The sequence below is a fragment of the Neoarius graeffei genome, chromosome 6 (assembly GCF_027579695.1).
Source record: "Neoarius graeffei isolate fNeoGra1 chromosome 6, fNeoGra1.pri, whole genome shotgun sequence".
NCBI classification, from domain to species: domain Eukaryota; kingdom Metazoa; phylum Chordata; class Actinopteri; order Siluriformes; family Ariidae; genus Neoarius; species Neoarius graeffei.
In genome coordinates, this window is record NC_083574.1 from 93,176,110 (window position 1) to 93,232,388 (window position 56,279).

Consider the following 56,279-nt stretch of genomic DNA (forward strand, 5'->3'; position numbering starts at 1 on the left):
GTTTCACAACATGGGGCCTCATTTATCAAGCTGGATATGAACAAATTTATCAGAAAGCATTCACCGGGGCATTTACACAAGAAATTTAACGTTGGTGAATATCTTAAATGAAAGCAATTCCAAAAGAAATTAATAAATTAAGACCGATTAAAGTAGCTGCTCAGACTAGCCTGATAAAGGACGAAGAGTTAGGGCCCGGTCCCACAACGCCGATAACTGTACCTATAATTCCAACTATGACGATACCTCTGCCTAAATGTAGTTCCAGTCTGGAGCAGTCACATCACAACTATAATATCGCTTGGTCCTGCCACTCAGGGAAATAAATGCATGCAACTTCAGAATAGTCATGGGAGTTTTTTCCAAGTAATAGTACATTATTCCGGGTCATACTGTACAGCTTGGGCTTCAAAACAACCCATGTACACACTCCGGTGGTTGATAGGTCATAAATTACTGAAATATAATAAAAAAGGATACAAAATACGGAGTGGTTATGGATTTTAATACGGATGCATCATGCAATCCGTATTCCGTGACTTCATGATCCAACAAGGATGTACAAAGAAAAAATAGCACATGCTCAGACATCACCACACGTAAACAATTACCTGATTGGTCAGATGTTTTATCAGATCAGGACCAGGCCTGGAAAAATCGCTCCAGAAGCAATCTCACCGATATGGATAAACCCAGGCCTGGGGTATACAGTACCGTAGGTATCGTTATCAGTCTGGTGTGAGCACCAACCACATAAACTGCAGGGAACCCATTTATTTATAGGTATTGTGGGACTGGGCCTTTAGTGGTGGTGTCTATGGTAGCCAAGATGTTGCAGTGGCTGAGCTGCATTACAGAAAAACTAGTTCATGCTTTTGTTACCTCTAGGTTGGATTATTGTAATGTCTTACTGTCTGGATGCTCCAATAAGTGCATAAACAAGCTCTAGTTAGTTCAAAATGTACCAGCAAGAGTCCTTACTAGAGCTAGAAGATATGACCACATCACCCCTGTCTTATCCACACTGCATTGGCTCCCAATCAAATTTCGTATTGATTATAAAATACTACTATTGACCTTTAAAGCACTGAATGGTCTCACGCCACAGTACCTGAGTGAACTTCTGGTCCTTTATGACCTGCCACGCCTACCCAGATCAAAAGGTGTAGGCTATCTGCTGGTACCTCGTATAGTGAAGGCTACATCAGGCAGTTTCCATCAATGAACAGTTTATAAGATCAACAAAACAGACTTCGTGTTAAAACTATAACGAATTTCCTGGTTTCACAGTTGTACTTTGTGACTCTGTAGGACACTGTTATAGAATCCAGTTATTTATAATCACGCTACCTGTTAATCACCCAAATGAGGATGGGTTCCCTTTGAGTCTGGTTCCTCTTGAGGTTCCTTCATGTCGTCTGAGGGAGTTTTTCCTTACCACCGTCACCATAGGCTTGATCACTGGGGATAAATTTACAACCCCAATTCCAAAAAAGTTGGGACAAAGTACAAATTGTAAATAAAAACGGAATGCAATGATGTGGAACTTCCAAAATTCCATATTTTATTCAGAATAGAATATAGATGACATATCAAATGTTTAAACTGAGAAAATGAATCATTTAAAGAGAAAAATTAGGTGATTTTAAATTTCATGACAACACATCTCAAAAAAGTTGGGACAAGGCCATGTTTCCCACTGTGAGACATCCCCTTTTCTCTTTACAACAGTCTGTAAACGTCTGGGGACTGAGGAGACAAGTTGCTCAAGTTTAGGGATAGGAATGTTAACCCATTCTTGTCTAATGTAGGATTCTAGTTGCTCAACTGTCTTAGGTCTTTTTTGTCGTATCTTCCGTTTTATGATGCGCCAAATGTTTTCTATGGGTGAAAGATCTGGACTGCAGGCTGGCCAGTTCAGTACCCGGACCCTTCTTCTATGCAGCCATGATGCTGTAATTGATGCAGTATGTGGTTTGGCATTGTCATGTTGGAAAATGCAAGGTCTTCCCTGAAAGAGACCTCGTCTGGAACCTGGATATACCTTTCAGCATTGATGGTGTCTTTCCAGATGTGTAAGCTGCCCATGCCACACGCACTAATGCAACCCCATACCATCAGAGATGCAGGCTTCTGAACTGAGCGCTGATAACAACTTGGGTCGTCCTTCTCCTCTTTAGTCCGAATGACACGGCGTCCCTGATTTCCATAAAGAACTTCAAATTTTGATTCGTCTGACCACAGAACAGTTTTCCACTTTGCCACAGTCCATTTTAAATGAGCCTTGGCCCAGAGAAGACGTCTGCGCTTCTGGATCATGTTTAGATACGGCTTCTTCTTTGAACTATAGAGTTTTAGCTGGCAACGGCGGATGGCACAGTGAATTGTGTTCACAGATAATGTTCTCTGGAAATATTCCTGAGCCCATTTTGTGATTTCCAATACAGAAGCATGCCTGTATGTGATGCAGTACCGTCTAAGGGCCCGAAGATCACGGGCACCCAGTATGGTTTTCCGGCCTTGACCCTTATGCACAGAGATTCGTCCAGATTCTCTGAATCTTTTGATGATATTATGCACTGTAGATGATGATATGTTCAAACTCTTTGCAATTTTACACTGTCGAACTCCTTTCTGATATTGCTCCACTATTTGTCAGCGCAGAATTAGGGGGATTGGTGATCCTCTTCCCATCTTTACTTCTGAGAGCCGCTGCCACTCCAAGATGCTCTTTTTATACCCAGTCATGTTAATGACCTATTGCCAATTGACCTAATGAGTTGCAATTTGGTCCTCCAGCTGTTCCTTTTTTGTACCTTTAACTTTTCCAGCCTCTTATTGCCCCGTCCCAACTTTTCTGAGATGTGTTGCTGTCATGAAATTTCAAATGAGCCAATATTTGGCATGAAATTTCAAAATGTCTCACTTTCGACATTTGATATGTTGTCTATGTTCTATTGTGAATACAATATCAGTTTTTGAGATTTGTAAATTGTTGCATTCCATTTTTATTTACAATTTGTACTTTGTCCCAACTTTTTTGGAATCGGGGTTGTAGCTCATGTTTAAAGTCTTTAAATTTCTGTAAAGCTGCTTTGCGACAATGTCTGTTGTTAAAAGCACTATAAAAATAAACTTGACATTACTCGAAAATTTACTACTTCATGCTTAGGAGGCACTGTTTCAACATTTAGTCACAATTTTGCCATTTTCAGCTGTGAGCTTTGCCTTTTATAGGTTTGCGACATGGTTAAATATGTGTCGTGAATGTGCTTGGTCATTGCAGACTGATTGCTGAATATACACAGAAAATTCAGAATTTTTGTGAATCAGGCAGAAATATTTTTGTAAAGTTTGGTCGATGAAGATATTTACATCCAACGTTGGGAAAAGAAACAAAACAAATTGGACACAAATTGTGCTAAATGCAAGCGCTTCAATATTCATTTCCTCCAGAACACACCAAAATACACATTTATTATCCACATTGTTTCACTCAGCATGTCCATCTCAGGAATCCACCACCTCTTCTTCACTGGTCCTTCATCCTTAACACCCACTTTACGATTCTCTTCATGGCTGTGATCACGGTGTTATTGCTGATGGCTTGTGTGACCTTTTCTCTCAGACTCTCCCGTTTCCAGAGGCCCTGGCCCTTCTTCTCAGCCCTGAGCTCACACTTCAGCAGTCGTGCATGGAGTCTCCAGTAGAGACGAGAGTGAGGGTCGAGGCCGTGGAGAGGCGCCGTCCTGCCCAGACCCAGGAGCAGGATCTGTTCATTTATGGATGTTTTAAAGAGAAAACCCTGCAGGGAGACGAAGACGGGTGTTCAAGCTAAAACAACATCACGGAGGGTTTTTACTTCATGGAAACGTCACTGTCTTGTCATTAATGTGCATCAACGACAAGAAAGAAACAACCTCCAAAAAAGTCTGATGCATCAAAAAGACGTAATCTAGAAGATCGTAATTTTTTTTTTATTTGTTACAATTTATAACCAAAGCCTAATGTTAAAAAAAAAAAAAAAGCTCCAAAGAAATACTGCGCCGAGCTGTTTTTAGTGCAAAATTTTACATTAAATGACGAAAAAAAATTTCTAAAACAAATCAAATTACAACAAAATCACACAAGCCAAATTTGAGAACAAAAATAAATAAAATAAAAATAACGGCACCCTGCAAACCAATGAACCATTAGTGTGTGACTTCAGAGCTCTTTAACCTCTTTCAGTCATCGTTTTGACATTTCTTCGTCATCAGCAGTCTGCACTGCAGTCTTAAATATATACAAAGTGGATAAAAACTAAGTATAGAGTACTTATTCATTGCTTCTCTTTATTTTACAGGTATTGAGAACCAGAGGGGAACCGTCAGGGCCTCTCAGTCTTCAGAGAAGTCTCAAACATCTCAGCATTTCGGTGTTTTATTTAAAGCTAGACGGCCTTTCAGATTTTCCAAGTGTAGGTCGTAAAAAGAATTTTCCCCGACACTCAATTATTTTTGTTTAGTGGACCGAAAACTACTGAATTCAAATCACAGACCTCCAATTTTATTTTATTTTATTTTTTAAACAGATCAATTAATTTAGGGCGGCACGGTGGTGTAGTGGTTAGCGCTGTCGCCTCACAGCAAGAAGGTCCGGGTTTGAGCCCCGTGGCCGGCGAGGGCCTTTCTATGCGGAGTTTGCATGTTCTCCCCGTGTCCGCGTGGGTTTCCTCCGGGTGCTCCGGTTTCCCCCACAGTCCAAAGACATGCAGGTTAGGTTAACTGGTGACTCTAAATTGAGCGTAGGTGTGAATGTGAGTGTGAATGGTTGTCTGTGTCTATGTGTCAGCCCTGTGATGACCTGGCGACTTGTCCAGGGTGTACCCTGCCTTTCGCCCGTAGTCAGCTGGGATAGGCTCCAGCTCGCCTGCGACCCTGTAGAACAGGATAAATCAGCTAGAGATGAGATGAGATTTTTTCCTGCTTCACCATGACCCAATACAAGCTATTACTTCATGCACCATGACATGCTGGGCTTTCCCTGTTCACACAAGGCATTGTGGGATACAAATTTGAAACAGGAGAGAAAACTGGAGGGCGCGAGTGTGCGAATGAAACGTGAAAGACCGACTACAGTAACGGAAAGAAAGCGAGAAGAAAAGACGTTATGTTATATACGAAGGAAAGGAAATGCAGGATCAAACTAATAAATATCAGCGCTCAGCGAGCACCTCGGTGTGATCAGCTGTTCGTTTAGCGACAGAATGATGGAACCGTCAGTGCACGCTCAAAGGTCCGAGCGAAATCGCTCGGACACGGAAAACTTCCGGCTTGATTACGTCAGCATTCAAAGGAGGACGCGCGCATCTTTTGACAACGTTGGCAGATGTTGGTCACTTTGATTTCCGCTGTACGTTTTACTTCCGTCCTACGATGTCTCGTACAAGTCTCAGCGAATCTCGCTTACAGCCATTGCTTTGCACTATGTAGTGTGGACGCCATTTTGTAGTGCTATCCGAAACCTGAGTGAGGATTGTGTGGGTAATGCACTCAGTATAATATGTATTTATCACAAAAATACATTAGATTAGATAGAACTTTATTGATCCCTTTGGGAGGGTTCCCTCAGGGAAATTAAAATTCCAGCAGCATCATTACAGGATAAACAGAGAATAGAAAATAGAGAAAACTTCTAGATAAATTAAATTAAGTATTTACATATACAAATATAAAAAAAAAAAAAGATGATGATGATATGGGGGGAAAAAAGCCTAGTAGGAGAGGTATTGCACATTATATTGCACATTGTCCGGTATTGTTTATTGTTAGGCTAGGCTACTGCTCCTTCCCGTCCTCTGTCTTCCTGTTACCCCTCCTCCCCCCCAGAGAGGAGTTGTACAGTCTGATGGCGTGAGGGATGAAGGAGTTTTTGAGTCTGTTCGTCCTGCACTTGGGAAGGCGCATTCTGTCACTGAACAGGCTCCTCTGGTTGCTGATGACGGTGTGCAGAGGGTGACTGACATCATCCATGATGTTCAGTAGTTTGTCCATAGTCCTCTTCTCTGCCACCGTCACCAGAGAGTCCAGCTTCATGCCGACCACAGAGCCGGCCCGCCTGATCAGTTTGTCCAGCCTGGATGTGTCCTTCTTGGATGTGCTGCCCCTCCAGCACACCACGGTGTAAAACAGGACACTGGTGACCACAGACTGATAGAACAGCCACAGGAGTTTCCTGCAGATGTTAAAGGACCGCAGCCTCCTCAGGAAGTATAGCCTGCTCTGTCCCTTCCTGTACAAGTGGTTGGTGTTGCAAGTCCAGTCCAGCTTGCTGTCCAGCCACAGCCCGAGATACTTGTAGGAATCCACAGCCTCCACCTCGACTCCCTCGATCAGAACTGGTCGTGACCTTGGTCTGGACCTCCCAAAGTCAATGACCAGCTCCTTGGTCTTCGAGGTATTGAGCTGCAGATGGTTCCTGTTGCACCAAACGGCAAAGTCCCTCACCAGGCTCCTCGACTCCTCTTCTCTGTCATCCCTGATACACCCCATGATGGCTGTGTCATCGGCGAACTTCTGAATGTGACACAGCTCCGAGTTGTAGCAGAAGTCTGCATGTATTTATTATTTTGAAAACCCACCAGCCGCCTGATCTGGCACATTTCAATTGTGTGACAGTAATGACGTAAATACCAGCGCGACGGACTCGTCCTTATCCTGTCGTCTTTCCAACTCTTCTCGACTCCACATTGGTTTGAAGCCATATGGAATAATCTCAATTACTGATGAAGTTGGCAAATCTCGAAATTAATCTAATCTAAATTGGAATGATATGGCGATCTGGCTGCTGTGTAAATGGTTTTCAAAATGGCGGCGCTGACGCTTCATTTTTGAAGTCTCGCACAAGTCTTGTGAAGATCGCAAGGATAAGTGACGCCTGCCATGGACCAAATGTACTACGTTCAACATGGCTAAAAACCGAAAAGGCTGATAAGTGTAATATAATGCCAATACGAGTCACAATATTCTCTCATTCTCATTATCTGTAGCCGCTTTATCCTGTTCTGCAGGGTCGCAGGCAAGCTGGAGCCTATCCCAGCTGACTACGGGCGAAAGGCGGGGTACACCCTGGACAAGTCGCCAGGTCATCACAGGGCTGACACATAGACACAGACAACCATTCACACTCACATTCACACCTACGCTCAATTTAGAGTCACCAGTTAACCTAACCTGCATGTCTTTGGACTGTGGGGGAAACCGGAGCACCCGGAGGAAACCCACGCGGACACGGGGAGAACATGCAAACTCCGCACAGAAAGGCCCTCGCTGGCCACGGGGCTCGAACCCGGACCTTCTTGCTGTGAGGCGACAGTGCTAACCACTACACCACCATGCCGCCTCTTTCTCAGTTTTGCTTGACGTAATTTATTTTGGTTGCGATTCCAGCTTTCTCGTTTGCGCTCCCTGACTTTTTGCTTGCAGTTTTGGCACAAACTTCACGTGTGGGTGGGCTGTCCAGGAATGCATTCCCATTGGCTAACTTGTGTTTGACTGACAGATACACTCAGCCATTCCCCGGAGGCTGTTGCGGCCATTTCCTACTCGGATTCTGGCGGACTGTTTGGTGAGTGACCGATCCATTGACGGTAAACAAGGATCGAGTGGACTTCAGTGGCGACTATGATATTGAATTAATTCAACAAAGTGTAAGTGCGGGACAAATGTGTTGTATGTGTTGCAGTAGTGCACATTATGCAGGCGTGTTTAACGTTAGCAAGACAGCTAATATATTGGGTAGTGGAGCTAAGGCTAACATTTGACTTGCCACGAAACACCTGCATAATGTGCACTACTGCAACTTTGTCCCACACTTACACTCGATCCTTGTTTACCGTCAATGGATCGGTCACTCGTCAAACAGTCCGCCAGAATCCGAGTAGGAAATGGCCGCAACAGCCTCCGGGGGAATGGCTAAGCGTAGCTGTCAGTCAAACACAAGTTAGCCAATGGGAATGCATTCCTGGACAGCCCACCCACATGTGAAGTTTGTGCCAAAACTGCAAGCAAAAAGTCAGGGAGCACAAACGAGAAAGCTGGAATCGCAACCAAAATAAATTACGTCAAACAAAACTGAGAAAGACGCGGAACAAAAATAAAAGGTTTCTGAAGAGTAATAGACTGATATTTTGTACGATTACACGAATAATTTATTTGCCAGTCTAAAAAAAATTTACTTTTTTTTTTTAAATTTTGATTTATCATTTTTGTTTGATATTTCAAAAGTATTGTATGAACATTTTGGCACAAAATTGATTCCATACAATATCAGGTCAATAAAACTGAAAACATAATTGAATAACACGTTAATTAAGAAATAAAGCAAGTTTTAGGGCGTATTCACACCTACGTTGTTTGGTCCGGACCAAACGAACAAACAAACCAAATTTCCCTTGGTCCGGACCTTTTGGGTTGGTCTGAATATAAACCACCGAACTCTGGTCCGGACCAAACAAGCAGACCGAGACCGAGCTGCAAGGTCGGACTCGGTCCAGACTAAAGGAACCCTGGTGCGGATCTTTTGGAGGTGTGAAAGCAGACCGGACCTAATCCGACAGTTTTGCTTTTTTGTACCTCGGGAGCTTCTGTCGTTTGTCGAGCATTATGGGAAACAGAGTCTTGACACTCCACCGCAAAGTGCAAACACTGTTTCGGTTGTCAAGGGAACCTTACAACAGTCGTTCAGTCATTCAGACCAGTGGTAGGCTAGACTACAGAGTACAAAAAATGAGTAGGGGGCAAACTTGGGCCGAGGAAGAAACGCGTACCCTTGTGGATATATGGGCAGATGTCCACATATCTGAGCTTTTGGAGAGAACACACAAAAATGCCGACGTGTTTGCTGTATTCAGTGAGAAAATGAAGGAGAAGGGGTTCACGCGCTCCCCAGAACAGCGCTTTGTGCGCGTGTCGTCTCTAACCAATAGCTGAACGACCTCAGGGCGCGTGGCTTTGTTGACAGATTTTGGTCCGCTTACTAAAATGTACAGTGTGAAAGCGAACCGAACCAAAATGAAAAAATAAAAAAAATAAAAAAAAATTTGGTTCGGACCAAAGCAAGTGCACTATCGAACTATCCTGGTCTGAATACACCCTAAAAATGACTTCAGGTCCCCTTTAAGTCTTGGCGAAGGTTAAGCTACGCCTTGCTGCTTTGTTGATAAGCCTCCCACGAGCATTGGGGATATGGGTTTGAGACAAATACATCTCAAAAGGCTCGACGAACATTCCCCGAGCTTCAGGAAACATCCCCAAATTCATCTGCGAGTAGTCACTGCTTAGTTGGCCGACAAAAGCAAACAAACATCGCCGCCAAATTTCAGTGCGTGCACTGAAATTTTTCAAGAAGTTTTTGGCCATTCACGAGAAGGAAACGCTGTCTGGTTGGAGTCTCATCACATCGCTCCTGTCGAGGACAGCCCCATAGAGACAGTCGAAAGTCGCACTTGGAAGACGCTCTGGACACTTACAGTAATGCTTTTAGAGCTGAGGACTTCAGTTAACTTGCTAGCTTTAGGACTGCAGTTGTCTTGAACAGTTTCGCACTCAAGTCTCCATCAATGAACAGTTTATAACTTCAACGAAACTGACTTCATGTTAAAACTATAATGAATTTCCTGGTTACACAGTTATACTTTGTGACTCTAGAGGACACCGTTATAGAATCGAGTTATTTATAATCACGCTATCTGTTAATCACCCAAACGAGGATGGGTTCCCTTTGAGTCTGGTTCCTTTCGAGGTTTCGTCCCCGTGTCGTCTGAGGGAGTTTTTCCTCGCCACGGGCTTGCTCATTCGGGATAAATTAGGGATTAGCTCATGTTTAAAAGTCTTTAATTTTCCGTAAAGCTACTTTGCGACAATGTCTGTTGTTAAAAGCGCGATACAAATAAACTTGACCAAAAAAATAACTCGTGAAGCTTGGAGAACGCTCACCGTGCATCACACGATTGGTGGCGATGCGAACAATTTTTCACCGTCAAGTATTCGCAAATTAAACCCATCGCGAGTTGGAGTGTGAGCAGGGCCTTCCACAGTGGTGATTTCTCTTTTTTAATTGGTTGTATCTCATGAGGAGTGGAAATGTGCACAATAACCTCATCTGCACTGTCGGAAAAGGAGAAACGTTCAAAATAGGTTCAGTTAGTGAATGAAGATGTAAAAACAATGATGTTATTTTCTTTCACTGGAAAGAATCTGATCAAAATACGGTAAGACGACGCTGCATTTTTTGAACTGACAGAATTTAAAGCGGTGTGTCTCAAAACCCAGAGGGACTTATTGTCTAAAAAAATTTTTTTTTTTTAAATCTAATCAAAAAGCTGGCTGGCTTTTTTGGTTGGTTTTTTTTCCCTCCAGACTGGTGGTTTCTTTCTCTCTTTATCGCACTTGACAATCCAAAAGGCATGTTATACAACCCCGATTCCAAAAAAGTTGGGACAAAGTACAAATTGTAAATAAAAATGGAATGCAATAATTTACAAATCTCAAAAACTGATATTGTATTCACAATAGAACATAGACAACATATCAAATGTCGAAAGTGAGACATTTTGAAATTTCATGCCAAATATTGGCTCATTTGAAATTTCATGACAGCAACACATCTCAAAAAAGTTGGGACAGGGGCAATAAGAGGCTGGAAAAGTTAAAGGTACAAAAAAGGAACAGATGGAGGACCAAATTGCAACTCATTAGGTCAACTGGCAATAGGTCATTAACATGACTGGGTATAAAAAGAGCATCTTGGAGTGGCAGCGGCTCTCAGAAGTAAAGATGGGAAGAGGATCACCAATCCCCCTAATTCTGCGCCGACAAATAGTGGAGCAATATCAGAAAGGAGTTCGACAGTGTAAAATTGCAAAGAGTTTGAACACATCATCTAAAGTGCATAATATCATCAAAAGATTCAGAGACTCTGGAAGAATCTCTGTGCGTAAGGGTCAAGGCCGGAAAACCATACTGGGTGCCCGTGATCTTCGGGCCCTTAGACGGCACTGCATCACATACAGGCATGCTTCTGTATTGGAAATCACAAAATGGGCTCAGGAATATTTCCAGAGAACATTATCTGTGAACACAATTCACCGTGCCATCCGCCGTTGCCAGCTAAACTCTATAGTTCAAAGAAGCCGCCGTATCTAAACATGATCCAGAAGCGCAGACGTCTTCTCTGGGCCAAGGCTCATTTAAAATGGACTGTGGCAAAGTGGAAAACTGTTCTGTGGTCAGACGAATCAAAATTTGAAGTTCTTTATGGAAGTCAGGGACGCCATGTCATTCGGACTAAAGAGGAGAAGGACGACCCGAGTTGTTATCAGCGCTCAGTTCAGAAGCCTGCATCTCTGATGGTATGGGGCTGCATTAGTGCGTGTGGCATGGGCAGCTTACACATCTGGAAAGACACCATCAATGCTGAAAGGTATATCCAGGTTCTAGAGCAACATATGCTCCCATCCAGACGACGTCTCTTTCAGGGAAGACCTTGCATTTTCCAACATGACAATGCCAAACCACATACTGCATCAATTACAGCATCATGGCTGTGTAGAAGAAGGGTCTGGGTACTGAACTGGCCAGCCTGCAGTCCAGATCTTTCACCCATAGAAAACATTTGGCGCATCATAAAACGGAAGATACGACAAAAAAGACCTAAGACAGTTGAGCAACTAGAATCCTACATTAGACAAGAATGGGTTAACATTCCTATCCCTAAACTTGAGCAACTTGTCTCCTCAGTCCCCAGACGTTTACAGACTGTTGTAAAGAGAAAAGGGGATGTCTCACAGTGGGAAACATGGCCTTGTCCCAACTTTTTTGAGATGTGTTGTCATGAAATTTAAAATCACCTAATTTTTCTCTTTAAATGATACATTTTCTCAGTTTAAACATTTGATATGTCATCTATGTTCTATTCTGAATAAAATATGGAATTTTGAAACTTCCATATCATTGCATTCCGTTTTTATTTACAATTTGTACTTTGTCCCAACTTTTTTGGAATCGGGGTTGTATGTTCACGTTTCGCAAAAACGTGTGTGTTAATGCATTTATTTAAAAGTCTGTTATGCGCCAAGTGTATCTGTGCACCAAAAAACAACTGTTTCATGGTATGACGTGCAGCAGCAATGCATATCCGGTCTCAGACGTACCCCGCTGAGTGACACCAGGCAGTGTAGGTTCTCGTCTCGTTGGCTGATCAGTCGTAGCCACACCATCTCATCTCTCCTCAGAGTCTCAGCGAGCCACTCACGGCCCTGTGGGGTCAAATCCACCCCGGCCAAACAGACACGCAACGGGGTCGCGACCTGACCTGGCGGTGAGGGAAACAGGACACCGGGCCGGTTATCTAGTGACACCTTTAATACCTGTTACAACAAGAGTGCACTTCAAAGTGGTTTACGATGGGAAAAGTCAAGCGACCTAAACTTTGAACTCAGTCCGTCTTCCAAAGGTCTCTGTGGACGTTACTGAGGATCACGTTACGCTGATGCGTGATAAAATGTGGTGCGATGTGGAGAAAGTGTCTGTGTTGAGAAACTGGAAGATGTTTGTGTACAAGTGAGGAAAACTTGTATGGACAAGAAAGAGTAATATGGAATAAATATCCAAAGTCAGAACGGAATAAAAGGCAGAATCTGTTTTTCTTCACTTCAGCTGGCAATAAAATCGAAGCGAAGCCAATTTAAATCATTTTAGGGATGTACCGAATCCTGATTTTTAAGGTTCTGCCGAATACCGAATCCACTGCTTAAGATTCGGCCGAATCCGAAACCGAATCCTGAATCCTACTCCGAACATTAGCTCGTACATTATAATGCAGTGAAAAACATTGCACATTTCCTTTTCTTAATAGTAAGATAGAGATACTTTATCCAGAAGGAATATTTTATTATTTTATTTTAAACTGTAAAAACATAGGCAATAACTTCTGCCACTATTTTGAATTTGAATAGTCACACTTCGAGAACACCACTGAAATTTTCAGCTTAAAGTCATTCAGTGTACAGGCTTTAGTATACAGTGGTGCTTGAAAGTTTGTGAACCCTTTAGAATTTTCTATATTTCTGCATAAATATGACCTAAAACATCATCAGATTTTCACACAAGTCCTAAAAGTAGATAAAGAGAACCCAGTTAAACAAATGAGACAAAAATATTATACTTGGTCATTTATTTATTGAGGAAAATTATCCAATATTACATATCTGTGAGTGGCCAAAAGTATGTGAACCTCTAGGATTAGCAGTTAATTTGAAGGTGAAATTAGAGTCAGGTGTTTTCAATCAATGGGATGACAATCAGGTGTGAGTGGGCACCCTGTTTTATTTAAAGAACAGGGATCTATCAAAGTCTGATCTTCAGAACACATGTTTGTGGAAGTGTATCATGGCACGAACAAAGGAGATTTCTGAGGACCTCAGAAAAATTATTATTGATGCTCATCAGGCTGGAAAAGGTTACAAAACCATCTCTAAAGAGTTTGGACTCCACCAATCCACAGTCAGACAGATTGTGTACAAATGGAGGAAATTCAAGACCATTGTTACCCTCCCCAGGAGTGGTCGACCAACAAAGATCACTCCAAGAGCAAGGCGTGTAATAGTCAGTGAGGTCACAAGGGACCCCAGGGTAACTTCTAAGCAACTGAAGGCCTCTCTCACATTGGATAATGTTAATGTTCATGAGTCCACCATCAGGAGAACACTGAACAACAATGGTGTGCATGGCAGGGTTCCGAGGAGAAAGCCACTGCTCTCCAAAAAGAACATTGCTGCTTGTCTGCAGTTTGCTAAAGATCACGTGGACAAGTCAGAAGGCTATTGGAAAAATGTTTTGTGGACAGATGAGACCAAAATGGAAATTTTGGTTGAAATGAGAAGCATTATGTTTGGAGAAAGGAAAACACTGTATTCCAGCATAAGAACCTTATCCCATCTGTGAAACATGGTGGTGGTAGTATCATGGTTTGGGCCTGTTTTGCTGCATCTGGGCCAGGACGGCTTGCCATCATTGATGGAACAATGAATTCTGAATGATACCAGCGAATTCTAAAGGAAAATGTCAGGACATCTGTCCATGAACTGAATCTCAAGAGAAGGTGGGTCATGCAGCAAGACAACGACCCTAAGCACACAAGTCGTTCTACCAAAGAATGGTTAAAGAAGAATAAAGTGAATGTTTTGGAACGGCCAAGTCAAAGTCCTGACCTTAATCCAATGGAAATGTTGTGGAAGGACCTGAAGCGAGCAGTTCATGTGAGGAAACCCACCAACATCCCAGAGTTGAAGCTGTTCTGTACGGAGGAACGGGCTAAAATTCCTCCAAGCCGGTGTGCAGGACTGATCAACAGTTACCGCAAACGTTTAGTTGCAGTTATTGCTGCACAAGGGGGTCACACCAGATACTGAAAGCAAAGGCTCACATACTTTTGCCACTCACAGATCTGTAATATTGGATCATTTTCCTCAATAAATAAATGACCAAGTATAATATTTTTGTCTCATTTGTTTAAATGGGTTCTCTTTATCTACTTTTAGGACTTGTGTGAAAATCTGATGATGTTTTAGGTCATATTTATGCAGAAATATAGAAAATTCTAAAGGGTTCACAAACTTTCAAGCACCACTGTACTGTCCATTATAAAGAACAAATAAAAAGAGCGGGCGGCACGGTGGTGTAGTGGTTAGCGCTGTCGCCTCACAGCAAGAAGGTCCTGGGTTTGAGCCCCGTGGCCGGCGAGGGCCTTTCTGTGTGGAGTTTGCATGTTCTCCCCGTGTCCGCGTGGGTTTCCTCCGGGTGCTCCGGTTTCCCCCACAGTCCAAAGACATGCAGGTTAGGTTAACTGGTGACTCTAAATTGAGCGTAGGTGTGAATGTGAGTGTGAATGGTTGTCTGTGTCTATGTGTCAGCCCTGTGATGACCTGGCGACTTGTCCAGGGTGGACCCCGCCTTTCGCCCGTAGTCAGCTGGGATAGGCTCCAGCTCGCCTGCGACCCTGTAGAAGGATAAAGCGGCTAGAGATAATGAGATGAGATGTCTCCACATAGGCTATTTTATTAACAACCGAGTTCTATAGCTCGCGTTGGTAATGGTGGTCTGAGTCCCACTTTTTATCCGTGACTGTGCGGTTGCGGTACCCGAAGCCTCGCTGACGTTAGATTCGGCCATCCGCAACTCGTCCTCCGTCGGATGCTTTGAGCGAAGATGTTTTAACAGCGGAGATGTTGTGTACTGTTTAGCATATTTCCCACCACGAGACAACTCTGTACTGCAAAGTGTGCATGTTGCGCGACTTGAATCTCCCTCTTTCACTTGAAAGTACGGCCACACAACACTCTTTCGGCTCACTGCTTCCATTTTCGATTTCGACTGCAAGCACAATGGAGGTAGCCTAGTAAACTAGACCCACCCGCCTAGCAGCCAAAAATATTTTTTGCCTGCGAGTGGGTCTAGCCTCGCACCATATCAACAACACACCCCGGGCATCAAATCGTGCCCGCCAATCACAACGCAAGGTTTTTGTTTGGATTCTTTGGGCGGGCTTTTGCAGGAGTGACGACAAAGCTGCGCGATGCTGGAGAAAGCACAACAGGAAAGATGGCTACCGCTAGTGAACAGCGCGCGTTTGACTCCGCTTTGGAATCAGTTTTAGAAGAATTAGACTTGGAGTTTTCGTTGAAACATGAGCAGGAAGAGGCTCTCCGCTCATTCCTTTTCAAGAAGGACGTTTTCGCTGTTTCGCCGACCGGCTATGGCAAAAGTCTGATCTACCAGCTGGCTCCGCTCGTAGCCAAAAGGATGGGGCTAGTTTGTGCAATACGAAGAATTAATAAACAGCTTTGAAACATTACTTTTTGATTGTTTCTTATTTTCCCGTTATTTTAAATTTAAGGGAAATTATTTCACCAAACACCACTAAATAAAAACTCTCAAAAACAGTTTAAGCAAACCCTTGAAAAAAATAAATAAATAAATAAGAGTGTATGTTAAGTATGTGGTACAGACTCCAAACTTGTGGTCGTTATCTCCAAACTTCTTAATATCTAGAAACTGTTTATTCATTAATACGCATTTTGAAAAATTATTTATTTCAAGGTCTCCCCCACTGCTTTCTGTCACTCTGACTACGTCACAGTCACTGTTGCGCTGATTGGTCAGAGCGTTGGCCTATACGCACAGAGACAGTTTGAAAGACAGCGGGTTGTTCCACCCACACCCTTCGGAAATGTCTACGAGCGAGGCCAGACTAAATATTCACATTTAGTCTGGCTTGCCAGGCTACAATGGAGGCTATCTTCTCCTTAACATTGACGACGTAATCGCATGCACGTGCACCGCACGTAGGATTCGGTTCAGTCGGCGCTCTAGGGTTCGGCCGAAACCGAACCCCTTTAAAAAGGCCAAGATTCGGCCGAATCCGAAACCGAATCTTGGATTCGGTGCAACCCTAAATCATTTAAAGCCACGGTGACGAAACCTCCATCCTGGAACAGAATTACTCCGAGGCTTTCTGCTGAGGGCTAATGGCTTGACTGGGAGATTTCATTACGCAATAAATCTTGCAAATGTACAAATGCTACTTTTCAAACCCATAAATCAGCATGTCATTTGTTTCATCAAATGTTTTTGTGATTGCGTTTTATTTCCATTCACAGAGTACAGTTAGCAATTACGCAGACTGCGTTTCATCAACTGAATCAATACGATTACGCTGCTATGGCTAATACAGCTATTAGTAGGCTTAACAGCACGCCGCTGCGCTGATTAACCTCCCATATGTCTGTATGGGAGGAACAGTACATTTTCATTCAGCCTTTAATCTACATAAAACTAGTGTCGATTCAAAAATAAATAACATTTACGGAATATATGGTTAATTTTGTGTGGCGTTGTGATGAGCTTTTACTTTCAGCATTTTTTTAACATTGTGTAATACAGTACACCAAATTCACAGGCGCCGCCATCTTGGATTTTTTAGTGATACTCGTCAGTGGTCCATGTGTTTTGTTGTTGCTTCCAGCTCGCTCGCTCACTGTTGGTTCAATCAGCTTGAAAAAAAAAACCTCATGATTCACACCTAGTCATCGAATCTCTCACGTTGATTTGTTTTTCCAATAAAATCGCCCGAATGCTTTACTGCCTAGTCTCGGTGAAAGATCAGATCACTGAGGAAAATTTTGTATCCTTCCGAAAAAAAAAATCAACGATTTTCTGAATTTTTTTTCCCCATGGAGAAAAAATGAGAAGGTGTATACATATCAGTGATAGTGTTTTGAAAAGAATTAGGAAAAGTTTGACCCTCTTATATACAGCACATTCGAGCACTACCATCATTAGTCAGGCTTGGTATCCCCAATTTAAAGTGAACATACTCGCTAATCTCTGGCTTTTAAAGAGGAACTGAAGTCATTTTTAAACTTGCTTTATTTCTTATTTAACGTGTTATTCAGTTACGTTTTCGGTTTTAGTAACCTTATATCGTGACTCGTATTGCAACTAATTGCAGTTAAATATTATACTTGTCGGCCTGTTCGGTTTTTAGCCGTGTTGAATTGAGTTCGTTTGGTCCACGGCAGGCGTCGCTTATCCGCGCGATCTTCACGAGACTTGTGCGAGACTTCGAAATGTGAAGAAGTGTCAGCCAGGTGTCAGCGCCGCCATTTTGAAAACTGTTTTCCAAACGAAATATTGCACAAAAACAAATTTAAATGACGATTACTGCCGACTTTTTTCAAACTTTCCTGATTGCTATCAAAACAAACAAAACTTCCGGCTTGATTACATCAGCATTCGAAAGACGGCGCGTGCGTCTTTTGACGACGCCTGTGTCCAAAATCGCTCCCTACTCACTATATAGTGAGGACGCCATTTTGTAGTGCCGTCCGAAACCTTAGTGAGGATTATTTCCACCCTATATAGTGCACTCAAAGTATCCCACAATGCATCAGGAAAAGTAGTGTACAGCGATGGTCACTAACCAAAGCAGTATATCCCATCATGCATTGCGGTCGCGCTGAAAGAAATCTAATTAAAAGTCTGAAATGTGATTTAATAAAAGGCAGCGGCGAAGAAGAAAGGATTCAGCCTTGATTTAAAAGAACTGAAAGCTGCAGGTGCTTTGTATTGATTAATGTGTGAAATGCGCTCAGTATAATATGGATTTATCACACAAACACACGCATGTATTTATTATTTTGAAACCCACCAGCCGACTGATCCGGCACGTTTTAATTGTGCGACAGTAATGACGTAAATACCACCGCGACGGAGTAGTGTCCGAAAGCATTTTTTCATTTTACCAATGAGCTCACTGTATAGTCCTCTATAGAGTGATTCCCTATATAGGGAGTAGTGAACGAGTGAGCGATTTCGGACACAGGGTTTGATTTCCGCTGTACGTTTTACTTCCGTCCTACGATGTCTCGCACAGGTCTCAGCGAATCTCGTTTACGGCCATTGCTTTGACATATGGACTGATATATTACAGAGCGTATTTCAAACACTCAGAACTTGCTATAGCAGCGACAAAATAGCGATCAGAAATACATTCCGATATTTAATAAAATGAGAAATAGAATTTTAATGATAAAAAAAATTTGCCTTCAGTTCTCCTTTAAAAGCTCAGAGGCAACGGTTTTAATTTTATGCACATTTGAAACTTTATATGTTAAAAAACCCTCTGTAATTTTCTTCTGGTTCCAAGAAGTATTGTCATCTCATCTCATTATCTGTAGCCGCTTTATCCTGTTCTACAGGGTCGCAGGCAAGCTGGAGCCTATCCCAGCTGACTACGGGCGAAAGGCGGGGTACACCCTGGACAAGTCGCCAGGTCATCACAGGGCTGACACATAGACACAGACAACCATTCACACTCACATTCACACCTACGCTCAATTTAGAGTCACCAGTTAACCTAACCTGCATGTCTTTGGACTGTGGGGGAAACCGGAGCACCCGGAGGAAACCCACGCGGACACGGGGAGAACATGCAAACTCCACACAGAAAGGCCCTCGCCGGCCCCGGGGCTCGAACCCAGGACCTTCTTGCTGTGAGGCGACAGCGCTAACCACTACACCACCGTGCTGCCTGTGCCGAATTTCTGTTCGGCTATTTTCATGACCACTCGGCGCATGATGTCATTTAAGACAAACAAACCGCTTGAGTTGAGTCCACTTCCGTTTACTTACATTGCCGTTCGGCTTGAGTGCAGACGTACATTCGGGAATTTCCAAAGAAAAACCCCCATACCTTATTGTTGTGCAGTGAACTGTAACAACAGGACCGGTTCAAAAAGAAGGTTTTACCTTTTTCAGAGAGAGGAGAAGAGGCGGAGCGAGAGGGTTGGCTTTTTCCGAAAGAGGAGACGAGGCGGAGAGAGTGGATTGTACGCGTGAAACAAAATCAAGCAGTCAAAGAAGAAACGGAGCAGCAACGCTCAAGCAAAAAGGAGAAGATTGGAGGTAAACATTTTTACTTTTGCTTGTAATTGACAATTCAAGAATCCTGAGGGATCCTGTACTGTATTGTGGAAATGAGACAAAGGGATATTTCCTCGCTCAGAGTCGGCTATAAATAGTATAATGCTGCGGATGGCAGGCTGATGTTGCCTACCGGCGCACTGTCCAGTAATCGTTCCCTATATCCACTAGGGAGGGCGCTTTAATTATTCTTCAAAAGGGCTCTTTATTTAGTATTACGACGAAAGTAGGAATTTATCATAACTACCAGGATAAATCGTTTGTGCGCGAGTCTTGTTGAGGTCCGGGGTCACCGCGATCAGAGTCGGCCGAGTCGCTGTCCGATTCCGAGGCCGCACGGTCAAACCAGTGAGCCACGTTCACCGATTGCTTCGCAACGGCCATAGGGTCATACATATACGGTTTCACCTCTCGATATTCAATTTGGAGAGTTCCTACTTCAAAATCGCTTTCAGACATTTTACACAACCTCTCACGACCAAAGTCCGTACACGTGTGCTCGGGTCGCAGGTAAACACAGAGCTGCTCCCGGTCTGTTTGGCTTAAATGACGTCACGACGACGGTCCAGTGAAAGTGCACATAAGTGAGATGTAAACAAACCTTCAGAAACTGGGCAAAACAGTATATTTTAACCGTTTTATTCAATTTTAGGCTGCAAATTAGACACTAGGAAGACTGAATTCGCTTTTTGGGTCGTTCTTCTAGACAATAAAGCTGATAGTCTACGTTTCACCTCGGACCGTTGCCTATGACCTTTAAGTTTAAACACAAAAGATGGACCAGTTTCAGTGATGGATTACTTTTAAGCCTTTGAGGTGCAGAATTGTGATCTACAAGAAGAAACTTTTATCTGTAATTCTTACCCTGAGACTCAGAACTCTAAATCTCTTCATTTGTGTCTTTTTGGTCTATTAATTTCTAACTGAGTTTTTTTTTTCCATCAGGAATGGAAAATTAAACCAGTGGAAAATAATTGCTGGTTTGTGACCAGGGCAACGAACAGAAACGGACATTTTATAAAACAATGGATTTTCAAATGTTCATAACTTTGGGGGGGGTTTCCCAACATATTTACAAAATTGAACAAGTTTTCAATTCAGATCTTCACAATTCAGATCTTCACACTCTAATTTGATACTAGTGCAGAGCATTAGTGTATTTTCTGGAGGATAGCAAGAACTAGCTTTAGCATGAGTAAGCATAAACAGGAGATAGTGTAGATATTGGTATTGACGGTGAGTACGCTACTGTTTTATCACGAAACACAGCCATGTCAAGGACATTAGGGCTCATGTATGTGAGTCAACTCTGACCGTTCCCATATAAAAGCCAATTCAGGGCTCCTGAGTGGTGCAACAGAAAAGCATTCATCCCATCATCAGAGTTCAAATCCCGAGGAGTCGCCATCTGTTACCAGGAACCCAACAAAGCAAAACTGGCCATGCTGTCAGGGAGGAGTGGCAGACTGTCTCTCTCTCTCTGTCTGTCTGTCTGTCTGTCTGTCTGTCTGTTACAGATATGCTAACCAATTATGGGCATCTGTGAGGTCACAGGCGGAGAGCGTTTTCCTCCAAGTGTGTTATGCCACTCCTGATGTTGCCTGACCAGCAGTTGGAATATGGCATCATATGCCTTGGAGGAAGTATTATGTGGTCCTTCGCCCACTCTGGTTGGTAGCCGTCAAGTGATGGGGGAGTCAAAAAAAAAAAGTCTCGACTCGAAGAGCTGAATCAAAGAGCCGACTAAACACAGTGAAGTCAAACAGGTGTTAAAAATAAATGAATGAGAGTAAAAACAGAAGCATGCTCATGTGAGAGTCGGATCAAAGAGGTGACTAAAGATAGCCGAGTGAAATATTCTGAAATACATTCATTACAGTTATGACATTGCATGTACTCACGATCGTATATGCGAGTCAGTGTTCACGGTCCACTTAAAAGAAGCAAGTTAGAGAGCTGAATCAGGGAAATGAATCAGAGAACCGAATCAGAGAGCCTGAATTAGGGAAATGACTCAGAGAGCCTGAATCAAGGAACTGAATCAGGGAAATGAATCAGAGAGCCGAATCAGGGAGCCTGAACCAGGGAAATTAATAGGGGAAATGAATCAGAGAGCCTGAATCAGGGAAATGAATCTGAGAGCCGAATCAGGGAGCCTGAATCAGGGAAATGAATCAGAGAGCCGAATCAGGGAGCCTGAACCGGGGAAATGAATCGGAGAGCCTGAATCAGGGAATCGAGTCAGAGAGCCTGAATCAGGGAATTGAGTCAGAGAGCCGAATCAGGGAGCCTGAACCAGAGAAATGAATCAGAGAGCCTGAATCGGGGAAATGAATCAGAGAGCCAAATCAGGGAGCCTGAATCGGGGAAATGAATCAGAGAATCGAGTCAGAGAGCCTGAATCAGGGAAATGAATCAGAGAGCCGAATCAGGGAGCCTGAACCAGGGAAATTAATAGGGGAAATGAATCAGAGAGCCTGAATCAGGGAATCGAGTCAGAGAGCTTGAATCAGGGAAATGAATCCGAGAGCCGAATCAGGGAGCCTGAATCAGGGAAATTAATCAGAGAGCCGAATCAGGGAGCCTGAATCGGGGAAATGAATCAGGGAAATGAATCAGAAAGCCGAATCAGGGAGCCTGAGTCGGGGAAATGAATCCGACAGCCTGAGTCGGGGAAATGAATCCGAGAGCCGAATCCAAGAGCCTGAATCGGGGAAATGAATCAGAGAGCCAAATCAGGGAGCCTGAATCGGGGAAATGAATCAGAGAGCCTGAATCAGGAAAATGAATCAGAGAATCGAGTCAGAGAGCCTGAATCAGGGAAATGAATCAGAGAGCCTGAATCAAGGAACTGAATCAGAGTCGAATCAGAGAGCCTGAATCAGGGAAATGAATCAGAGAGCCGAATCAGGGAGCCTGAACCAGGGAAATTAATAGGGGAAATGAATCAGAGAGCCTGAATCAGGGAATCGAGTCAGAGCCTGAATCAGGGAAATGAATCCGAGAGCCGAATCAGGGAGCCTGAATCAGGGAAATGAATCAGAGAGCCGAATCAGGGAGCCTGAATCGGGGAAATGAATCAGGGAAATGAATCAGAAAGCCGAATCAGGGAGCCTGAGTCGGGGAAATGAATCCGACAGCCTGAGTCGGGGAAATGAATCCGAGAGCCTGAGTCGGGGAAATGAATCCGAGAGCCTGAGTCGGGGAAATGAATCCGAGAGCCTGAGTCGGGGAAATGAATCCGAGAGCCTGAGTCGGGGAAATGAATCCGAGAGCCTGAGTCGGGGAAATGAATCCGAGAGCCTGAGTCGGGGAAATGAATCCGAGAGCCTGAGTCGGGGAAATGAATCCGAGAGCCTGAACCGGGGAAATGAATTGGGGAAATGAATCAGAGAGTCTGAGTCAGGGAAATGAATCAGAAAGCCGAATCCGAGAGCCTGAATCAGGGAAATGAATCCGAGAGCCTGAATCGGGGAAATGAATCAGAAAGCCGAATCCGAGAGCCTGAATCGGGGAAATGAATCAGAAAGCCGAATCCGAGAGCCTGAATCGGGGAAATGAATCAGAAAGCCGAATCCGAGAGCCTGAGTCGGGGAAATGAATCCGAGAGCCTGAGTCGGGGAAATGAATCCGAGAGCCGAATCAGGGAGCCTGAATCGGGGAAATGAATCAGGGAAATGAATCAGAAAGCCGAATCCAAGAGCCTGAGTCGGGGAAATGAATCCGAGAGCCTGAGTCGGGGAAATGAATCCGAGAGCCTGAGTCGGGGAAATGAATCCGAGAGCCTGAGTCGGGGAAATGAATCCGAGAGCCTGAGTCGGGGAAATGAATCCGAGAGCCTGAGTCGGGGAAATGAATCCGAGAGCCTGAGTCGGGGAAATGAATCCGAGAGCCTGAGTCGGGGAAATGAATCCGAGAGCCTGAATCGGGGAAATGAATCCGAGAGCCTGAATCGGGGAAATGAATCCGAGAGCCTGAATCGGGGAAATGAATCCGAGAGCCTGAATCGGGGAAATGAATCCGAGAGCCTGAATCGGGGAAATGAATCCGAGAGCCTGAATCGGGGAAATGAATCAGAGAGCCGAATCGGGGAAATGAATCAGAGAGCCGAATCGGGGAAATGAATCAGAGAGCCGAATCAGGGAAATGAATCAGAGAGCCGAATCAGGGAAATGAATCAGAGAGCCGAATCAGGGAAATGAATCAGAGAGCCGAATCAAGGAAATGAATCAGAGAGCCGAATCAGGGAGCCTGAACCAGGGAAGTGAATCAGGGAAATGAATCAGAGAGCCTGAATCAGAGAGCCTGAATCGGGGAAATGAATCAGAGAGCCTGAATCAAGGAAATGAATCAGAGAGTCGAATCAAGGAAATGAATCAGAGAGTCGAATCAAGGAAATGAATCAGGGAGCCAACGACAAAGCAGAAAGCCAAGTCAAACACGTGTTAAAATAAATCCATTACAGTAAAAGCATTCTCAAAAAAAAAGAAAAAAAGAATATGCTCATATGTGAGAGTTGGTTCTCACCGTTCACTTAAGAGTTGAATCACAGAGCTGACTTGTTCAAACAACACTCATATAGAAAAAAAAAAAAACTTTACTAAAAGCAGAATGAATTAAATTTATAAAAATTCACTGACCTTCTAACACGACACACTGTACTTTCTGACTAATTACCAGGTTTCTACAGTCCTCATTATAACCCTACGATTATTTTACAGTTAAAAATCTCACAGCTCGAAAGTTCCAATCTTACAGAAGGTGGTTAATTACATCAACTCGACATGACTTCCAGAATTTAGGATCCTGAGATGAGAGAATTTTGAAATATTCCTCAACCAGACACCATTCTGCACAAAGCCTGTTAGATTCACTGGGATTTGGAGCACGGATTAATTTTTGATTGTACCAGCTGTCCAGATGAACACGGCGGGTCCTCCTGACAGCTGGGAAGTGACGTTTCTGCAGTTTTAATTGGGCCTTTTGGGGTGGGTTTAGTGACAGGGGGTCTGAGAGTGGAGGAGGAGGGGTGGCTGGGTGTGTCCTTACGTTTAGTCAGCAAAGGAGACAATAAGGGGACATGTATCGGGACATGTTCCACTTCTAGCCCCCTCTCTGTTACACTTCTGACTTTTCCTCGAATGCTGACGTTTCTCTCAATGAAGCGGGCCGGGATTTCAGACGGAGAGCCGAATTTAGTCATCTGAGGAGCAGAAAGGGAAAAGATCACATGCACACATGACCATTACTACTCCATTCATTTCTTGCATCATACACTCTGAGTGATTAAAACATTAATATTTAATTACATCATGACAATAACTTACATTCCAACCTGCTTAAATGGGCTTGAGGTCCATCATCTGTGCAAGCAGAGCTGATGGAGGACGTTTGTTAGCTTTTACCACAGTTACAAGTGCACGAAAAGTCAGAACCAAAGGGAATACGTTGAGCAAAGTTCGCAAAAACATGATAGAGCAGCTCAGAAAATGTGTCAAGCTTATGTAGAGGACAATAAATACAAAAATTAGGTATAAAATTTACTCTCATTGGTTCCTGACTTTCTGGACACCCTGTATTATTACAATTTAATTAATATTAAGTAATATCAATCATTTAGCTTACTGTAAAAGTTATTCACGGCCATTTACTTACATATTTAGTATTAATTAACTTTAGTAGTAATTTACAGGAGTAAGAATATTAACACTTTTACACCACAAACAGAACAAACAAATATTTTAAAAGCACAAATCAATTCAATCAACATTTCAGAGAACAAATCAGAATAACATTTATTTAATAATACTTTAAAGAAACAAATCAGAACATACACAAATTGAAAGGAAAATTTAACAAGAACGGAATAGTTTTAAAGCACAAACAAACTACAAAATGTTTCTATTTATTTAGATATTAATCTTTCGACACCTTTATTAAAGCTAGACTGCCTTTTAGATTTTAAGTGTAGGTCATAAAAAAATTTTCCCCCGACACACAATTATTTTTGTTTAGTGACAAAGCTACTGAATTTGAATCACAGACTTCCAAATTTATTTGTTTTTTTTAATAGAACAATTAAAGAATTTATCTCTACGCGGCCCTAAATTCTTCGCTATTTTTTCCTGCTTCACCATGACGCAATACAAGATACTACATCATGCATCACATCACGTGGTGGGCTTTCCCTGTTTGTGCAAGGCATTGTGGGATACAAATTTGAAACAGGAGAGAAAAATCGAGGGCGTGAGTGTGCGAAATGTGAAACGTGAAAGGCCGACTACAGTAACGGAAAGAAAGCGAGAAGAAAAGATGTTATGTTATATACGAAGGAAAGGAAACGCAGGACCAAACTAATAAATATCAGCGCTCAGCGAGCACCTCGGTGTGATCAGCTGTTCGTTTAGCGACAGAATGATGGAACTGTCAGTGCACGCTCAAAGGTAAACCTGCGCATGCGCACACACACGCGGACTTCCTCTGTCTGCTTGACTGCGTGAAGAAGCGAGCGATTTCATGCACATTATTTGCTTGAATCCCCTCAAATTAAATAACTTCCCAGCCACAGAATGGCCTGATATTTTGTGAGATATTACAGAAATAAACATGTATCACAATAACCACATTTCAGACGGAACTAAATTTCACCGATTTTATGAAATCAAAAGGCCGTCTAGCTTTAAAGTGCATATCTTGGACCAATTTCGTGTTTTTTGTTTTTATATGAAAGTACGTCCCTTTACACACTCATCCAGAAGGGTAATTTTGCACAAGGCCATCTGTCTACAGCAGAAAAAATAAAATAAAACAACAAAACACGTCTGGAAAAATCCTAAGGGAGTCTGGAGCCAGATTCGTGACGTCACCTGCGGAAGCGCCAGCAGGCTGCGTGAGCTTTGCACGGTTTCAGTGCACAGCCTGTGTACACCAAGCGCTCCCATTTCTCTCTCACTGTCCGGTCTTTTGGGAAACGATGAGTGCTAATCCCATCATGATTGGCGTTGCTACTGTACACCCTCCTACGATACATCTGTTAACCATTTTAATAATTACACGATAACGTTGAAGAAATTTGCAGAAAACCACCAGGTCGTTTTCTCATAAACAAACCAGCGCTGACGGAGGATTCAGAAGAAGGCGTCCCACACGCGACGTCACAAAAATCAATGTTTGCCAGGAAATCCAAATGCCAAGTTTTTTCAGAGGCGGACCAATTCACCTCAAATGGCAGTATTTCAACTGAATTTTTCTGATATTGCGCAAGGGGAAAAAATTGCAGAGAATGCAGAATGTGACAGATATTTGACCAAAGTTTAATATAAAATAGGAGAATTACATTGATCTTGCTCCTGAATTTACCCGTGATATGCACTTTAAGGCTGGAAAAGTCATTTGGCATCACACCAACTATTAAACAAAAACTAATAGATAAAAACATAACAAAAAAACCACTACGCAAAACCACTATATATACACACACAAAAAAAAAAAACTGTAGAAATGCATGCTATAAACAAACACCACTAAAAATGAAATTTAAAAATTTTAATTAATTTTCAGACATTTTGAGATGGGCGGCACGGTGGTGTAGTGGTTAGCGCTGTCGCCTCACAGCAAGAAGGTCCGGGTTCGAGCCCCGTGGCCGGCGAGGGCCTTTCTGTGCGGAGTTTGCATGTTCTCCCCGTGTGAATGGTTGTCCGTGTCTATGTGTCAGCCCTGTGATGACCTGGCGACTTGTCCAGGGTGTACCCCGCCTTTCGCCCGTAGTCAGCTGGGATAGGCTCCAGCTTGCCTGCGACCCTGTAGGACAGGATAAAGTGGCTAGAGCAGTGGTTTTCAAAGTGGGGGCCACCAGGGGGGCCTCAGAAAGTTGGAGGGACGATAACAAAAAAATTGCAAAAAAATATATACTTTTTAAAAATAATTATTAAATATATTGTAATTAGTTTTTTAATCATTATTATAAAATATAATTATTAATAATAATACATCATATCGAAACGTTGTTTGCCATGCTCATCTCTCCGATTGCCTGTGACGTTGCGGTTTGCGCCATTTATCAAGCTGCTTTGCTCCTCAAGCTAGCGTATTGCTAGCGCAAAATGGACAGGTTTTTGAAGAAGAGACCGAAGGAACAAATCAACAGCCCTGCTCTGGAGGACACTGCTGCGAAAAAAACTAAGAAGTCCTGGCCAACTAAAATCCGAAAATATGAGGCAGCATACATTAAGTATGGCTTTACAGCCGTACAGAAAAATGGCCATGATTGCCCGAAATGCGTCCTCTGTCTGGAGACCCTGTCAAACGAGTGCTTAAAACCTTCGAAACTTCAGCGTCACTTGGTACAAAAACATCCGACAGATGCCGAAAAAACAGTAGATTTCTTCAGATGCAAAGAAGAGCATTTGGTCAGGCAATCTGCTGCATTCACCCAGCAAGCTACTGTCCCCGAGTGGGCCCTGAAGGCATCATTTTTAGCCTTGTACCACATTGCTCGTGCTAAAAAACCTCACTCAATTGGAGAAGATTTGATTTTACCAGCCAACAAAGACATTGTCCGAGAATTGCTTGGTGAGGATGCTGCCAAAAAAAAAAATCGATGCTTTCCCACTCTCTGATAACACCGTGAGCCGACGGATTGGTGACATGGCTCAAGACGTATCTGCTCAGCTGTTGGAGCAGGTGAGAGCCAGCGAATACTTCGCACTTCAGCTGGATGAGAGCACAGATTTATCCAATGAGGCCCAACTGCTTGTGTACATCAGATTTATTTCACAGGAAAGATTTGTGGAGGAAATACTATTTTGTAAAGCACTTGAAAGAAAGACATTTTTCAAGTTTTGGACGATTACATCGAGTCTAACGGATTGGACTGGACCCGTTGTGTGGGGGTGTGTTCGGACGGAGCCGCGGCAATGACCGCGAAGATCAGTGGAGTGATCGCTCTCATTAAGCAGAAGGCCCCGCATGTAGTGGCCACACACTGCAGGCTCCATCGCGAGGCACTGGTCGCAAAAAGGATGGATAACGAGACGAATCAGGTACTACAGGAGGTTATACAGTTTATTGTTCAGTGCGAAAATATGTGTTGAAAACATGTTAGTTAATAATATTCTTATGCTAAACAAATGTATTGACTATTGAATAAAAGTAAGAGAAAACATTCTAAAAGTTGATGTTTCTTTACATATTTTGTAGCATTGTCTGTGGGTTTGCAAAAGGGGTCCCCGGCCAGAAGCTAATGCTGTTTGGGGGGCCTTGGCATGGAAAAGTTTGGGAACCCCTGGGCTGGAGATAATGAGATGAGATGAGATGAGATGAGACGTTTTGAGATTTATGCGTGCAATTACAGGATTTGACCAGCAGGTGCCGCCAAATGCTGGAATTTCAGCGTGTTTCCTAGATTGCATTTGAAAGCTAAATAGAGTATAAAGTTGTAATTTATCTTCCAGTTCAAGTAAATGTAATGATTTGAAACAAATGACCAAACATTTATTTTAGTCGTAAAGTTGGGACATATTTATATATTTTTATTTACCAGCCTGATGCTCCTTGCAATTATAATCACACCAGCTAAAGCGAGTCCTGTGCTGATGTTCTGTGGAACAAAAAAAAAACATTATTCCCTTGCTCAGTTTCAGAAAAACAAACAAAACATCTTATTAAAAACATAGCAAATAAATAATGACATGCCCTAAAGCTGATGTAATTCTGAATGAAAGCTCTCACCCGGACAAGAGTCAGATTTTCATCAGCAAACTTTGACACCGTGGTGATAAAATTCACAGAATGTTTCTGATCTTTCCCTGTTTGCTCAGTGCATGAGTCCCTCATGTTGTTTACAAAATGAAAATAGCGGAAGTATATGTAGAAGAAGCCCCGCCCCTTGGGTACGGAAAGTGAGTTGGGCCAAAATAAGAAGCGCGTTTTAGTTTCACTTCAATGCAGGTCCATGGAGAGACTGATGACCAGATCATCTCATCTCATTATCTCTAGCCGCTTTATCCTGTTCTACAGGGTCGCAGGCGAGCTGGAGCCTATCCCAGCTGACTACGGGTGAAAGGCGGGGTACACCCTGGACAAGTCGCCAGGTCATCACAGGGCTGACACATAGACACAGACAACCATTCACACTCACATTCACACCTACGCTCAATTTAGAGTCACCAGTTAACCTAACCTGCATGTCTTTGGACTGTGGGGGAAACCGGAGCACCCGGAGGAAACCCACGCGGACACGGGGAGAACATGCAAACTCCGCACAGAAAGGCCCTCGCCGGCCACGGGGCTCGAACCCAGGACCTTCTTGCTGTGAGGCGACAGCGCTAACCACTACACCACCGTGCCGCCCCTCCCTCAATTATTCCACACTGAATATGTTAATTAGTATAAATAGACCTGCAGTAAGGCCCACGTTAGGTAAAAGACATGGCAACTTTTACTAACGCGTTAATGTTAATTAAATGTTAGAAATCTCGCGTTAATCAAATTAACATTTAACATTTATTATTAACATTTAACATTAACATTTATTCACGTGGCGGCACGGTGGTGTAGTGGTTAGCGCTGTCGCCTCACAGCAAGAAGGTCCTGGGTTCGAGCCCCGTGGCCGGTGAGGGCCTTTCTGTGCGGAGTTTGCATGTTCTCCCCGTGTCCGCGTGGGTTTCCTCCGGGTGCTCCGGTTTCCCCCACAGTCCAAAGACATGCAGGTTAGGTTAACTGGTGACTCTAAATTGAGCGTAGGTGTGAATGTGAGTGTGAATGGTTGTCTGTGTCTATGTGTCAGCCCTGTGATGACCTGGCGACTTGTCCAGGGTGTACCCCGCCTTTCGCCCGTAGTCAGCTGGGATAGGCTCCAGCTTGCCTGCGACCCTGTAGAACAGGATAAAGCGGCTACAGATAATGAGATGAGATGAGATGAGATTTATTCGCGTTAATCCCTGCCTTTAGCACAGTGTAATAGAATTCGCATACATCACTTAATTGTTCTGTCACCTCCAATTAAAGTGATGTTCAAAGTGTATGCTGTGAGACATGCAACGGTCACTGATTGTATGCCACTGAATGTGAATGTAGCCTATACCAAGATAACGGTATGATTCGCATCGTCCGCAGTGCCTGCGCCACAATGAGTGTCTATTTGAGTTACATGGGTTTTGAAAACAAAAAAACACCTTTAGGGACACCCTGTATTTGAGGAAATGTCTTCCTCTCTTAGTAGGCCCAATATTCCTAGCCACATGTAACCAGAAATAAAACATGTGCACATATTTTCCACAATAGGATTTTAATGACAAATGTATTCTAGCAGGGTGCCAGGGAACAACAGGAGGCCCCCAGTCCATCCCACCCGAGCAGGAAGAGGACCCCCAGCCGAGCGGATCCAGCGTCACGGTCACCTGCCCCCCTTCTCCACCGCCTGCCCCTGTCGCCGGATCCACAGGCCGGGTGCTGACGCGCGCGGTCCTTGAGTCGCAGGGGGAAATTTTAAAGGGGATAGAGGCGATTAACGACAACCTCGAGGGAATCCGCGAGGAATTGAAGGAACTGAATAACACATTAAAAGAATATCTTAAAAAATGAATGGTGTCCCGTCTGTCCTTACCTTTTCACATTGTGGCTATTAAGCGCTGCCGGGTTTGTATGCCATGTCACTGTGGCACCTCGTTGTGAGGCCCAGGGTCTGGGTCCTCCGGCAGGTCTCACTCCATTATTGGCACGCCGTGCCGCTGCGCCACATTGTGTAACACGCCACACACCGCGGTTGTGTCTGATTTGTACGCACTTGGAAATCGTTTCATATATTGATCTTGGTAATTATGTGATAAGGCTACCCCACGCAACATCAACTAATAATATTTCAGTCTGACACCTCATGGCAAATGCGCGAGGAAGATCTATTAAGCTAGCTGCAATGCATGGTCCTGCATGTGCATTCTTTAATTTAATTAATTAACCAATAGTCAATGGGAATAATATCGAAATGATATTGCTGGGGTTTCTCATTTCCCGTAATTACAATATGGAAGGGATGGTTGATGGATCTGTTGGCATTTACCCAACAGTCTCGCATTATGTGTCTCGACAATGTCGTATGACTGACATACATTTCAATTCACGCATCCTGATGTTCCGATGCATTTTTGGATGCCTCTTATCGCCATGTCATGACTCTTGACCGAGTAGGCCTAAATGTAGTTGCATTGCTCTGCCTCTAAGTGTCGCCAAGTACCAAGATGCACCAGAAATGTGCGTACGCCAGCCATGAGGTTTGCGTAGAGTACCGCACTTTTCCACGCCAAGTCAATCTTTGTACATTCGAATGTTTGCGCAGAAAGTGACGTACGTAGCTTTTTTGTGCGTACGCAAGCTTTGTACATGAGGCCCCAGGCCTTGATGAATCAGAGCTGATTTGGTGGCACAAAAGGAACTGACATGATGCTAGGCAGGTGGTGTTCGAGAAACAGAGGGATAGAGAACTCCAGGCAGGTATGTTCTCATGATAATTTAAAAAAAACAAACAAAAAAACCCACAAGGTTATAAATAAATAAATAAATAAAAACATAAAATGATAAAACAAAAATAATAAATAAAATAATACATAATACAAAAATAACACTAACTAAATAAAATAAACTATACACATTTGTGTATTGTTCATTATTTGGTTTTATTTTTATGATTAAAACAAAAATAAAAATTTAAAATTACACAATAAAACAAATGATAAATAAAAACAAATAAAAATAAATAAAATAAACAATACGTGTATTGTTTAGTTTTGTTTTATTATTCAAACAAATAAAATAAATAAAACAAATTATAAAAAATACAGTATAAAGCAAAAATGATAAAAATAAATTTAAAAAACAAAACTAAATAAACACGTGTATAGTTCTTTATTTTATGATTGTTGTGTTTTATTATTAAAACAAAAAACAATAAAACAAAAATGATAAAAAATAAAACAATAAAACTAAATAATTCAAACAAACAATACACATGTATTCTTTATTTAGTTTTATTAAAACAAAAAAACAAAGAAAATAATGCACAATAAAACAAACGATAAATAAAATAAAAATATATTTAAAAATAAAATAAACACGATAAAAAAAATGATAAAAAGGAATAATAAATTATTAAATAAATAAAATGATCATGATAATAAAACACACAAAACCACAATATTGAATAAATCTGTTTTAATTACATACAAGATCACAAGATATGCATCAGACATCTGTTCTTGGACATTTCGACACTTTGGGAATGCAGCTAAAAAAAAAAAAAATTCCGTTCATCAGAATTGCGTTCATTTTAAAATATTTTACAGCTTTCATCAGTCACACTGTAACTGCAGCGCTCCTGCAAAAACAACTCGTGCTCACGCACAGCGCAAAAAAAAAAAAGTATAATTAAAATGATAAAGTTTAGTGTGAAGTCGAATATTCAGCATGACACGATTACATTGGTGATTCCTCGAAGTGCTGGTGACACAAATGACATCAGTGAAGCAGTACTCTGTTTTCAGAACAAATTTCATCATTAAACTACATCTTATAAAACAAAGAACATCACAGAGACGGTTCAACCGCAGACAGACAGACAGACAGGTCTGTTGAACTCAGTTGAAGATGCTTTCAAAATGACCTTTAACCTTCTGATGAAGAAATAACTGGGATGAGATAAAACCTGGAGCAGGCTCCAGTCACTCAAGTCATATCCGAGTTTTCGTGGTCTTGCGCCGTCACGATATACGACTAATAACAAACCAAGAAATTTGCAGGATTTGATTTGGATCGTAGGAAATGACCTTTTTTTTTTTTTTTTTAAATTCAGCTTCATCAAAGTTAACATATTTTGTAAAGTTTTATTTAATGAAAAGCAAATTGTTAAAAAGCAGAGATGTTTCTGTGCTTGTTTATTTAATTTCTAGATAATATATAGTTTTAGTGTAAATATGGAGGTGATTATAGAAAAAGTCGTGCACGCTGATTGGGTGAGAAATTCAGACTCTCGATAATCACCTCGAGTGACTCGGCAAAATGGCTACCGACCGCTTCATCACCGTAAGTGAGGAAGAATCACAAATGATGAAAGAAAACGCTGTTCCTAAACTAAAAGCAGGAAAGATGTTCCGAAGTTTGGTCTAAAACTATTCAAAGGTAAGGTGGAATTGTGATTTATTCCGTGACTCGCCGTAGATAACTGACAAGTCTGTGTGCGACTTAATTACATTTACGTATCTCTCTTGAAGTTTGAACATTATTTTATTTAATTAAATAAATCACCTGTGTATTTATACTAAACAATTATCCACCTCAGGCTGAGTGAATAATAACCGAAATGAAGTTAATAATAAAAGCTCACGATATCATGAACTGCCATTTCAAATATCACTGCCATCATTAGAGTAAAATAAACAGCGTATTAAAACTAGACCGCCTTTCAGATTTTTCAAGTGTAGTTCATAAAAAGAATTTTCCAGACACCTAGTTATTTTTGTTTAGTGGACTGAAAGCTACTGAATTCGAATCACAGACTTCCAATTTTATAAATTTTTTTAAAATAGAACAATTAATGAATTTATATCTCCACGCGGCCCTAAATTCTCCGCTATTTTTTCCTGCTTCACCATGACGCAATACAAGATACTACATCATGCATCACATCACGTGCTGGGCTTTCCCCGTTCGCGCAAGGCATTGTGGGATACAAATTTGAAACAGGAGAGAAAAACGGAGGACGTGAGCGTGCGAAATGTGAAACGTGAAAGACCGACTACAGTAACGGAAAGAAAGCGAGAAGAAAAGACGTTATGTTATATACGAAGGAAAGGAAACGCAGGACCAAACTAATAAATAATCATCGGCGCTCAGCGAGCACCTCGGTGTGATCAGCTGTTCGTTTAGCGACAGAATGATGGAACAGTCAGTGCACGCTCAAAGGGAAACCTGCGCATGCGTGCGCACGCACACACACGTGGACTTCCTGTCTGCTCGAAGCGAGCGATTTCATGCACATTTGCTTTAATCCGCTCAAATTAAATAACTTCCCAGCCACAGAATGGCCTGATATTTTGTGATATATTACAGAAATAAACATATCACAATGATCACATTTCAGATGGAACTAAAAATTTCACCGATTTTATGAAATCGAAAGGCCGTCTAGCTTTAAGCTGATTATGATTCAGTTTAAGTTTTTATAATACACAGGGAAGCTGGACTGTTTGATTTGTATGATGTTGCTCATCCAAGCAAAAAATTAAACATCCAATCTGATTCTGGACATGCAAAAGTTTTTAAATTGATGCACTCTTTTTAAAAAAAAAAAAAAAAAAACTTTATAAAATACCGAACTGACTCTTAAACACTTTATTTTACTCTGATGTCAGTGACTTCGAAACGTCAGTTAATGAGATCACTAGCTTTCATTATTAAACACAAAGTTGTCTTAATTAGGAAGAAGTTAATTAGTATATGATAATTTTTGCTGTAAAATTAAAAATGACATTATATATATTTTAGAATAAAGTGCAATGCGGTAACACTTTATAATTAATACTATAATATAAGCATTATAATAACTATATAAAGAAAAAAAAAATTTTTTTAAAAGACGTACAAATTAGAGGGCCAAATAATTAGCTTCCATCTGAACAAATCATTATGTCAAAGAAAAAAAAAAAAAATTCAAAATCCAGATGTTCGGAATAATCTCAGTCCTGTTATTAAAACACTTTATTGCAGTGTTGTGATGCTGGTGTCCAATAAATACTATCTTGATGATATCAAGGCATTTGTTTAAATTTCGGGTAACAGACAGACATGAAAAAATTCGGATTATTCTGTATCGTATCTACAGTATAGTAGGAATTACAAGTGAAGCTTTCATTTTCAATACAAAGAAAAGCAATTTAAAAAAAAAAAAAAAACAAGGCACAAAAATGTGAACGGATGAGTGAAGCGTACATCCAGGAGATTTAAGAGCGAGCACTTTGTGCCTTATGAACCCGGTGGGTTATGTGGAGAAGCAGAGCGAGTGACTACAGTGGAGATCAGAGTACAGAAAATTGTGCTGATTTAATCCACACGGAAAAAAAAAAATCTTTTCCCCCCCTTCGGTTCACAAGCAGCTCGAACAGAAGTCTGAAAATCCGCTCAGTAATTTCTGTAGCGTGAATATCCTCACTGGGAGGACAAGCCTTTCTTTAAAATCTTCTAACATTCACAAGTAAAATTCAGCGTTTAAAGAGATCCCTCAGACTGCTCTCCTATTGGTCCGCTCTGTTGAGAGAGAGAGAGAGAGAGAGAGAGAGAGAGAGGAGTTATTTGAGCATCCTGCACTTCCAAGCTGACGGACTCTCTTCCTGTAACCGCTTCATTTTCTTGCCGAAGAAAATCCACCAGGTCAGACCAATCAGCACGCACACGAACGACTCCACGTAGTAACCGTCCAGAGCCGTCACACACACGCCGCCTTCTGTAACACACAGCTGAGAGAGAGAGAGACACACACACACACGTCAGACACTGTCTTTCAGCAAGCAGGGATCTTTATTAAAAAATATTTATTTAAAAAAAATGAGAAAAAAAAATGCATTTTTTAAACTATTTTACAAGTATTTAAGCCTATTTAATTGTCTCATCTCATCTCATTATATCTCGCCGCTTTATCCTGTTCTACAGGGTCGCAGGCAAGCTGGAGCCTATCCCAGCTGACTACGGGCGAAAGGCGGGGTACACCCTGGACAAGTCGCCAGGTCATCACAGGGCTGACACATAGACACAGACAACCATTCACACTCACATTCACACCTACGGTCAATTTAGAGTCACCAGTTAACCTAACCTGCATGTCTTTGGACTGTGGGGGAAACCGGAGCACCCGGAGGAAACCCACGCGGACACGGGGAGAACATGCAAACTCCACACAGAAAGGCCCTCGCCGGCCCCGGGGCTCGAACCCGGACCTTCTTGCTGTGAGGCGACAGCGCTAACCACTACACCACCGTGCCGCCCCCCTATTTAATTGTATTTATTATAATTATTTTTTAATTTATTATAACATTTGGTTTTTTTTTTTATTTTATGACAATTATAACTTATTTTATATATTCATTCATTTATTTTCAAGTGTAGTGAATTTTATTTTAATATTTACAAAGGTACAATTCCCTGCTTTATTAAACTTTTTTTGATTATTTTCTAGTAATGAAATTATTTCTGAATTTCTATCACATTTTTTCTTCTGTTTCCTGCATTTTTTTTCCCCACTTTAAAAAAAAAAAACCTGTCTAAAGCATTTCAAGCTGCATTTTTTTTTTTTTAGGTAGGAAAGGTGCTTAATAATAATAATAATAATAATAATAAAATAAAAACCCTGAGAAAATGAGAGAAAACATGCATTTGTTTTTTTTAATCATTTTATAAGTATTTAAGCCTATTTAATTTTATTGCTATTACATTTTTATAATTTATTAAATTTGTTTTATATAAGTATTTCATTTATTTTCAATTGTCGTAAATTTTATTTTAATATTTACGAAGTTACAATTCCCTGCTTTATTAAAATTTGATTACTTATTTTATAGTTTATCATTATTTTCTAGTAATTAATTTATTTTATGAATTTCTCTGACATTTTTTCTTCTGTTTTCTGCATTTTTTTTTTTTTTTTACTTTTTAATGATACTTTTTGTCTAAAGCATTTCAAGCTGCATTGTTTTTTGGTAGGAAAGGTGCTTAATAATAAATAAATAAAATCCAGTTTTTCCCTTTTTTTCTGAAAGGTTAGGATTTTGAACAACACTTGAGAGAAAACCGTTTCCAATTTATACCTAAATGGTGCAACAGAGTGAAAGACTGAACTCCGTGAAAAAAAAAAAAAAAAAAATCCTCAAACTACACATTATCATGTTCAGAAATAATTAATAAATATGACAGTGCACTTTATAGATTAAAAACTAAACGCTACACAACATGACCCACAAAACAAAAAGTTAACACGGCCATCAGTGAATAAACATCAGGATGGAACACGTTCTCATGATCATGTGACTGACCCCAGCCTCTTCCGCCGAGCCGCACGTCTGCCCCTCAGCCCCCTGGCACCGCTTGGACGTGAGCGGGTCGACCAGCCACAGTGCCAGCGTAGACGGCCAGTTCCCCCCCAGATTCGTCACCGTGTTCAGCAGGGTCATGTACGTTCCTCCGATCACCGGATCGCTCACTTTCGCATGGAACGCCATGCAGGCCACAAACATGCTATACAGCGCCACCTGGTGGAGAAAAACAGACATGCTGGATTTAAACAGAACTGCGACCAAATTCCCAAATCGGAGTTTTCTTGGGCAGTATTTTTATTTTCCAAGTCGTGCAGCTACAAATCACAGGTTTAGAAATCTGGAAATATGGTGACGTCTCTGTGAGGAGATTTTAATAGACCTGAGCAGAGTGAAGTGTCAGGCTCAGCACTTTTGTAATATCGGACCCGTGCTATGAGCAGACTGACCTGATGTACAGCGTAGCTGAGCAGCACCACAGCGTAATAATACACAGGAAACCCATCCTCTTGCTTGACGCTCGGGGTCCACCACACGAGCAGCGCGTACTCCAGACCAAGCAGCAACCTGCAGCCAGTCCAGAAACGCACACACATCCGAGTGTTTATAACGTTAGGAACAATCAGAGTAACAACAACAACTGTTAGAGGTCTGCGTGAGTAAAAGCTTATATCAGGGGTGTCAAACTCAAATACACAGTGGGCCAAAATTTAAAACTTGAACAAAGTCGCGGGCCAACATTGAACAAATGAACCTTTTAATATGGACCCAAACAAGTTTTGCTTCAACATTGAATACGGAACAAGCAATGCTTATTACTATACAATATACACTCAACAAAAATAAAAACTTTACACTCGTTTCAAAGTCAAGAATTTGAACATTTTGGAAAATAGGTTTGAAATAACGATTGTATTCAATTATCTTGTCATTAAAGATGCTATAGCATACAGATCATGTTTGTCATGGAATCGGTTCCACCGGAAATGCGACGGCAATGTCCATGATCAAAAACTGTGAGTCACAACTTAATGAAATCATGTCAATATCGGGCGTGTCCTCCATGGGCGTTCACAACCGCGATACGTCGTCTCCTCATGGATTGGATGATGCGTCTGAACACAGCTTGGGCAATGCGCCGCCATATTTGTACCAACATGGCACCAAGCTCCTGCAAGTTCTGTGGAGGGTTCCAGTGGTTCCTGTGGTGCCAGTTTGACGAAGACGTGTCTGGAGATTATGGATGGTCTGTCGACTGCATCCCATAACCCTCGCAACGTCAGTGACGGATGTTCCCGTATTCAGCATGCCAATGGCACGTTCACGCTGAATGTTTGACAGTCGTGGCATTGCAAATTAACGAATAATTAACCAGAAAACCTTGTTTTTCTGAGATGACACTCTACCGTGAGATCAATTGCACGTGTATCAATAGGTCACGTCACTTGTGTCAGGTGGAAACGTGATTTTAGCGTGCAGTGCTCTCGCACGTACTACGTAGGCCCGACCAGGAGAATGAATGTGTGACGTAATGCCCTTGACAATGCATTTAACCATAATCACAACAAGAACTCTTTCAAGAAAAGCTTCTAAACACTATTTGAAAAATAATGTGTCAAGTTTTTATTTTTGCTGAGTATATAACAATAGTGCAGACATGCTAAATCGAATTTCAAAAAAAAAAAAAAAAAGGCATTAATTTATTAAATTAAATTTAAATAAAAATTGTATGCCTCTTTTCTATTTGCAGCCTTCTGATTTACAGTAAATATCAAAATAAACTTTTTCCACAGGCTAATAATTTTAAAAATAAAACAATCAACCATTCAAGCCCATGCCCTGGAGTAGCAAGAAAAAGTGCATAAAGAAAAGGTTAATTATTGCTCAGTTTGCTACACACTGATCTAATCTGATGTGCCCAAGCCAGATACCCGACAGGTCCTTGTACTTGTCATGGTGTTTCGTTTCATAGTGTCGTCTAATGTTGTACTCCTTAGTTATAGCCACGTTGACTCCACAAACAAGACAAACAGGTCTGTATTTTACATGTGTAAACAGATATTCTTCCTCCCACCTGTCCAGAAAGCTCCGGTTTTCTGCCTCTCTTTTCACCATTTTTGGGAAGGGGTAGCACTAGACCCCGAAGCCGCCGCCAGGCGCCGCTAAAACCGCCATTTAGAATTTGAGCCGCTGCCAGCCAATAATTTTGTAAGCCAATTTGAGCCGCTATCTAATAAAATTTGGCTGAGCCACTAAGAATTGTGTACATCAAATAATGGGTTTATCCACATCATGAGCTACAAGAAAAGTGACACAAACATGATCAACTGTACACACTAGTAGTAACACAATAGAGACGTATAGGCATACACTGTAGAGATTTAGAACTGATATCACAGCACAGAGAGCCACCACAAGCTTGCCGTTGTGACTACCTGTCTGGCTTCCCGCCCCTCACACCGTTACCACGATACACTGGGGAACCCGGGAACCCACCCAGAGCATCAATCGACTCCGATATCGACGAGATGGCTGCATTCTTTGCCGCTGCTGAGGGAAAGTGTAAAGGTATTTTTTTTTGTTTGTTTCACATATTTCAAGATTGATTAAAAAAAAAAAAAAGTACTCCACCACTCTACTTTCATCATAGTAAGATAGCTGCCAGTCCTTCACTGGTCATTGCGAGTGAGAGTAGATAGCTAGATGCCTTCCTCGAACAATCCAGATTAGCTTATTATTAGCATTGAACTACAATCTTGCTAGATTTATATTTACAATGAAGTAAGAGACCAGGGGACCTGTGGTAATTTGCTATTTATTCCCCCCATTTGTTTGATCCGTTTGCCCGGATATATGCCACACAGTGACGTCCAGTATCAGCCATTTGTAGCCATAAACATTTTGGTGGCTGCAGCAGCCATTAAGGTTTTGGCTGAGTCAGCTAGCCAGCCAATAATTTCATCAGCCAGCCATTATCCTGAAAACAAACGGCTTCGGGGTCTAGGTAGCACGGTGAAAGTTGTAGCGTGAAGTCGCTATGGCAACTGTCCGTTTGTTGTTGAACGTTTGGACGTCCTACTGCGTTTCTGGGTCCTGTCCTGATTGACGCGCCAAAACAGCAGAGCATTATGGGATTTGTAGTATTAAGGCCAATTTATGCTGACAACGCAGTCCTTGCAGATACCGTCGCAGACAGTGTCCGCGTAGCCCCCCCCCCACCTTCGCAGACGCTCTGCGCGCACCTCCCAAAAATTGTGACCACCGCAGAAGCCTCGCAGACAGCGTCGCAGACAAGAGGGCTCTGATTGGTCCACTCTACATCCGCTGTACACGCACTTCCGCTTCCCTACTTTCCCGGTTTGGTTTGATTTCACGACCGGCATTTTTAAAAACACGAGCGAAGATGGAGCAGCACGAAGAGCGGTTGATCGAGGAAGTACGTACATCTATACGACTCCAGTTCTAGTCATTATAAGTAACCGGAGGATAAACACTCCACTAACCACACCCACCAACTACTCCTAGCGATTTCGCGCCCGCTTGCGTTGTGGCGGTGAATAACATCGCGCACGCCTATTACTCCCCGCTCAACAATAAATTACAACTGCCTGCGAAAAGCTATCTGCGAAAGCCTTGTCGCACGAGCATGCAGAGGCCCTTAGCGGTGAATGCGCTGTATACACAAATCCGACGAGTAGTCATTTGGGATTGCCTTGCGGGCCAAATATAATTACACTGCGGGCCAAATTTGGCCCACGGGCCAGAGTTTGACACCCATGGCTTATATGAAAGTGCCATTAGTGCTAGAGTGAGCATTAAGATAATGAAAAAACACCAATTTACTCGGAATACAAAAGTATTCAGGGCTTACCAAGGAAAAATAAAATAAAAAAAATAAATAAATAAATCAGAGCAGTGCTAATAGAGATCTTGCATGTGACATCACAGCCAATCCAGATTGTAACAGACGCCATCTTGTCGGTCAAACGCCATATTTCCGCCTTCTACTTCTGCTTCTGGTTCTGCTTCTACCTTTTCTTCTGGAAAACCCTACTATATACAATTCTACTACAACGGCTGCGGCTACAAGCTCTCCCTACCTGTGCACGTTTATGTTTTTTGTGTGTATTTTTGCGTGTTGTTCGTCTGTACCGGACTTCAATATCCACTACAACCGTATGGACTTACTGGACATTGGTTTCCAGCAGAAAATGACGGTTTGTAGCGATTTCCATCGCATGCACAACATTCCGGACGAGACAGCGAGACCAGCGGGGTCTCCGTGGATTGTTATCGGGTCTGGCAGGCGAAGGAGGCGGCGGCGCCGGGAGCGGAAGCAAACACGAGGCTGCAGGCAGAGCCGGCCTGTTGACTAAGCTCAGAAAACAGCCACTCAAATCTCCACTGCCGCCTCTACCTCTCCAACGCCAGATCCATGGTAAACAGGACGGACGATTTGGAATTACAGCTGGAATTACCTTATTCTAGTCTATAATCGGCTGGTCAGTGCTATACTCAATACTTAAGTGACTTACCCGTCCAATGAGGATTGTTATTTTCTTGTTTACAAGATGCCACATCTGAGTCGCTGACAAATCCTGAATTTCTGTAAAGATAACTGTGCAGAGATTTATAAGCACGCAGTGCTTCACCACTGAACAGCGAGGGAAAGTTAATGAGGTAATTATACACGTCTGGGTATTCCGCTGGCAGTTCAATATCCACTGACACGGTCATAAAAACTACATCCGGTAATCGATAAGGGTCACTAATCTGTAGGTCGTTTATTTTAGACATATATCTAATCTGTTCATTAGAAAAATGAGCCGTGTAGTCCGTCGGTTGAAATTTATCCATTTTGTACGAAAATTCTGAACGGAACTGTTTATTTTCACTTCTGGGTTGAGTATCAGGAAAGTCTCGACCTATATATTACAATATTTTCTTATTCCTATACTTACTCATTTTCAGAAAGGAATAGGAGATATTTAAGTACTCGACATTCTTCAATCTATGGTACTGATTTTTTTTTGTTGGTGTGCAAGTGACAGCGTGGTGCTGACATCACACAGCGCAGCGGAGCACTGGGTATCCACACTTTGGGGAAAGCCCTGGTATTGAAATTAACACGTTCATGATTATTATTATAGAAAACGAAACTCCATGTGATGTTAAAGGGGAACTGAAGGCAAATTTATCAAAATTCTATTTCTCATTTTATTAAATATCGGAATGCATTTTTGATCGCTATTTTGTCGCTGCTCTAGCAAGTTATGAGTGTTTGAAATACGCTCTGTAATATATCAGTCCATATGTCAAAGCAATGGCCGTAAACGAGATTCGCTGAGACCTGTGCGAGACATCGTAGGACGGAAGTAAAACGTACAGCGGAAATCAAACCCTGTGTCCGAAATCGCTCACTCGTTCACTACTCCCTATATAGGGAATCACTCTATAGAGGACTATACAGTGAGCTCATTGGTAAAATGAAAAAACGCTTTCGGACACTACTCTGTCGCGCTGGTATTTACGTCATTACTGTCGCACAATTAAAACGTGCCGGATCAGTCGGCTGGTGGGTTTCAAAATAATAAATACATGCGTGTGTTTGTGTGATAAATCCATATTATACTGAGCGCATTTCACACATTAATCAATACAAAGTCCCTGCAGCTTTCAGTTCTTTTAAATCAAGGCTGAATCCTTTCTTCTTCGCCGCTGCCTTTTATTAAATCACATTTCAGACTTTTAATTAGATTTCTTTCAGCGCGACCGCAATGCATGATGGGATATACTGCTTTGGTTAGTGACCATCGCTGTACACTACTTTTCCTGATGCATTGTGGGATACTTTGAGTGCACTATATAGGGTGGAAATAATCCTCACTAAGGTTTCGGACGGCACTACAAAATGGCGTCCTCGCTATATAGTGAGTAGGGAGCGATTTCGGACACAGGGGTCGTCAAAAGACGCGCGCGCCCTCTTTCGAATGCTGACGTAATCAAGCCGGAAGTTTTGTTTGTTTTGATAGCGATCAGGAAAGTTTAAAAAAAGTAGGCAGTAATCGTCATTTAAACTCGTTTTTGTGCAATACTTCGTTTGGAAAACAGTTTTCAAAATGGCGGCGCTGACACCTGGCTGACACTTCTTCACATTTTGAAGTCTCGCACAAGTCTCGTGAAGATCGCGCGGATAAGCAACGCCTGCCGTCAACCAAATGAACTAAATTCAACATTGCTAAAAACCGAACAGGCCGATAAGTATAATATTTAATTGCAGTTAGTTGCCAATACGAGTCACGATATAAGGTTACTAAAACCGAAAACGTAATTGAGTAACACGTTAAATAAGAAATAAAGCAAGTTTAAAAATGACTTCAGTTCTCCTTTAAAGTCCAGCAAATACCAGTGCTGTTGTGTTCCTGATTGGTCAGAAGTTCTGACAGTAGCGCAGCTGCTGTAATGTACTGACTGTGCTACAGTTCTTCCATCCCGATAATCATCCACCTTGACCTGCTCTGATGCCTATATTTCATCTCACGCATAGCACCACGTATTCTGCCTCCAACATGACTGACTACGATCCTAGACATTAAATCTCTTCTGGACTGGGAATTAATTAATAAAAACACCATTCCATATGTACCTGAAAGGAAAGGCTTTGTAAAAGATGTCGAGCGGTCGAGGCCCGGCTGTGTATTTACTGATGATGAGCGGCAGCAGGATCTGCAGAGGAACCATGGGAACAGCCAGGAGAGCCAGCTCAGCTTTCGGTACTCCAGCTTCTACCAGCTTCAGCCCAGTCACTGCGTCTGCTGCTGAAAACCCCATCTATGTGTGACAGAGATTTATAGAGGGACAGAGGAGAGATTTACAGCCAAATGATATTTACAGATGGGTGCAAAAGTTTGTACACCCTTTGCACAAATTCCAATCAATGTCCATCTTGATTTAGAGATGAAAGTGGAGCAAAGGAGAAAAAAAAAAAAAAAAAAAAAACCCTGAACTTTTGAAAGGTCAAACTAAATATATTGGGGGGGGGGGGGGGGGGGGGACGTCCCCTGAAAATATTTTAATAACACAACACGCAAACCCCTGCATTCTAGTGCATTTTATTACTTATTTTCACTAAAACAAGTTATACCTTTTAAGCCTTTTTCTTTCATGTACATTAAATGATGAACATGTCAAAAAGATCAAATTTAATTCCCCGAGTTAATGAGTAATTTTCAGGAGTGCGTTTAGAAAGCGCCGTGATTTTCCTGCTCCACAGTTCATTACTCTGAAAAATATCAGACAGTTGAAGGTAAACTCAGCAAAATCCCAAACCAGTGCTGTTAAAAAGTAAAGGTCTGTTAGAGTTTCTAAAGCTTTCAGGTTTCAGTGTCGGGGACGTTGAGCCTCGTTTATCAATCTTTTAGTCGAGTTGTGCGTTTGCAGAAGCTAAAGTGAACTAAACATTTACAATTCAGATTTATGCGAGTTGAAGCCGATTGTTTGCATTAGTTCGTATTGTCTGTAAATTTAAACACCAATGAATACCACATTTCTCATAGAAATCAGGGGCGTAGCGAGGATTTTTCAGGCGTGTGTGTGTGTGTGTCACACACTGACTGGCAGCCTGAGTGCATTATTGGGGCTTTTCCACTACCAACGCGGCTGAGTCGGGCTGAGCCGTGCCGTGCTGAGTTGGGCTGAGTCGAGCTGAGCGGGGCTGTTGGAGTTGCATTTTGACTACAACCGCGCTGAACCGTGCTGGCTGGAAGTGGGTGGACACATTGGGTGGAGTTAGCGAAAGTGGGTGGACGTCACGTGATGTCGTTAGGCGGCGCAAACAGTGACATCAGTGATCTTTTAAGCGGTAGTCTCACGACCCGGATAGTAAACAATAAACATGGAGGACATGGAGTCGTTAGTGTTGCTGGTCTTGGTGCTGTGGCTTGTTTTCTGATCATCATCTTTGTCGTAATTCTTCTTCTTCCGGGTTTACGGTGTTTACAGATCCCAGCGTGCTCGCGGGGCGTGTGGGCATGTGAGGACACTCCTCCTCACTAGGGCTGAATGATTTTAAGAAAAAATTGAATTGCGATTTTTCTGGCAGATATTGCGATTTCGATTTCAACCACGATTTTTTCTTCTTTAAATCAAGTTTCAGTGCAAATTAATTAATACAATGAATTCCATAAAGCTAATGCAAGAATGAAAACTGAGGTCAACAGATTTCAAATGTAGGCCTGTTTATTAACATTGAGTGCCTGAGGAACAAGTTCTCATCTCATTATCTCTCACCGCTTTATCCTGTTCTACAGGGTTGCAGGCAAGCTGGAGCCTATCCCAGCTGACTACGGGCGAAAGGCGGGGTACACCCTGGACAAGTCGCCAGGTCATCACAGGGCTGACACATAGACACAGACAACCATTCACACTCACATTCACACCTACGCTCAATTTAGAGTCACCAGTTAACCTAACCTGCATGTCTTTGGACTGTGGGGGAAACCGGAGCACCCGGAGGAAACCCACATGGACACGGGGAGAACATGCAAACTCCGCACAGAAAGGCCCTCGCTGGCCCCGGGGCTCGAACCCAGAACCTTCTTGCTGTGAGGCGACAGCGCTAACCACTACACCACCGTGCCGCCCAGGAACAAGTTATAATAACTTAAAATAAAAATAAAAAGAGAGCCATCTTTCTTAAGTAAACTTTTGCTTCTTTTACTTTTCCCATCTACAACATATCAGACATAAAAAAAGGTTGATCAATGGCTCAGCAGCATCAAAAGATTGCACTTTAGTAAAAGAATGTACATAAGCATTATAAATTATAACTAGAGCCAACAATTCCCCTGTGGGAAATAAGCGTGATGCAGTGGCTGTAGCAGTCGCTATTGCAGGGCCCCTCCCTCCTGTGTGTGTGTGTGTGTGTGTGTGTGTGTGTGTGTGTGTGAGAGAGAGAGAGAGAGTGAGGGAGCAGCCCCTCCCCCACCCGCGCGCTCAGACACACAGACAGCGCAGTTTTTCCTCAGTGCTCCCTCCAAACAACGGGGATTTACACGAAAACGGAAGGAGATATTCACAAAATTCTTCCACACTGAGTGCCACAAGGCTTTCCTGAACGTAATTTTTTGTCTGTAGTGTAAAAAATGAGGACAATTTATTGACGAAACAAAACATGGGTCAGCAGTTTAGGAGCACTGAGAAAAACCTCGGCTTTGACGATCCCAAAATCGTGTTGTCCGAGATCGCAATTTTCGGTCGAAAACGATAGATCGTTCAGCCCTACTCCTCACCAATCAGTGCACAGGGGAGTGTCTCCTCACACCCCTAGCCCCACTCGGCTCGGTTGGGCTCACTTCGGCCCCACTCCAAAACCGTGCGAGTTTTGGGTGCTGAGCAGGGCTGAAGCGAGCTGAGTCGTGCTGCTCTGAGGTAGTCGAAACGCGAGCCGTGTCGGGCTGAAGTGAGCTGAAAAAGGGTCGTGGAAAAGGCCCACATGTAACAAAAAAATAAATTCCCATTACTAGTTTTAGGCAGCTTAGAAACCGGCTCTTCCATTATCGCTGTTTCTTCCACGTTTTCTTGACGTTGTGTTCTAGAAACGGCACTAAAACTTCGCTTCGAAACCACAAATGCAACTTTGATGGGAAAAAAAAATATATAATAAATTGCTGACCTCTCTTCACGTCGAAAGTAGAAGGAAAGTTTTGCTTGTTTTGACGGCGAATTATTAACACAAGAGAAAAGACTCGTAATTCGCAACTAAATAGACTGCAGCAACACTGGCAGCTTGAACACGCTTTCTAGTGCACTTGTGCAGAACGGTGTCAGTCCTGCGCGCATTAGCTCGTGCACCTGAAGGCGCGCCTTGGGCACGTGCACCATTAACAAAGAACACCTGTCTTTAATCAATGAACTATGTTTGGGCTATTTAAGGACCGTGCAAGGACGATGCGAAGTATTACGCCGCGTCGAGGAACGCGAAAAATCCGAAAAATAAAATTTCTCCATTCGGAAAATCGGAGATTTTCAAGAGTTTTGTCAAATATCCGGATTTCCGGAAGACTTTCATCCCTGTTAATTAAAAAAATAATAATAATAAAAAAATAAAAACCCACACACCACAAACTTTTGCGCTGAACAGTGAATAGAAATGAACAAACAGGGGGCGTTGTGGCTCGGTTGGATGGGGCGCCATGCCATGGATCCGGGGACCCAGGTTCAATTCCGACCCGGGGTCATTTCCCGATCCCTCCCCGTCTCTCTCTCCCACTCATTTCCTGTCTCTACACTGTCCTATCCAATAAAGGTGAAAAAAGCCCAAAAAATATCTTTAAAAAAAAATGAGGCGGCACGGTGGTGTAGTGGTTAGCGCTGTCGCCTCACAGCAAGAAGGTCCGGGTTCGAGCCCCGTGGCCGGCGAGGGCCTTTCTGTGTGGAGTTTGCATGTTCTCCCCGTGTCCGCGTGGGTTTCCTCCGGGTGCTCCGGTTTCCCCCACAGTCCAAAGACATGCAGGTTAGGTTAACTGGTGACTCTAAATTGAGCGTAGGTGTGAATGTGAGTGTGAATGGTTGTCTGTGTCTATGTGTCAGCCCTGTGATGACCTGGCGACTTGTCCAGGGTGTACCCCGCCTTTCGCCCGTAGTCAGCTGGGATAGGCTCCAGCTTGCCTGCGACCCTGTAGAAGGATAAAGCGGCTACAGATAATGAGATGAGATGAGAAAAAGAAATGAACAAACACATTGGCTTCCTGTTCAATGCTCCCCCCCAAGGGTCTTTAGCTACTGATTCACCAAATTATCTTCCGACCGAATGACCAGCAACATCAGCGATGATCTGAAAGTCTTTGGCAGTAACAGATGTATTACAGGTGTAATTTAACACACCGTTTCTGTAAAAACGATGCGCGTTTACCTTTGATGTGAGCAGCAGGCAGCAGAAAGTGAAGACGGCAGGCAGCTTGATGATGGAGAAGAGCAGCTTGTACGTCTCCTTTACACCCTGTATCTCCTCTTTGGGCCTCTGCCTGGAGCGCTGTTGTCTGCTGTTCTCCGACTTCAGTAAGGCCACCAGGGTGGTGGACACCACAAACACAACCCCCCAGAAAAACAGGAAGTCTGATAGGCACACAGGCACAAAACGGAAATTCAAAAAAATTTAATTAAATAAAATTAAAAAACAAAACACCACATTTGAGGCAGGAAAACATCTGGAACCAGAAAAACAGATGCAGCCAGTGGAGCTAAAATGAAATCATGACGTTTCAGATATTTAGGTTACACGCACAACTAATAATGAGCTACAGTGTACGTGTTTATGACCAATGTGTGCCCGTCAAATGTTTTTTGCTTTGTTTTTTTTTTTTAAAAGCACGTTTAAAGCAGAACACATTTCAATAAGATATGATAAGGGCCACAGAGGCCACGCCCTCCTCCACCAAGGGCCACAGAGGCCACGCCCTCTTTTAATTAAGGCTCTAAGGACAGGCATGCTGTTTTGAATTTTTACATCGCTTTGTAAAAATTAAGCACCAATTTGAATTTAGTCTTTTCAAGTTCCTGGCTTTTATTCAAATCTCCCTCTCACACACGCATAAGCCAGATTCACAAACTCGATGCAGCATTACAACCAAAATATTAAAGTCATATTAAAAACACTCTACATGGAAAAAAACAAAAAAAATCCCAAGACATCTTAACTTTTTTTAAATAAACGCTTCTAAACAGATCTTAAAACATCTTGGAAAAACATCACCATACCTGACAGCGTGACGATGCCCTGATCCTGTGGCTCAAACCTCAGGTACTTGTTGCAGAAATCGGCCGACTCCAGAGCCAGAAACAGGACGTTCCCCAGGAAGTACCCAGCTGTCTGGCCTACAGAGTTACAAGTGGAAGCGTATCCCACGTTCTCCCTGGACAGCATGGTGAGGGCCCAGCCATCAACCGCGATGTCCTGCGTGGCTGCCAGAAAAGCCAGTATGAAGAACACGACAGTGAGGCTGATCACGCTTGGGCCTCCTGGGCCGCTCGTCTGCAGGAGAGAATCCACAGTGAACGACAGTCCCAGCATGAAGAGCCCGAGCAGGTACTGAGTGGGAATGAGCCACGACTTCCTGCGTCCAAAGCGCTTCACGTAGACCGAGTCGACCAGCGGAGCCCAGAGCAGCTTCAGACTGAAAGGCCAGAAGACGAAGCTGAAGTAGGCCTGGTCTTTATAGCTAACATTTTTACTTTGCATGATGAGAGGAATGCTGCCAGCCAGTCCTAAAGGAATCCCCTGCAGGACGTAGAGAAACAGGAGCAGAGACACACTGCCCAGCTCTCCTCGGATCCCGCTGCTCGGATCAGGACGTCCGTCCTCGCTGTCCGAGTCCTGGACGAACGGTTCTTCCTCGTCCACCATTTTTCGGTCAGTCATGTCCGCAGTCATCGCTGCGGACTTCCTCTGTCGCCCGTTCATGTGGGTTATGCACTCAAAGCTCCATTTCTGTTCACTGGGCATCAAAGAAGCTGTTTCAGAGCCAGGCCTGGAAGCACAGTCAGTGTGTACAGTGCATGAGTAAGCATGTAAAGCAGCAGGACAATCACTTGTAATGTCAGCACTGGAATCAACCACTGACTTATAGAACAAAAATACAACAATCAGAAAAACACATCAGCACCAGGAGCCCAAAACATACACCACAATTTCAATGTTTTACACAGCTATACTTTACATATTCAACACACAGCGAGTTCTAAAGGGTTTAAAGGCTGCTCTCCTGCCCTGCAGGCTGTGCTGGATGATGATCAGGGAGTTCTAAAGGGTTTAAAGCAGGGGTGTCAAACCTGATCCATAAAGGGCCGTGTGGCTGCAGGTTTTCATTCCAGTCATGCAGCAGCACCCTGATTTGGCTTATTCAATCAACTGACACACCCACCCTTTAATCAAGGGTGGGTGTGGCTGCAAGTATTTGACTGTGTGAAGACAGTTCAGTTGATTGAATGAGCCAAGTCAGGTGTGCTGCTGCATGGCTGGAATGAAAACCTGCAGCCACAAGGCCCTTTATGGATCAGGTTTGACACCCCTGGAGGCTGCTCTCCTGCCCTGCAGGCTGTGGTGGATGATGATCAGGGAGTTATAGAGGGTTTAAAGGCTGCTCTCCTGCCCTGCAGGCTGTGGTGGATAGTGAGCAGGGAGTTCTAAAGGGTTTAAAGGCTGCTCTCCTGCCCTGCAGGCTGTGGTGGATGATGATCAGGGAGTTCTAAAGGGTTTAAAGGCTGCTCTCCTGCCCTGCAGGCTGTGCTGGATAATGATCAGGGAGTTCTAAAGGGTTTAAAGGCTGCTCTCCTGCCCTGCAGGCTGTGGTGGATGATGATCAGGGAGTTATAGAGGGTTTAAAGGCTGCTCTCCTGCCCTGCAGGCTGTGGTGGATAGTGAGCAGGGAGTTCTAAAGGGTTTAAAGGCTGCTCTCCTGCCCTGCAGGCTGTGGTGGATGATGATCAGGCAGTTCTAAAGGGTTTAAAGGCTGCTCTCCTGCCCTGCAGGCTGTGCTGGATAATGATCAGGGAGTTCTAAAGGGTTTAAAGGCTGCTCTCCTGCCCTGCAGGCTGTGGTGGATGATGATCAGGGAGTTATAGAGGGTTTAAAGGCTGCTCTCCTGCCCTGCAGGCTGTGGTGGATGATGATCAGGGAGTACTAAAGGGTTTAAAGGCTGCTCTCCTGCCCTGCAGGCTGTGGTGGATGATGATCAGGGAGTTCTAAAGGGTTTAAAGGCTGCTCTCCTGCCCTGCAGGCTGTGGTGGATAGTGATCAGGGAGTTCTAAAGGGTTTAAAGGCTGCTCTCCTGCCCTGCAGGCTGTGGTGGATAGTGATCAGGGAGTTCTAAAGGGTTTAAAGGCTGCTTTCCTGCCCTGCAGGCTGTGCTGGATAATGATCAGGGAGTTCTAAAGGGTTTAAAGGCTGCTCTCTTGCCCTACAGGCTGTGGTGGATGATGATCAGGGAGTTCTAAAGGGTTTAAAGGCTGCTCTCCTGCCCTACAGGCTGTGGTGGATGATGATCAGGGAGTTCTAAAGGGTTTAAAGGCTGCTCTCCTGCCCTGCAGGCTGTGCTGGATAATGATCAGGGAGATCTAAAGGGTTTAAAGGCTGCTCTCCTGCCCTGCAGGCTGTGCTGGATGATGATCAGGGAGTTCTAAAGGGTTTAAAGGCTGCTCTCCTGCCCTGCAGGCTGTGGTGGATGATGATCAGGGAGTTCTAAAGGGTTTAAAGGCTGCTCTCCTGCCCTGCAGGCTGTGCTGGATAATGATCAGGGAGTTCTAAAGGGTTTAAAGGCTGCTCTCTTGCCCTACAGGCTGTGGTGGATGATGATCAGGGAGTTCTAAAGGGTTTAAAGGCTGCTCTCCTGCCCTGCAGGCTGTGCTGGATAATGATCAGGGAGTTCTAAAGGGTTTAAAGGCTGCTCTCCTGCCCTACAGGCTGTGGTGGATGATGATCAGGGAGTTCTAAAGGGTTTAAAGGCTGCTCTCCTGCCCTGCAGGCTGTGCTGGATAATGATCAGGGAGATCTAAAGGGTTTAAAGGCTGCTCTCCTGCCCTGCAGGCTGTGCTGGATGATGATCAGGGAGTTCTAAAGGGTTTAAAGGCTGCTCTCCTGCCCTGCAGGCTGTGGTGGATGATGATCAGGGAGTTCTAAAGGGTTTAACCCTTTGGTGACTGACCCCTTGAACATGGTTCCTCCAGGAACGATGACGTTTCAGTCGTCAAGACAACGGAAAAACTAAAATACAAGAGCATTTTGTTTTGTGCACAAGAGCATTGTGACGTATCTTTCTGTTTTTGTATTTTAGTTCTTCTGTTGTCTTGACAACTGAAAAGTCATAGTTCCTGGAGGAACCATTTTCAAGGGGTCAGTCACCAAAGGGTTAAAGGCTGCTCTCCTGCCCTGCAGGCTGTGCTGGATAATGATCAGGGAGTTCTAAAGGGTTTAAAGGCTGCTCTCCTGCCCTGCAGGCTGTGGTGGATGATGATCAGGGAGTTCTAAAGGGTTTAAAGGCTGCTCTCCTGCCCTGCAGGCTGTGCTGGATAATGATCAGGGAGTTCTAAAGGGTTTAAAGGCTGCTCTCCTGCCCTGCAGGCTGTGCTGGATAATGATCAGGGAGTTCTAAAGGGTTTAAAGGCTGCTCTCCTGCCCTGCAGGCTGTGGTGGATAGTGATCAGGGAGTTATAGAGGGTTTAAAGGCTGCTCTCCTGCCCTGCAGGCTGTGGTGGATGATGATCAGGGAGTTCTAAAGGGTTTAAAGGCTGCTCTCCTGCCCTGCAGGCTGTGCTGGATGATGATCAGGGAGTTATAGAGGGTTTAAAGGCTGCTCTCCTGCCCTGCAGGCTGTGCTGGATGATGATCAGGGAGTTCTAAAGGGTTTAAAGGCTGCTCTCCTGCCCTGCAGGCTGTGGTGGATGATGATCAGGGAGTTCTAAAGGGTTTAAAGGCTGCTCTCCTGCCCTGCAGGCTGTGGTGGATGATGATCAGGGAGTTCTAAAGGGTTTAAAGGCTGCTCTCCTGCCCTGCAGGCTGTGCTGGATGATGATCAGGGAGTTCTAAAGGGTTTAAAGGCTGCTCTCCTGCCCTGCAGGCTGTGGTGGATGATGATCAGGGAGTTCTAAAGGGTTTAAAGGCTGCTCTCCTGCCCTGCAGGCTGTGGTGGATGATGATCAGGGAGTTCTAAAGGGTTTAAAGGCTGCTCTCCTGCCCTGCAGGCTGTGGTGGATGATGATCAGGGAGTTCTAAAGGGTTTAAAGGCTGCTCTCCTGCCCTGCAGGCTGTGCTGGATGATGATCAGGGAGTTCTAAAGGGTTTAAAGGCTGCTCTCCTGCCCTGCAGGCTGTGGTGGATGATGATCAGGGAGTTCTAAAGGGTTTAAAGGCTGCTCTCCTGCCCTGCAGGCTGTGGTGGATGATGATCAGGGAGTTACTGAAGCCGCAGGAGGATCTAAAGGAGATGGAGTTCCATATTTACCTTTCAGACTGCCACACCGCCGCCTCTCACTGCTTCCGGCACCTCAGAAACCGGTCCACCAGCGGCAAAGCGGAACAGAACCGGGCTTTAAACCGACATCATCCTGGACAGAACAGTAACAGCTTTAACAGCCACAGAAATGGAGAATCACCGGCTTGTGCTGTTCCAGTACTCCCGGACACGGAAGCAACTGGAGTCTGTGTGCATCACTCAAATAGTTCCTCCGGGTTCAGCTGACGTGTCGCAATGCCCGCGTTCCCGAGTTCCGCCTCTCAGCTCACAAACAGCCTGCAAACTCCTCAACACACACACACACACAGACAGACAGACAGAGCAGTGTCTTAACGTGACAGTTCAGCCAGTGTGCGTTCATAACGGATTGATTGATTTTATTTGGCAATAAAAGAACATAAAATACATAAAACAGACATTGCTGAGGAGAGCAGAACAAAACACCAGCTGATTCCCACTGTGGCCCTCAGGGTGCACTCGGGGTTAGTGGATCAGAGTGAGGCATTCAGCACCACACACACACAGATCAGTGAGACAGATTAATTAATAGATAGAGAGCAAGACAGATTAATTAATCAACAGAGAGAGAGATTAATTGAGACACACACACCCAGAGCAGTGAAACAGATAGATAGATAGATAGATAGATAGATAGATAGATAGATAGATAGATCAGTGAGACATGTAATTGATAGACAGTGAAACAGATTAATTAATAGATAGAGAGCAAGACAGATTAATTAATCAACAGAGAGAGGTTAATTGAGACACACACACCCAGAGCAGTGAGACAGACAGACAGACAGACAGATAGATAGATAGATAGATAGATAGATAGATAGATAGATAGATAGATAGATAGATCAGTGAGACATGCTAATTGATAGACAGTGAGACAGATTAATTAATAGAGAGCAAGACAGATTAATTCATCAACAGAGAGAGAGAGAGATTGAGACACACACACCCAGAGCAGTGAGACAGGTTGATAGATAGATAGATAGATAGATAGATAGATAGATAGATAGATAGATAGATAGATAGATAGATAGATAGATAGATAGATAGATCAGTGAGACATGCTAATTGATACAGTGAGACAGATTAATTAATAGATAGAGAGCAAGACAGATTAATTAATCAACAGAGAGAGAGAGATTAATTGAGACACACACACCCAGAGCAGTGAGACAGGTTGATAGATAGATAGATAGATAGATAGATAGATAGATAGATAGATAGATAGATAGATAGATAGATTAATCAACAGAGAGAGAGATTAATTCACACACACACACAGAGCAGTGAGACAGGTGGATAGATAGATAGATAGATAGATAGATAGATAGATAGATAGATAGATAGATAGATAGATAGATAGATTAATCAACAGAGAGAGAGATTAATTCACACACACACACACACACACACACACAGAGCAGTGAGACAGGTGGATGGATAGATAGATAGATAGATAGATAGATAGATAGATAGATAGATAGATAGATAGATAGATAGATAGATAGATAGATTAATCAACAGAGAGAGATTAATTGAGACACACACACACCCAGAGCAGTGAGACAGGTTGATAGATAGATAGATAGATAGATAGATAGATAGATAGATAGATAGATTGATTGATTGATTGATTAATCAACAGAGAGAGAGATTAATTCACACACACACACACACACACACACAGAGCAGTGAGACAGGTGGATAGATAGATAGATAGATAGATAGATAGATAGATAGATAGATAGATAGATAGATAGATAGATAGATAGATAGATCAGTGAGACATGTTAATTGATAGTGAACCAGATTAATTAATAGATAGAGAGCAAGACAGATTAATTAATCAACAGAGAGAGAGAGAGATTAATTGAGACACACACACCCAGAGCAGTGAGACAGGTTGATAGATAGATAGATAGATAGATAGATAGATAGATAGATAGATAGATAGATAGATAGATAGATAGATAGATAGATAGATAGATAGATCAGTGAGACATGCTAATTGATACAGTGAGACAGATTAATTAATAGATAGAGAGCAAGACAGATTAATTAATCAACAGAGAGAGAGAGATTAATTGAGACACACACACCCAGAGCAGTGAGACAGGTTGATAGATAGATAGATAGATAGATAGATAGATAGATAGATAGATAGATAGATAGATAGATAGATAGATAAACAAAAATAAAACTCATTATTATTTTATTCGGGCGGCACGGTGGTGTAGTGGTTAGCGCTGTCGCCTCACAGCAAGAAGGTCCGGGTTCGAGCCCCGTGGCCGGCGAGGGCCTTTCTGTGCGGAGTTTGCATGTTCTCCCCATGTCCGCGTGGGTTTCCTCCGGGTGCTCCGGTTTCCCCCACAGTCCAAAGACATGCAGGTTAGGTTAACTGGTGACTCTAAATTGACCGTAGGTGTGAATGTGAGTGTGAATGGTTGTCTGTGTCTATGTGTCAGCCCTGTGATGACCTGGCGACTTGTCCAGGGTGTACCCCGCCTTTCACCCGTAGTCAGCTGGGATAGGCTCCAGCTTGCCTGCGACCCTGTAGAAGGATAAAGCGGCTAGAGATAATGAGATGAGATGAGATTATTTTATTCATCACTCTTGCGCTAGTGTTTTTCTTAATTCTGTGTATTTTGTCTTCTGTGTCCT

At 43.0% G+C, this 56,279-nt stretch overlaps 2 protein-coding genes across 2 annotated transcripts; both read right to left on the minus strand.

Moving 5' to 3' along the window:
* Window positions 1-2,775: 2,775 nt before the first annotated feature.
* On the minus strand, window positions 2,776-29,362 carry c18h3orf33 (c18h3orf33 homolog (H. sapiens)). The gene is made up of 5 exons (XM_060924177.1): window positions 29,253-29,362; window positions 29,062-29,121; window positions 24,573-24,726; window positions 12,194-12,354; window positions 2,776-3,805 (listed from the first exon to the last, which is right to left on the minus strand). The coding sequence occupies exons 1-5, from the start codon at window positions 29,355-29,357 to the stop codon at window positions 3,533-3,535; spliced, it is 753 nt and encodes a 250-aa protein (XP_060780160.1). The 5' UTR covers window positions 29,358-29,362; the 3' UTR covers window positions 2,776-3,532.
* Window positions 29,363-32,714: 3,352 nt separating this feature from the next.
* Window positions 32,715-53,778, minus strand: slc33a1 (solute carrier family 33 member 1). Its single transcript, XM_060924179.1, has 7 exons — window positions 53,589-53,778; window positions 49,352-50,121; window positions 48,507-48,709; window positions 44,241-44,425; window positions 38,044-38,161; window positions 37,595-37,810; window positions 32,715-36,025 (listed from the first exon to the last, which is right to left on the minus strand). The coding sequence occupies exons 2-7, from the start codon at window positions 50,094-50,096 to the stop codon at window positions 35,858-35,860; spliced, it is 1,635 nt and encodes a 544-aa protein (XP_060780162.1). The 5' UTR covers window positions 50,097-50,121; window positions 53,589-53,778; the 3' UTR covers window positions 32,715-35,857.
* Window positions 53,779-56,279: the final 2,501 nt, after the last annotated feature.

What these genes read in the sequence shown, in the direction of transcription:
- c18h3orf33 (XM_060924177.1), bottom strand. Translation starts at nt 29,357, where the DNA reads ATGAGGGACTCATGCACTGAGCAAACAGGGAAAGATCAGAAACATTCT. An exon ending in GTCTCCTTTGCTGACTAAAC is followed by an intron (nt 12,355 to 24,572) that starts GTAAGGACACAC and finishes CCTCACCGCCAG; the next exon opens with GTCAGGTCGCGACCCCGTTG. An exon ending in GCCTGGTGTCACTCAGCGGG is followed by an intron (nt 3,806 to 12,193) that starts GTACGTCTGAGA and finishes GTCTCCCTGCAG; the next exon opens with GGTTTTCTCTTTAAAACATC.
- slc33a1 (XM_060924179.1), bottom strand. Translation starts at nt 50,096, where the DNA reads ATGCCCAGTGAACAGAAATGGAGCTTTGAGTGCATAACCCACATGAAC. An exon ending in GCCTGCTGCTCACATCAAAG is followed by an intron (nt 44,426 to 48,506) that starts GTAAACGCGCAT and finishes TGTCACACATAG; the next exon opens with ATGGGGTTTTCAGCAGCAGA. An exon ending in TCAGCTACGCTGTACATCAG is followed by an intron (nt 37,811 to 38,043) that starts GTCAGTCTGCTC and finishes TTTCTCCACCAG; the next exon opens with GTGGCGCTGTATAGCATGTT.